The 63359-nt window shown below is 39.5% G+C and overlaps 2 protein-coding genes across 2 annotated transcripts; one reads left to right on the top strand and one right to left on the bottom strand.

The window, feature by feature from the left end:
- Nucleotides 1–7679: 7679 nt before the first annotated feature.
- LOC135710730 (calcium-binding protein P-like) lies at nucleotides 7680–55805 on the bottom strand. Its single transcript, XM_065233391.1, has 3 exons — nucleotides 55438–55805; nucleotides 9903–9983; nucleotides 7680–9812 (listed from the first exon to the last, which is right to left on the bottom strand). Exons 1-3 carry the CDS (start codon nucleotides 55553–55555, stop codon nucleotides 8044–8046), a joined length of 1968 nt encoding a protein of 655 aa, XP_065089463.1. The 5' UTR covers nucleotides 55556–55805; the 3' UTR covers nucleotides 7680–8043.
- LOC135710728 (peptide transporter family 1) lies at nucleotides 17839–29602 on the top strand. Its single transcript, XM_065233388.1, has 6 exons — nucleotides 17839–18032; nucleotides 27134–27186; nucleotides 27264–27342; nucleotides 27408–27994; nucleotides 28056–29033; nucleotides 29106–29602. The coding sequence occupies exons 1-6, from the start codon at nucleotides 18008–18010 to the stop codon at nucleotides 29529–29531; spliced, it is 2148 nt and encodes a 715-aa protein (XP_065089460.1). The 5' UTR covers nucleotides 17839–18007; the 3' UTR covers nucleotides 29532–29602.
- Nucleotides 55806–63359: the final 7554 nt, after the last annotated feature.

The raw sequence follows: 63359 nt of genomic DNA, 5'->3' as shown, positions 1-63359 counted from the left end.
GATTAACGTACCCCATTCTAGTCGAAATTCTAGTACTACGCAATGTTTGTTTTGATTCGCTATGAAAGTTTTACAGATAAAATGAGGGGTTATAGAGATTAGTGACGTTTAACGCACGCACACTAGCGGAAGCAACGCCGTGTAAAGTTGTTTATTATTGGCGTCTTGCAGTGAAACTTTTCCTAGCTTTCGCCACCTACATTTCGAAGTGAGAACTACTAGAAGGAGGATAGTTTTTAAATTTTCCAAGTAAAACAGACGACTTTTGGGGAAAATCGGTTCATAAAGAAAAACTAATAATTTCCCGTGGAAAATTTTGCTTGAATCGTGTAAGAAAACGTGTTTGAAAACTATTTGTTATTATTTCGGTATGGATTGGAGATGTTTTCATGGCAAATTATGCATAACAAGTTTGCACCCACGGGGAGAGGTTACCTCCTGCGTAGCTGCATTTTTCAGAAAATGGTTAAATATGTGTGATTTTCACTAAGATGAAAGTGGAAATTAAGTGAATTTACTTAGGAAAGGTTGTATCATGCTGGTGGTAATAGAGAATTGGTTGTATAGGACGCCAATAATCAATAAATGTTCATTTTGGCCTTTTTTAAGCAAACATATTGATACTCACAATTTTCGACGGAAAACGCACCGGAACTTGATTTACTCAACACGCACCATACTATAAAATGGTGCTAGATGGTCTTCAAAGTGATAACAAGATGACAAATCATCTTTATTTTGAGTAATTGAGCAATTAACTTCTGTTTACCATCATATTTACGATGCAGCATTGATGGAGCCGTGAAATGAAATGAATATATCTTATGAAAGTTCACCTGGAAAAGTCAAAGATGCACATCAGTCTGATCGTAAAAACGTTTTCTTCTTCAATTCGAATGTTATATTGGAAGGATTTCACGCAGGCTTGATGAAAATTATGATTAAATGCTGATTTTCACGAATTTTATATGCAGTCTGTCAACATTATCATCATCATGCAAAGACGACATCTGCGTTAAGCTTTTGCGGCAATCTTCCAATTTTCCTCTGGCTAACCTAAAAAATGTATGAAAGTAGACCTGTCAAAGTTAGTTTGACATCGATTTGTTATGTATTTTCCTCGGATATTCACTAACACGCTCTCACATATCGCACCAATACAACCGGACGTGAAAATCTCAATTGGTTTTTCCTATGTTTCGAGGGGTGAATCGATTAGCTTGGGACCGAAGAGAGTACCAGAGCTGAGCCAAAAAGTTGAGCACGTTATTTCGGGACCTTTTAGTCTTAGAGTTACCTCTATGGTATAACTGGCATAGTCGGATATCGATCTGTCAAAATAAAAATTTTCGTGATTCCGACACTGTGAACGCTCAACCAATGTCGAAAACATAAATAATAGCTTCTTTCCTAAATGTCTCGTAGGTCAAAGTTAATCCATATAAGCCACTAATTTTATTGGATAGGAGGACTCTTTCTCTACACAATCATGTTGTTGGTTTTCTTGAGTGAGTTTTCATTTTCGAGAAATTCACGCAAAAAGAAGTTGTTTACGTTTGCAGCATTGACGTTGACGGCGACTCTGCAACTCTTTACTTCTGGTAAAATCCCATAAGAATCTGACAATCTGTGCATGAAAATGAAATCTAGCGGACTTTGACACCATAGTACCAGCAAGCCGCCGTTTCTTCACTCACAGATTGGCATACTCATATGGGATTTTCATATCAGTGAAAGGGTAAGGAAATGTTCACCAAATTTCACGCACAGACTGATGTTTGCTTATGGGATTTTACCATAGGAGTAAAGAGTTACGGAGTGACTGAAGAGGCGAATTGTCAATAGTCACGGTAATGCGTATTGAGATGTAAACAAGTGAGGCCCAGATAATTTGTCGTCTCTTTTGTTCCTCCGCTGTTTAAATGCTTGACGGAGTTTGACTTGTGGGCATTCTTTTTTCGACAAGCTCGACAGGGGGCTTTTCAAAGGATTTTTTAACTAGTATTTTCAAGTCGGTCAGAAGCCAATCAAGAGCGTTGTTGTTCAGTAATATCACAGAGGTAACTCTTAGACCAGAAGGTCCCGAAGAAACGTGCTCAACCTTTTGGCTCAGCTCTGGTACTCTCGTCGGTCCCAAGCTAATCGATTCACTCCTCGAAACATAGGAAAATCCACGAAAAATCAGAAAATTATTGCAGAAAAATCTATTTTCTTGTAAAGAGAAACTCGTCAAAGCTACCTTTGGAGCTTCATAATAAAAAAACTATTAAGATTCCTCTTGATATCTATCGCCAACCAACTTTACCCCGGTGATAAATTTGCCTCGGATACACTTATTTAATTTTTTTTAGAGGTTTAGAATTAATTTTTCATATATACAGATGGTAAGAAGAAAAGTACATACGATCGCGTTTTTGAAATTAAAACTTTGGATAGCTGCCCCGGGCCCCCTGATCCTAAATCTGGCGCTGTATATCTGATTCTTGAACCCGAGAAAATGTTAACAGAGAAGTATGGAAAAAATGTCTATGCGGTGCGTTTAGTACTGTTTCTATGGAGAAAACTTCTCGAATTTGTATTTCAAACTTTCCTAGCAAGTCATGGTGTCGGTCTGAACGACTCATTATTTTTTTTTCAACAAAATTGTTTTTTTTTAAAGAAAAAACGGCATCAACGAGAATGCCATGAATCACAGCCATTAGAAATACCCCCACCAAAGCGTCCGAGACACACATCTTAGGGTGATAATTTAGATAGTGATGAAATAAGTGACAGTGAGATTATTCTGTAAAGATTTAAGAATATGTAGTGCATGGACTTTTATGTTGCGGGTAATTTTGAACATAGCTTAATATATTTTAGAACCCACGAAGCTTCTGTAAAGATTAGCATATTTGGTGCAGGGACTTACATATACTCAAAGGCGTGACCGCTTTCACAGATGTCAGTGGGTCAAAATACTATCGTACCATGGTCTCGTAGAACTTTTTGAATATTTTTGGAATCGTGAACTGGTTTCGGAGATTATGGCCGGAATATGTACTATTTTGTAAATGCCATGAAACTAAATGCAGCCAGAAATGATTAAACCCCATCATGTGCCACATCAAATGACATGAGAATTAAAAAGTAGAAGGGTCTGAGCCTAGGGGCACGAACGGAAGCTTGACGTAGGACCGCTAGTGGACGGAACAAATGTGAACATTTAGTTCTTTTAATTGATCAATCATCAATTATCTTTACTCTTTCCGTTTTTTATTTGTAAGCGTATCAAATTTGTAGTAATTATTTCAAAGAGAAAGTTGATGAAGAGCATCCAATGGACTGTCAATTTGAGTATTTTCGATTCATCTACCCGACTTTAAAAGGTGTATTTTGAATTTTTTGTTATATAAGAATGTTTAAGTTTTGTGCATTTTGGTATTAAAGAGTATTCAATTAACCCCTCAGGATTCCCTTCCGATTTAAGATAGCTAGCTGCTTGCGGGAACTGATGACCTTGACAAATGTCCAAATAATACTCTTAACAAATTTATAATGGTAAGGACTGTTTTGTAGTGATGGTTGAGGAATGCTGAGCTGAGCACGACGAGCTACTGATTCCGATCCTAGCCTAGCGGTGGGACTTCTTCCTCATTCTCTATGGTTGCTCATATGAGCTCTGCAGCTCGCTGCTTGCAGGCAGCCTTTCGTTGGTTGTTGAAAGCACTCCTGCTGCTACTAATGCTACTGCTGCTGCTGGACTGGACACCACCACTTACGGTGATTGAATAAGCACCGTTCAGTGGGACTACATCGAATTCGATGTTGGAACAGTTGGACATATGGTATTTTTCAATAGTGGCCTATTGAAAATTAACTAAGTGTTCATTTTAGCAGATTGGTAGATAAATTTCCAATCGTTTGGCTTGTTTAGAATTAAAATCTATCTGCCATTGGTCGAAACCTGACCTCTTTTCGTAATGCTGTGCATTTTGGTTTTTTGAAATTGCGTGGATTCTATAGATCCTGTGGAGATCTATCTAGCCCTGATGTATGTGTTGGTAGAGGGAAAAATGTAAACTTTGCGGGAGACGATGTCTTAACACTCGAAAGCAATTTTGTGGAATATGAAGTAAAACAAATCCTAGCTAGTTCTGCATGATGATTTTGTTTGATTTTATTTATTTGTAAGTCGCCGGGAAATACCAGCTGGCGATTTGTTTTTTATGATAACTTCTTACCTGAAAACAGGCAAAAAGTCACAAACTGGCTGCTTTTTCATGGTATACAGTGTGATAATTCAATAATCAATAAATTATCTCAACATTTAGTGGCAAACCATTAATAAATTTTGTTAACATACAAAAAACTCTATAATCCACATTAAATTTCATATGTAAGCGCCGATTGAAACAATCTTTTCGACGTCACTACAAGGGTGATTGAATCGTGCGGAATGAAAGCCGAGGAAAAACTAATTGCACCAATATATTCAGGGCTACAATTCCACACCTTCTATAGACAGGTTGAGCCTTGATAACTAGCTGCTTGCGGGAACTGATGACCTTGACCAATGTCCAAATAATACTCTTTAACAAATTTTTGGTGGCCCTGAAAAGGACCGTTTTGTAGTGATGGTTGAGTAATTCTGAGCTGGGTGTTCAACACGGATGAGGCTGTCGAGCTGAGCTGAGGGTGACACGCATGGATAGATGACCGACCCACAGCGACTCACGAAGAGCTACTGATTCCGATCCATACCACAGTGGTGCAGCTTCTTCCTCCTTTGATGGTTGCTTATGTGGGCTCTGCAGCTCGCTGCTTGCAGGCAGCCTTTCGTTGTTACTGGAGAACAATTTTCAACGCCACACACCGAAAGCACTGCTACTGCTGCTACTAATTTCGACGATCGAACACCACCACACAGTGGTGTGGTCGTTGAGAGCGTGTGGTTCTGAGTATGGCGATGAGTGTGCAAAATATTACGCAATTCCATCCTCCCTATTCGCACTCGCATTCGATCGATTGGTGTTACAATTATTGAAATTGAACCAGGGGCAACTGAGTTATTAACGTTCAAAATCTTTCTTAATTTGTTACATGTTCCCATGTTCCATTTTCGGTTTTCACAAAGTGTACCCCCATATAGAAATCAAAGACGTAGTCCTACGTCAAAAACCAGTTCAATGGTAGTAATAATCAGGCAATTTGCTAAGAGCCCCCGGCCCCAGTTTCTATTTAAGGGCCAAAATCCATCATGCGTTACATTAAATCACATGAGAATTCATCTATCTTTTCTCATTGTATGAGCAATTTAGTCGGAAGATCTATTAAGTACACATCAAACAATTAATTTTGATATCACATCAAAGTGGATGCACTTTAATCGTGGCAAAAATATGGTATAATATTACTTGCCAAAAAGGGTTAAATTATCATTAATACAGTGCATGAACTGACATTACGCTGCTTTGACTGCATTTGTTTATTTTTGTGACCATAAAAATTACATGAGATTTTCGATATGATTGACAGTACATCCTCTTGGATGCAATAATAAAATTTATTTTTTGCTGTGTAGTAAAAAAGGGTCATCTGTATCTGCATGTACCGGTTCATTTTTGAAAATATTTATGCCTATTTTATTTATTTTAGAAATCACCCAGCTTTGCCATTTTCGATTAAAATATTTGTAAGTCGTATGAACCTCAATTCGCATGAGTTGTTCCAAAAGAATTAGAGGTTATTCTATAAAGACTTTACAATAATTGGTGCATAGACTTTCATGTGTCTGAGACATTTTGTAAATAGTCAGACCTCGGACCTTAAGGTGAAAGGAAACGTCATTAATTTTCAAAAATTCAAAAGCAGTTTTTTCGTTGAAACCCAAAATTACGTTCATGAAAATGTGTTCATTGCATTCTACTTACCGGAACACAGTGAACACATTTTCATTGACAAAATATCGGGTTTAAACAAATAAAACTGATTCAGAATTTACAAAAAGGAATGACGTACTTTTTCCCCTTAAAGACCTTTAAGTCCCAGAATTCTGAACTTTCCTGTAGTCAAGGATTAGATGATGTCATTCTCACTGGCTTTTAAGTAACCACTATCTAGGCATTATTATCTGTGCCTATGCAATGCACCACAACTGCAGAGTAGATGTTCCGAGGTTTCGCATTTTCCAATCCTTGAGTACCGTTTACAGTGTATGATTAACGCTGGATTTTACCAAAAGAGTGAAATTCCAAGCAACGTTGAGGAAGTCTCAGCATCAGTGTATGGCCCATTATTTCGACTGCTAGACGTTGCCTAAAGATATGCAATCTGTTTAAATTTCTCCTCGTGCCATGCAATGAATGGATGAAGTGGTATAAAATAAGCTATGGAAACTGTTATACATTACGGTGCTTGTATGGAAGATTTTCCAGACCTCAAATTTCAACTAAAAGGAAATTTTTAAATCTGACAATGTTACTTTGAGCTGTCAAGAAGACGGGTCAGAAAAGAAAGAAGAATAAGAGGAAGAAGATGTTGTGACGAATGTTAATATTCCTTAATGGGCATGAGCTTGAAAAGTTAACAGCGAAATTCAATTCTTTCCTTAATTCTGCATTAGACTGACAGCCTTTGAAGGTTTCTCTAACTCTACGAATGGTATAAATATCGTGATATTGCAATTAGACAGCGCCGGTGGGGTAGTGGCGTGACTGCTTTCTCGCCCCAATGGGTCTGGCTTCAATCCCAGCCGAGGTCGGTGTGATTTTTCTGAGGCATAAAAATCTCTGATCACGTCTTCCTTCGGAAGAGAAGTACATGGTCCCGTCCCATGTGTGTGTTGAATGGGTGTGATATCCGACGCAGGTGTGGAGCTGCCTTCCTGGATTGAACACAATCGATTGCCGTCAATTGATGTTCGTCGGTTATTGGCACTAGATTGCGGAACAGAGACTGTTCGGATACCAAACCAAAATTTTTGTAGCTCAAACTGTAATATTAAGATTTTATTAGAAAATTAAATCCGATAAATTTGATTCCGAACTTACAAGAAGTGGTCTAATTCTACTTTTGTGCGCTACACAACCGTTTCCTCGTTCTAGCTCTTCCTTCTATTTACCACGAATTCTCCCGTTCAAATCGTCGCTAGCTTTCCTATACGCCTGTTCCACTAATTAATTATTTTGTGTTAATGTTTTTCTTTTCCAGGTACCTGCTAGAACTACTTACAATTATAATTTCCTTCTATGTTCGGGACGCCGAAGGGGAACCAGATGCACAATATAGACGAACTTTATGATCCGAAATATTCCTTGAATTCCTGTATAATTTCACTTTATCTGCTAACAATTTCTATCTGCTAACAATGTCCATTTATAAATTGTGTTTGGTTTGTTTTGGTTTTGTTTTTCTCTTCCCTTTCTTCACTTCTGACAACGGTACGAAACGGCAATAACATTAGGTACGCCAACCGCAGCTACGCACACCGTTGTGTTGGGTTTGCTGCCCTGCGGTGTTGACAGAGACCGACGTTAAATAAAGGAATGAAGAACTAAGAACTAAGCAATATAATGCAATAGATCAAATTACTGGTCGCAGTGGATTTATGTCCCGACAGGGAAAAAATGCATTTCTTTCATTTACCTACATTACTCCATCTCATACTTTATTTTATAAATAATTTATTTCATTCCATCAATTTTAAAATGCATCAACATAATATTGACGTATTCCATGGATCTTACTGTACTTTATCTAACATCTAATAGGGTAAGTGAAATAGTTTTTGACCCAAGAGGTTCCCTAATTGGCCCTATCTTATTTTTAATTTTCTTTTTCAATGTTTACCAAATTTATTTCCAAGCAGGGTTAGCATAGATCTACACAAATAAAGCTATGAAAATTTCTTTCAAATTTGAGTCAGACCCTTGGGCCAAAATCTACAGCACTACTGCCATAACTGGCTCACTTACCCTATCGAAGATATCTTTATTCTGTCCTTAAACCTAATACTTTCACGGTAACTACTTCCTTCGCTCAAACCCAACCCTCTTTTTATTTCTAACCCTTCACATTATCGAACGGACGCAGCACTCCCGGCGGTCCCCCGAAACTTCCGGTAAACGTACCACTGCTCGCCACCGCTACAGAAGTAGGCCTGTTGGAACTGCCCGTCGTGGAGCTGAATCCGACGCCCGGACCCGACGGGGCCAGAATGGTTCCATCTGGCTTCACGTGGCTACCCGGCAGTTTCTGGTTACCTAAAAGGCCCGGAGCTCCACCGAAACTTCCGGTGAACTTGTTTACCACGTACTGACCTGGTCGTTGCGTTACGGGAGGTTGTGCTTGCGGTTGCTGTTGGTGATGGTGGTTGTGCTGTTGGGTAAATGTACCGGTGTAGATTCCTCCAGGGGCTTGGGTAGGTTGTTGTGGCGGGTAGCTGGGTTGCTGTTGTGGTTGGAATGGACTAGGAGGTCTGATGATGTTCGGTGCCTGGGTTTGAGGGTATTGAGGATGAGGTTGTGGCTGAGGCTGAGGTTGAGGTTGTTGCTGAGGCTGAGGTTGAGGTTGAAATGAGACGGGTCTCTGAGGGGTTGAAGGGATTGTGGGAGATGTGGGTTTGTAGGCGGTTCCGAGATTTTGTTGGTTGCCAAGGAAGCCGGGAGCTCCACCGAAGCTACCGGTGAATTTGTTTGGCGCTTTGGTAGGAGTGGGTGCCTGAGGAATGGTCGGTACGAAGTGGGTTGTTGGAGGAGTCGGATATGTTTGTGGAACAGCTGGTTTGACGGGCTGAGGAGTTGAGGTGTATGCCGTGCCGAGGAATTGTTGGCTCCCAAGGAGACCCGGGGCACCACCGAAGGATCCGGTGAACTTCTGCACGGGGGCTTTGGTGGGTTTGAATTGAGGTTGCTGAGGAGGCTGTTGAGATTGAGTAGTTGGGTAGTACTGTGATTGGTGAGGATTTTGATGTTGCTGTGGAACTTGAGGTTTGGGCTGCTGGGGTGCCTGAGATTGTTGAGGAGTTAGTGGTGGTATGAATAAAGGAACCTGGAGAGGAACTTGTGAGTTTTGAGGAGCCCCTTGATTGAAGTTTACTGGAGGTTTGTCACGAGGCAGCGTAAGACCTTTGTCCAAGGAAGGTGAGCCGAACGGATCATTTACAAAAATATTCGATCGTTCGGTACCGACATCTACCTTGTAGCCGGGCAGCTGCTCTCCAGGGAATAGTGGAGGTATTAGTCCATTCAACGGTTTCTGGGCAAAATTGATCTGTCCATCACCGATGGTAGGGATCTTGGCATTTGGAACAAACTGAAATGCTGTTGTTGGAGCTCTGATTGTTGCGGTCGATTGTGGATATAATGGGGACTGACTTTGCTGAGGCAAGAAATTCACTGATGCAACCGGTGGAAGTACTACAGGTTCGATAATCCCCGAAGCATAACTGGGAAGCTTGAAGTTGAAGTGTCCGTGTTGATTGCTATTGGGTCCATGCAGGTTATCCCTGTTGGCTTCCGGTACAAATCCAACCGATTCCAATCCGGTCGTTCCGAGATCCGTGTAAGGTGTTACCGGATTTCCATAGCTATCCATGGCCACGGTGGTTGAAGGAGTGACTGGAAACTTCAAATCCCCATTGGTCAGTTCATTATTAAACCCTCCAGGAATGGCATTCAATGAGACATCAGCTGAGAATCCTAGATTTCTGGCACCTCTCGACCCGGATGTGACCTGAGGCTCAATCTGCTTGATCGATAGCTTGATGATTTTGCTATCACTCTCAGGGAGCTCGTTTGCTTCGAACTTGTCGATCGATCGGGCAGAGATCCCTGCAAGCGAAAGGGAATGATAATTGATGAGATTGCACAAACTCATAACTCGGCTCAATCGAAGCGTAGAATCATCAATCGATAAATTACCTGCATTTCCACCGCTACCGCCACGATCTGCCTTCACCGGTGAATTGGTGTCTCCCTCAGCACTATCCGACGATTCAACAGCTGTAATAAAATTAAATGACTCGAGTTAGTTCCAAACATTCGATGCTAATGGAAGTTAATCATCAACAAGTTATAAAAAGTACCAATCAAACAAGTGAAGCATGCATACGAAGATACGATACGCCCGTATTAACTAAGATGTCAACAATCGTTTGAACGGTAGTAAAATCTGTAATAGGTATCCATAAACGAATGCTTTTTATGACTTGCAAGATGGAACTTGATCATCCAACCGGTCTAGGATCGACTTTGAACTTGAACTTGTGGGTGGCGTTGCGTGGAAGCGAAACGAAAGACAATCACCATCGACAGCAATCGACTCAGAGATGAAGTCATCGAGCTCGAAGGCTTTGCTGGCTGCAAGAAGGTTGCACCGGTATTGCATGATTAAAATTCCATATTCTGTCTCAATCAAATTCGTGAAAGCTAGACGTGTTATTTAGAACAATCCCCTCCTTTAGGGGTATCGTAGCGGAAACACTTTGGATTCGCATATGACTAAACAATGGCTGACAAAACGTGTGCGTCATCAGCAAAGCCAGCCTCAGGCTAGCGGATCACCTTTTAAACTGATTTATTCGTTCGGCAATCAGTCCCGTATTTATATACAATGGAGCTTGATTATCATTGAAAACGACGCCGTCTGATGCCTTCAAAGCACCAGAGTGGAATTGTATTAAGCGTTCAAGAGGATTGTTTGGTGTTGATTAGATAAATCGGGATATATGCATATGGTACGTACGAGGACAGAGTTCAACATCGACTCAAGGAAAGTTCGTTATATTTTAAGGGTACAATTAAAACAGGATTAAATTGTTAACAAAATTAATTGAATACTGCTCTATGCACACTTATTCGGTATTTATATGTCCAATCTCCAAACGTTACCTCAAAATTGTACAGAAGGTAATTCACACAATATTGAAAGCTAAAAATTATTTTTTCTAGTAATTTAACCTTTTCAATTTTTTTCTAGTTCAATCGAAACAATTGATTTTTTTTTTCATTCTAGTCATTGTCATTGTCATTGTAATTGTCAAATGGTATGTATCAGAGTTTCGAAATTTATGTGAAAAACAGGAGATTTGACAGTTGCGGTAAATTTTGCTTTGCCGATTTCACGGCAATTGAATGTTTTGCTTGGATGTTTGCCATTGGTTTCAATTTAATAATAAAAATTCAATGAATTATGTAGAAAAAAAATTGGAAAAAGGTTGCCGACTGGGACTCGAACCACGAACGTTGTGATTAACAGACCTGTGCTTTCTCCACTGCTCTCTCCATGCTTCTGAATATGGATAGGCTAAAAGCAAACAAGAAGCGCTCATTTCCTCTCACACTTGACTTCGTATGCTTTTTCTGCTGGAGAGATTCGAGGCAAGTGTGTGCGTCGTTCTGCCATGTTATACATAAAAATCAAGGCAAATGCTTGCTTGTGTAGATGAAAGCACAGACAGAACACGAAATAAAAAAGGCAAAAAACCATTACATTCGCTGCGATGTTCATGAACAGAGGATGATAGGAAATGGAACTAACATTCATTGTAATAAATTTTTGGTTTGCGTGCACCCAACCGGGGAAGTAAGATTCGTTTACAATTATGTGTGATTCATCATCAGAGGATGTTAGAGGAGACCGCATGAACCGAGGATGCGATATGCCTAGCTGCGGTCCAATGCAAGAAAATTGGAGACCGAAAAAAGTGGAGTGTATTAGTGAGTGAAATTAATAATGTCGAAAAAAAAAATAGGAAAAAGCTTGCCGACTGGACTCGAAACCACGAACGTTGCGATTATTAGACCTGTGCTTTCTCCACTGCTCTCTCCATCCTTTGGAATATGGCTGGCTAAAAGCAAACAAGAAGCACTCATTTCCTCGCCTACTCGACTTCGTTTGCTTTTACTGCTGGAAAGAATCGAGGCAACTGTGTGCGTCTTTCTACCATGTAATACATAACAATCAAGGCAAATGCTTGCTTGTGTAGGTTAAAGCATATACAGAGCACGGAATAAAAAAAGATTAAAAATCATTGCATAGTCTGCAAAAGCAACTTCTAACATTCGCTGCAATGTTCATGAACAGAGGATGATAGTAAATGGCACTAACATTAAATGTAATAAATTTTTGGTTTGCGTGTGTGGAATTATTGGCTGTATTGTGTGGTATTTGACACTTTTACAGCCTTTCCACAGGAATTTCATGTGCTCACGTAGTGAGAAAGTTCTGTACTAATATCGCCACCATCCGAAAGGACATGGTCATCTGAACAACTTTGCTCGAGACAGTAACCTTCTATATAGCAAAGATTTCGGGATACAGCTTATATAGGAAGTTCAAGTACACACTAGCGCCGTGTAGTGAGCAAATTCTGAACTACTGTCCACCAACCATAAGGCCTTGATCCACTGAATAACTTTTCCCAGTACACAAACCTTCTATATTTCCAGAATCACGGGATATTCCATGTTGGAGCCAATGAAACCAAATCCCATATGCTACGTGGACTTGATACATGCGATTTGCTTTTATGCTTATAGCTGTACATGGGTACGCATACAAGTGCTGCATAGTGAGCTAGTTCAGATCTTAATTGTCTAGCATTCTGTGTGTCCATTATCACCTAAACAAGTTTCTCGAAAATAGGCTTGTATAATGATTTATTATATGAGTCCATGATGCTCCGTGGGACCCTATCACATCAAGTGAGATAAGAAGTTATACTAACAAAATATGTTTAATGTTCGAAATTGTCCTGGAGATTAGTTCTTAACGTTCTACACACAGTTCGAAAAAGTAGTGTAAATCTGTTCAATATGGTGCACATAAATGGAGTTTCGTGGAGCCCCATAATATCATGCTGGATATGTAGTGATAATGACAAAATATGTTAAGGTCTCCCAGTTATCCTAACGATTGGGTCCTTGGGATGTTCTACAGGCTCTACCAAGTCTTGTATGATGTCCATATTAATCATACGAATCCATAAAACTCCGTGGGCCCATCAAGTGAGATATGAAGATGTATTAACAAAATATGTTTCATTCACTAAAATGTCTTGGAGTTCAGATCGTGACATTCTACAGATTCCACGAGAAATTGTACGATATCCCGACTAATTTGGAGAAACCCAAATTCTTCCACAATATTATCCCACAAGGGTGAACACGAAAAAATCCGCACACATTAAAAACGCTGCCAATAAGGCATTTTATGCATCAAATCTTTAAAAATTTCACTGGATCAAGCTAAAAGTGTATAGAATCACAGTAGGCATTGGTTGTCAGGATAAGTTCATATTAGGTCAGCTAATATATCAAAAATCACCATTTAACTATATATCATATCGTTGCAGAAATAAATCATGGCATACTTTGATCAAATTTACACAGCAATCAATTTTACGGATGATCCGGATCTACCGACGGACCATCTGGTGTCCACTGGGAGAAAATGACCAGCAAATTTGTAAAAAATCACCTTTTTGTAGAAAAAAAATCAATGCCTACTTTGAACAAAATTATAAAGCAATCAATTTGGCGGATGACCACTCGGAGCAAATGGCCAGCTAATATATCAAAAATCACCATTTTACTTAATTTCATATAGATGCAGAGAATGATCATTATACCTTGACAAAAAAATATCACAGATTAAGGTTGATCCGGGTCACCGGATGGCCTTCGGGTGGATACTCGCTATTTTGAACCAGGTCACAGTGGTTTAAAAGTCCATTTTGACGCTCGTAATTAATATCACTGCGGAGAGTGGATTTAGAGTAACGACGCCTTCAGCAAAGTTGATGGCTATGTATTTTGCGCCAACTGTTTCTCAGTGTAACTAACGTGTGCCGCAGCTGTGCCGACAATGACGAAAGTGCCAGTCATCGGATTGACATTGTTTGCTTGTGAGTAATAGCATGTTTGGCAACCCGGTTAATTTGACAGCTAAAATGTTTTGTTTTGAAGCAACTTCACAGCTAGCAGTGGAATCTTAACTAGAAACAAGATAAACATCAAAGCAATCCTGGCATCACTTGCATTTGTAACTGCTTGCGAGTGACTTCGCCAATGCACCGACGAGCGGGTTCATGAGTGATTTTTAAACGATTTTAATACTCCTCCCTAATTGAAGCAAATTGAAAACCATTTGCAAACATTGCAGATTGGAACCGCTTATGACAGTTCGATTGGAATCATAACGCCGGTGCCGGTGGTGTAGTGGTAAGCGTGACTGCTTTCTAACACCTCGATGGGTCTGGGTTCAATCCCAGCCGAGGTCGGTGGGATTTTTCTGAGGCATAAAATTCTCTGGTCACGTCTTCCTTCGGAAGGGAAGTGAAGCCGTTAGTCCCGGCCCATGTGTGTTGAATGGGTGCGATATCCTACGCAGGTGTGGAAGCTGCCTTCCTGCACATTCGATTGCCGTCAATGGATGGCAATCGATGTCCGTCGGTGATTGGCACTAGATTGCGGAACAGAGACCGACATTAAATAAAGGAAAGAAGAAGAAGAAGGAATCATAACAGTGTCTCCGCTGGTCTCTTATTCCAGTGTTTCTAATCCAAACCAAGAGGCCATGATCCAGAGGCACTCCAGTAAGACATGCTGGTACCGGACAAACTGGCCCGACCGAAAGATCAAGTTCCTCCGACCGCTCAACAAAGACAACATCGAAACGCATCTATTGGCATTCAATATTTACAGCGCTGCAGCAAGCTTCTGCTAATGTTTCAATCGCTGTTACGGACTCACACTATCGATTTTAACCATCGGAAGTTGAATTTTGGAAAGCAAGATTGTTGGAAATGAAGTTGACGACAGCGTGACCACACCACAGATTAGTAGTGAATAAAATTAAATCTGTCGAAATGAGTTTGACAGCGATTTGTTATGTATTTTCCTCAGATTTTCACTAAAACGCTCTCACAAATCGCACCAATACAACTGGAGTGAAAATCTCAATTGATTTTTTTTTTTAAATATGTATCTTTAAACAAAAACCCCGTGGTGGTTTGCTTGATGAAATCTAGAGGATAAATGCCGATACCACAGTGATGAGAACTATGGAAAAACACTTAACGACTCAGTCTTTTTAATGAATTTGACAGATTTTTGATGCTTCAGTCTGGGAAACGTTTGAAAAAATAATGTACAGTTTTTGAAATTAATATGCTCTGAGAAATGGGAAGTTTGTTTATGGAGCCAGTTACTATGGAAATGGGTTTACTACGTGGTATAACATACAATGTAACCATGCTAACATAATTTCCATACAGCCTATCAACGGGTGTTTGCTTAGAGCACAACTCCGCAGCAGACGGTCAAATTTACCACCATTTGAAAGCTCTTTTAATTTAATTTTAGATGCATTTTACTTCATCTACATCTAACTGTATCAATTAAAGATATACGAGTCCAAAGTATGAGGAAAATTGAAGAACATTTCTTAATAACTCGTCATATTCAAATGATGATGCAGATGTAGCATGTTCTAGAAAGTTGTATTTTAGTTTGAAAAACAACTTTGTGGAACATAGTGAAAACCTAAAATAAAAGAAAATATATGTTTTAGTGAAACAAAGTGTTTTTGGGGTCCGTCCTCAAACAACCCTCTCTATCTCAATTTAAGTGAAATATACGACTTTTTTTGTCTTAAGTAAAGTTTTGTGTAACAATTTTTCCTTTAACTTTGCGTTAACCCCCTATCTCGACATAGTGAAAAAATAAATTTTCCATCTCACTTTTAGGGGGTTAATCACAAAATTCATATCTTCCAAAGATGAAACATGTCATACCCTTCAACTTTGCTCAAGGCGTCATTACTCTAAATCCACTCTCCACGGTTAATAGCACCGTGAAATTAAGACCGTCAAAATGAACTTTTAAACCACTGTGCAGGTTGTGGGTTGGTTTTGTTAAAATATTAATCACCACTACCCATTAGACTGATGCTAAATTTGAAATTTTCACTCCACAGTGCTCGAACGGTTCTAAATTGGGCCCTGGTTAGCCTCCGAAAGCTTAATTTCATTTGATAAGAAGCTGACTTGGCACAAACCATTTGAAGTTTATATGGAAATTACTATAGGAAAAGCAAACTTTTTGTTTATTGTCTTCTAGCCTTTTTACATATTGTACTGTTAACAAATTCAATTGCTATTCTTATGGGAATTTTTATCAGCTACAACTTTGCAGAAAATCGTTTTTCAGCCAGGCGTCAAACTAAATAGTTATTAATTATTTAAGAGATTGATAATCTTATGGCAAGATTAAGCAACTGTATTGAAGGCAACACTGTATTCTGCACTGTGACATAGTAGCCATGAATTTTGTCCTCTATTCTACGCGCCATAAACACCAATGTTGCCTGCTGCATAATTGATTGAGCATAATCATAAGACATCAGTGACTTGAATCCTTAATAATTTTTGATTCTTACATTTGACCGAAAAGTGGTCTTCAACAAAGTTGTAGCTGAGGAAATTTTCAACAAGCGCAGCTATTTTTTTTTTTAAATAGAGTGAACTGGTGAATTTTAAGATAAATATGAACCGAAATTATGGTTTCTCCATAGTAATTCCCGTATAAACTTCAAATGGTTTGTGCCAAGTCAGTTTCTCACTAAATTAGTTCAAATTTTGGGAGGCTAATCAGGGCACAATTTGGAACCGTTTGAGCACTGTGGAGTAACAATTTCAAATTTTGCATCAGTCTACTACCCATAGATGCTTGTTGCTGTTGATTTCCAGCATTAGACTTTTACTTTAAAAATTGGTTCAAAATTGAACGTGTAACAGGTATTTTAAGTGAGCCTTAAATAATTGATTTTTCAACATACAAATCTTCAGAATAAGCTGACATAGCAATCAATAATCACGAAATTTCGAGAAACCGTTATTCAATGTGCGGGAAACCCAGAAAAAATATAAAGTAACACAATTCAAAATACATTTTTTAGAACTTTTGTCCAGGCTCCGGCCGCTGTGCGACGTGATAACAAATAATAGCCTATTAAGTGATAAAAGTGTGACATTCCAGACGGATCGAACGAGGATTTGCCAAAGCAGGAAGGTGATGACGGACGCCGGCTCGTTGACTCAATCAGAATCCCATTATAGTGGCCGAATGTGTCGAATCGAAGATACTCCGGCTGATCGATCGGTTCGGTCTTGTCATTGTCTCTCGCATTATTCATCACATTTTATACAAATTTTGCCTAAGCACAGGTTTTCATAATTGATTCACTTTTTTTTTGTCTCCAGGACTGAATGCTTGATGATGGTGGGGATTCACATGCAGGGAAATTGCCCACTAAATCCAGCTGATGCTATTCTTGATCCAATCATCCTGTGGTTTATCCGCACTTGATGCTGTCTACTAACTTGGTTCCCATGGTAAATTCCAGTGCGAATAACCCATGGAGACTTGAGAGAATCGTTCACTATCCGTCGAAGGTACTATCGATGATATGTGCCCGCTGACAAGGTGTTATCAGGTGCGAGGAGTAGAAGTAATCGGTGTATCCACGTTTTGTTAGATCGAACTTAACTTACCATTTCAAATTAATGAGTAAATAGCAATATCCCAGGATTGGATTAAATAAAATTTATCGCGCACAAGGACATTGGTTCTGATTATAAAATTTAATTTGTCGAAAGACGAATTATCACAGAGATACGCAGACCTTTCTCAAGAGTGCAAAGTATCGAAAAATCTTATCATACCCACAAGTGCTCAACGGTTCATAAACTGAGCTTATCATTTGATGAATTGCTCCAGCCCTCCGGAGTGTGTTATTCTCGTTAGAGAATAAGCAATTATTTTAACCAGGTAAAATCGCTTCATTGGTTTCAGTCATCCGGTGGCAATTCTCGCGAGTGGAACCGGTCTGTTCAAGATAGAAAAAAAAATTGAGTGCGAATTGGTCCAAGATTTTTTCAAAACACAAAGTGAACCGAAGTGACCGGATTGGGATATGGTGATTGGTGGTTTGAGCTGAGTTAACAATTACGAGCACACAAACCATGCCGGAAGATTCGAAGCACGGAGGTTAGTAGTAGCGGTGAACGCCGTCGTCATCGTCGACTATAGAAGTGTGAACGTGTGAAATAGTGGGTATAACTGTTATTACCTATAGAGTGGCATTTAGAAAACGAGAGTAACTGAAGCTGACGTTTCAGTGAGGAAGAGAATTACTTAGTTGAGATGCTGCAAGCAGTCGGTGCATCTTTTGTGAGAGAACTGCGGAGAAGCATGTCATTTGACGTCAGCTAGTTTGAGAATGATTCATGGTTTGGATGTTTGAGTGATTGATTGCGATTGTCATAACTAGAGTGGATTATAGTCAACTGCACTATGGGAACTCTTGATGCTGCCAACCAGAAGGTATGCGAAGTGAAAACTATGTTACAGGTCGTAGAAATAGCTGATAGCTCATGGAAACTGCAAGAACTCTATAGGAACTCATGAAAGTTCTACTTTTGTAGCTCTCCGACCTTTGCAACTTTCAGAGCTTCAAAAAATAAACTTTGCAAATCTTGGTGTTCCATCAGTTCTGGAAGTTTAAATGTTTTATGTACGAGAATTCCAGGAGTTTCGGAGAGAATCAAGAGTGCCACTACATACTGAAAGACCGGTGCCGTGAGTTTCGAAAATTGCAGGAGTTCCATTAGTATTTGATCCGTAAGTTCCTGTAGTTTTTAAAGTGCCGGAAGTTCCATAAGTTCCAGAAATTCATAGATTACTTAGAATTTCTCGAGTCCCAGGAATGGCAGGAGCTCAAGGAGCTGCTACCCAACTAACACTAACTAATAATTTTAGCTACAGATAAGTTTATACAGGCAAAAAATGGCTTATACAGCCAATTTTTACCTGCATAAGCTAGTCTGCAACTGAAATTGTTTATTGGGTACTACGCTCAGCATAGGTGGATTCAAGAGGGTTGTACATTGCACCTCTTCAATATTCAACAGACATTTTAAAAATTACTTAAAGAAATTTTCCAATAGTTTTCCGTAAATAGTTAATAATTATCAATTTAAATTAATTTTTTAAATTATAACATTACTTTTTGCTCAACTATTTAACGAGTGAAACTGTCTTTAAATTCAGAAAACTTCCCTTTAGTTCTTTGTGTCGTATAACGGAAAATTGGCAATTGCATTTGCTCAGCAATTTATCCGTAGATTTTAAATCTATCGATACTGAATATTTTTTTTAGTATGTAGTTTCAAATGGCACCAATAGATTTGAATTGCGCCAATAAATCGTTGAGCTATGATTTTTCATACATATCAAGCTTGCCGTTACACATTTTACCGGAGGCATCGTGTTTGGAGTGTTAAACCATCTCAACATTCTGGACTTTCCTTAAGTTCTTGAAATTTCCTTGTAGTTTTCTGAACTGCCCTAAAGTTCTGTAAGCTTCCTGAAGCTCTTGGAATTTTTTTCCCATAATTTTCCTCAAGTTCTCTGGAGTATGGGAATGTTGTCTGTACTTCTTTTAAATTTTCTAGATATCCCTGAAAATCTCAGAACTTCTTGAATGTTTCTTCATCTTCTCTGCATTTATTTAAACTGCCTTGAATTTTGAGAAGTTCAGAAGTTCCTGAAGTATTACTTCTCAGAAATGCTCAGGATTCACTTTCAATTCTCGTAACTTCTATTAGGTTCCTACAATTTTCCTAAAGTTAATGAGACTGCTTTGAAGCTCTACAAGCTTCCCTGAAGATTTTAGAAGCTCACATAATTTTTCACAATTCTCCTGATAAAGTTCTTAAAACTGCCATGAAATTAATGGAATTGCGATAAAGAGCGCTGAAAATCTCTGGACCTCCGCGAACTTCTTGGATCTTAATATCCCTGGACTTCTTTAGGCTTCGCTGAAATTTTTGAAACTATTTGAAGGTTTCTACTATTTTCAAAAAAAAAAAAAAAAATGTAGCTGTCCTAAACTTTTAGAAATTTTTCATATATTTATATAACTTTTTGCTCTGAAGTTCGCTGAAATTATTCAAATTTTAAGTAACTTACCTTAAGATCAATGAATTGAATAGTCCATTCTATGCGCACGAGTATTGATGGTCCAAAAGTGAGGATAACAATAACAAACCAACATTTTTGGCTGGAGTGAAAGGGAGGATAACAAACCTCGCACTTGAAAATGTGATTACGCAAGTGTGCGAGTTATAAACGTCAGAAAGGTCAATTGAAGAATCAAAATGACGATTGACAGATGGAGAGTGTGGGAAAATGTTAATGACGTTTTAATATCTGTCAAATTGCATGAATTTTTTTTCCAGTGCATCATCAATTCTGTAATTGCGAATCTTGAAACTAGGTGTCGCATGACCAGTTTTGCCTTTGCTTTGATTCGACTTTGATGGCTTTCACACTCAGCATAAGCAGTCAATAATTTTACGCTCTGCACACAACCCACTCTGCTGAGTTTGATAGCTTCAGAATCAGTTGATTTTCTCTATCGCGTTCACCTATTTGATTGCAGGTACCTGATACAACTGATTGATTTCTAATTGTGACCTTATCTTTGACCGTTTTTAATTCGTAGTTCAGCTGATTGTGTACCTGCACCAAATGCAGGCACACTTTGTGAAGCATCCGCGCAACTGCCGGATCCGACAAAAGCCAAACAGCATCTGACAGTAGCTTGAAGCTAGGAGCTGAATGAAAGATGACACACAAGGAACAAGTATAAGTTTGTTTACTAAAATGAACTATGCCCAATTTGTTATGGCAAGTTTTGCTATAAGAAATGCTCCTCTTGTTAATTAGCAAAATTCACATCAAAGGTTGATTAATTGCGTAGGAAATCAGTTTGGCACGGCATTTGTGACCAGCATACACCTTCCGGTCGTATAAAACAGGTCAAAAACTGTTTTGATCCGCCCAAAAAAAATTTTGTTTTGATTTTCTGTATGGCAAAATAGTGAACTCTCCGTGAACATTGATGGCAATGAACTCACCAATACTGGGAGACCGTTAGTTCCTGCCCACCTGTCATTTTCCATCTTGAGCTTCAAGCAAGCATAAACCTGTTGGTAATTATCATAACAACCACATATCATTTGATTTGACAGTATGTGGACAACTAGAATCAACGTTTTTTTTTTAACTAGTTCGTTTATTTACTAGGCTCAGTCGTGTGTGACACTTTGCGGAGCCAAAATCAGTAATGTTTGATTTACATTTTAAATAGCAGTATTTCTAGGTTAGTATTGGGTACCAATTACTCGTGGCGGGCTCGAGGTTAATGGGTAACAATTTCAATTGGAAGGATCTAGGTAGGAAACTGGTTTCTGAAGCCTCCTTCAGATACTACTCTCGGACGGTTGACCAAATCCTGACTGGGCAGGGACAAGTAGCACAGGAACAGGAGGATAATAAGACTGGGACACAATGGCGGGAAATTTTTTGGAAAGGAGGGGATAGTCACATCAAACTCTTACATCAGACAAACAAAGGAATTCGTAGATCGCTTGCATGTAGGGAAGATCACGTGTTCCCAATACATCTCTTACTTCACGGAAGGGTTGTCTACCTCGGGCCACTAGGGTATCCAATAGTCGTGCTCTGGAGGCGTCATTACCCGGGCAATACCAAACTACGTGATCGATGTCATCATAACCGGTTCTGCACCTACATATATTGCTGTCAACGAGGTTTATTCTATAGAGATGTGCGTCTAGCGAGTAGTGGTTGGACATAAGTCTTGACATCACTCGAATGAATCCCCGACTTACATCCAGACCTCAACGTTGGAGCGATATTAGATAAATTCAAAGCTCTCATGCGAGTGCACCGATGAATTTGAGTTCACTCACTCGAGAAAAAGTGACACAAGCTGCGGGCAATGTTAACTAATCATGAACACTAAATGTTCATTATTCATTGTTCATGAACATTTAGTGTTCATGATTAGTAGACATTGCCCGCAGCTTGTGTCACTTTTTCTCGAGTGAGTGAACTCAAATCCATCGGTGCACTCGTCCGTGGTGCAGTTCCTGCCCAAATTGCGAAAAAAACAAACAAATGTTTGAGCTTCTAACAATTTGACGCAGACGTCATTTCTGTTAGATGAGCCGTTTTCGTGCTTTGATTTATTGAAAAATATCGAAGAGTCGAAATGGCCTAATTCCTGTCCAGCAGTTGGTGGGATTTTTCTGAGGCATATATCTCTTGTCACGTCTTCCTTCGGAAGGGAAGTAAAGCCACCACCGCTTTTCGTGTGGATGGATAAATTTGCTGGGAAGTTCATGATTTGGCAAGGTATTTGCACCTGTGGAGCGAAAACCAAGGTTTTTGTCACAAACAAGACGATGGACTCGAAGTTGTACAAGGAAGAATGGCTCAGGAAACCGAGGGGGACGACTCTATCTACGCTGCAGTAAAGATTGTGTTGTGCTGTGGCTAGCTGCTCGTACGCTGAGTAGATAGAAAGAAGATTGATGACGATTCTGAAGATTTCCTGCAAAAAGATGATGCGCGATGCATGTAGATGCGAGAAATGCAAGAAGATTTTTCGAAGATTGATTCGCTAGTGTGAGATTTTTTGATCATCTAAAATTGAGATTTAGATGTGTCGCCCCCCTCGCAGGAAACGCTTGCTGCCCTTTATTAACAGCACACAAAGAACCCGTGAAATTTTGGCCTGATTTGGTGAGTTGCCACTACAGCCGGGAGGTTGTTCAGTAGTACCAACCAGTGGAAACTAACGATTTTAAATTGGCTCACTAATTGACTAGCCTATGGGTCCCAAGCAAATCGATTAACGTACCCTATCCTAGTAGAAATTCTAGTACTACACTATGTGTGTTGTGATTCGCTATGAAAGTTTGACAGATAAAATGAGGAGTTCGTGGATTTTCATATGTTTCGAGGGGTGCATCGATTAGCATGGGACCGAAGAGATTACCAGAGCTGAACCAAAAAGTTGAGCACGTTTCTTCGGGGCCTTCTAGTCTTAGAGTTACCTCTATGGTAGTACCAACAATCAATACAAAACTAACGATTTTAAATTGGCTCGCTACTTGACTAGCCTATTGGTCCCAAGCAAACGATTAACGTTACCCATTCTAGTCGAAATTATAGTACTACGCAATGTTTGTTTTGATTCGCTATGAAAGTTTGACAGATAAAATTAGGGATAATTGGTTTTTCCTATGTTTCGAGGGGTGAATCGATTAGCTTGGGACCGAAGAGAGTACCAGAGCTGAGCCAAAAAATTGAGCACGTTATTTCGGGACCTTCTAGTCTTAGAGTCACCTCTATGGTAGTACCATAGAGGTGACTCTAAGACCAGAAGGTCCCGAAGATACGTGCTCAACTTTTTGGCTCAGGTCTGGTACTATCTTCGTTCCCAAGGTAATCGATGCACCCCTCGAAATTTCCAAAAATCCAAGAACCCCTCATTTCATCTGTCAAACTTTCATAGCAAATCAAAACAAACATAGTGTAGTACTAGAATTTCGACTAGAATGGGATACGTTAATCGTTTGCTTGGGACCAATAGGCTAGTCAAGTAGTGTGCCAATTTAAAATCGTTAGTTTCGTATTGATTGATGGTAGTACCATAGAGGTAACTCTAAGACCACTGGGTCCCGAAGAAAATCATTATTATTTTTGGCTCACTCAGTACCAGAACAACGGTCCCAAGCAGTCCCAAGCTATTTCACTCACCCCTGCATGTTCTGCATGAATCCACACACCCCTGATGTTATCTGTCAAACTTTCATAGCGAATCAAAACAAACATAGTGTAGTAATAGAATTTCAACTAGAATAGGGTACGTTAATCGTTTGCTTGGGACCAATAGGCTACTAAAGTGGTGAGCCAATTTAAAATCGTTAGTTTCGTATTGATTGTTGGTAGTACCATAGAGGTAACTCTAAGACCAGAAGGTCCCGAAGATACGTGCTCAACTTTTTGGCTCAGCTCTGGTACTATCTTCGGTCCCAAGCTAATCGATGCACCCCTCGAAACATAGGAAAATCCAAGAACCCCTCATTTTATCTGTCAAACTTTCATAGCAAATCAAAACAAACATAGTGTAGTACTAGAATTTCGACTAGAATGGGATACGTTAATCGTTTGCTTGGGACCAATAGGCTAGTCAAGTAGTGAGCCAATGTAAAATCGTTAGTTTCGTATTGATTGTTGGCAGTACCGTGTCAATGGGGTGGATTTCATCGACTAGGACCAAAATCAACCCAATTGCCGCCAATTCTGCCCAATAGAAAATATTGGGAAATTATGAAGCGGAAGCTTAAGACGGCTGGTAAAACGGCTCGGGACAATGCAGAAATGACCATATTTTAGGACAAATTTGCCAAAGAGGTTGATACTACAGGTGTGCAACGTTTGATAGCGGGTATCAGAAGGAAAGTGCGCAGTTACATCACAAATGAAGAGACATAATTTGAATCAGTGCTAATAGAAATCATTTCTTCTACACTCAAAAAGTACCTATTTAAAATATTGCAAACATATGATATTACATCACACCCAAACCTGACCTGCTATGAATAGGTAGTCCAAAGATCAACTCGCCATCTCAATGCCATCAGCTGTCTAAGATTGACATCCCATCGCTCATGGCTGCGACTGCAGCGAGTTAAATTTTCATTTTTTTTCACGATCCCCTGCTATCGACAGCGCGATAACGATAATATTGCAAATGTGATTCTTCGCTTTATCAAAAACCCATTCAACTGTGAATGACTTTATAGATACCCACGCGTCTCTCGAACGTCATCATGTGTGGGTACGACACGAACATTGACGCTTCTCTCTTGATTGTGATTTGTGAGTCCAGGCTTGCTTTGCACTTCGCTATAAAAACTGTTTTTCGGAATTATGAAACTATTATCTGTTATAATAATGTTTTGAAATTGTATACCATGGACCCCCGGTAATCTGACCGTTTTTAATCTGAATGAATTTTAGTTTGAAACCCGCTAATCTACACGCCGTGCAATCTAAAAATTGCTCAAACGTCATTTAGCACATGGAATGGAGTAAAGTGAAATGGAACGATCCGAAACGGAAGGCTTACTCAAAATAAAACAGCAAATAAGGTTAGCAGAAACTCACTTCTCTGATGGTCATAGGGTTACTAGATGTTCAATATAAAAATGAACAATCAGCGATTTTATGATTCGTGAGCGCTCATTAAGAGTAAGCACTCACGAATCATAAAATCGCTGATTGTTCAATCATAAAATCGGTGATTGCTCAATCATAAAATCGCTGATTGTGACGATCTGATAACTAAATTGACAGGTTTAAAGTGTCAAACACATTCTTTTCAGCTTCTTCTTGTAATATACCTGAACGCACATGAGCAGAACTTCTTCCTACGTTGTGTATATCAGATGGATAGAAATGATAAAACACGATCGAATTACTGACCATCCTCTCATGGTGGAAGTAGAAGCATAGAGGTAACTCTAAGACTAGTAGGTCCCGAAGAAACATGCTCAACTTTTTGGCTCAGCTCTGGTACTATATTCGGTCCCAAGCTAATCGATTCACCCCTCGAAACATGGGAAAATCCACGAACCCCTCATTTTGACAGATAAAAACTTTCATAGAGAATCAAAACAAACATAGTGTAGTAGTAGAATTCCGACTAGAATGGAATACGTTAATTGTTTGCTTGGGACCAATAAGCTAGTCAAGCAGTGAGCCAATTTCAAATCGATAGTTTCGTATTGATTGTTTTTAGAAGTACTATTATTTATTAATATTGTATATGATACAATACAACACACAGGTGGTAGGGTAGGACTACATATAGTGGACGTTTGTATAAACAATACCAGAACAAAATACTAATACCAACCGGTGGAAACTAACGATTTTAAATTGGCTCACTACTTGACTAGCCTATTGGTCCCAAGCAAATCGATGAACGTACCCCATTCTAGTCGAAATTCTAGTACTACACTATGTTTATTTTGATTCGCTATATATCAAAGTTCGACAGATAAAATGAGAGGTTCGTGAATTTTCCTATGTTTCGAGGGGTGCATCGATTAGCTTGGGACCGAAGAGAGTGCCAGAGCTAAGCCAAAAAGTTGAGTACGTTTCTTCGAAACCTTCTAGTCTTAGAGTTACCTCTATGCTAATACTAATACTAAACAGTTTTTATAGCGAAGTGGGAGGATAATCTGTGCTTGTAGGAATTGGACTGAGCACTAAATAATAAGAGCATAATTAAGAACGCAACGACAAACGGCGATTTACGACTTGTTTCGTTGTTGAACAGTAGTATGAAGTCACACTTCTCTCACACCTCTTACATTTTTTTATTGCTTGACAGAATTAGATTAGATAACAGACTCTCTTCGTAAATCTGGAATGTCAGTACTAGACGGTACTAGCAGTAGATATACTGGAAATGTTATCTAAAAATGTCACGGTAATTGATCGATGGGAAATTACCAATTGAGACTGGTATTAGTCAACAATAACAATATAAAAATGATAACGCAGCGGATCACTAATCACAATCGATTGCCAGCCATAGGAAACAATTAAACCGTTATCGCGATTTGACCAATACCGAGCTAAGTCGTAAATTTCCTTTCCCCGACTGATGATAAGCAAAAGGGCAAGATCGGTGGCGGAGGTTCGCTTGCTTTAGATACTTTGTTTCAACCGACCGATCTAGTACTACAATACCTGCGATGAGTAGCAACGACAAAGCCTATGCTTATCAAGTTCAAACAGTAGTGCTTGACAAAGTTCATTCCGAACAACAAAAGAAGAAAGTGAACGCGAACAAACGACATTACAGCAACCGTGCCGCATGAGTAGAGGGGGCTCGGTGCGCAAGTTGTATGCGACGACAACGCCCCGGACTCACTCACATGTAATCAGTCAATCAATCAATCAAAACCGGGTCCCCAAATATGAAATCTCATGTCAACCCGCCGAGGGTAGATGGGCGGTCACTGCCAATAGGAACGAGTATAGCCACTTCAGCTAATTATGCAACGTTTACCGAGAGAAGTAATGCAACAACCAAGAGATATCACATATTTATCAGTGTTGTTTTGTACCTTCATAATATCAATATCTGCGGGATCCAATCACTAATCCGGTGTTTTGTTATCGCTTTTATTTTTCAGAGGTCGCGTCCACCAACGGCGACGACAAGGACGTGGAAGGCGTAGAGGCCAAGGTACGTAATTAATCCACACGGAGCTGAGAAATTTGTGTTTACACATGGAGCTGTAACTTTCCCCATTTCATTTGCAGAAACTGAAGTACCCCCGATCGATTCCGTTCATTATCAGCAATGAGTTCTGCGAGCGATTCAACTACTATGGCATGCGAAGTAAGTGGTTTAACCCTCTATGCTTGTTGTGGATTAGGTGTCAAGAAGATTCGTTTCTCCCGTAGCAATTCTGGTACTGTACCTGACACGTAAGCTGGACTACGACGATGACACGGCAACGGTTTTATACCACTCGTTCACAACCCTGGTGTACTTTATGTGCGTTATCGGAGCCATCATCTCGGACAGTTGGCTGGGAAAATTCAAGACCATCTTGTACCTCTCGATCGTGTACGTCTTTGGAAGTACACTTATCGCAGTTGGTGCTATTCCAACTTTGGACATCAATGCCCGAGCAATGACCATAGTGGGATTGCTGTTGATCGCCTTCGGCTCCGGCGGTATCAAACCGTGTGTCGCGGCCTTTGGAGGTGAACAGTTCAAGGTACCCGAACAGGCCAAGTATCTGGCCTTGTTCTTCTCGATGTTCTACTTTGCCGTAAACTCCGGATCGTTCGTTTCTACGATGATAACACCAATTCTGCGAGAGGACGTCAAGTGTTTCGATTCGGACGACTGTTTCTCGCTTGCATTCGGAGTCCCTGGAATTCTGATGATAATCTCGATCATCATTTTCCTGTTCGGAAAGCCACTGTACAAGATCACCGCTCCAGCCGGCAATATGTTCATGAAGGTTTCCAAGTGTATATGGGTATGTTTGAAATTAAATTTATCACCAGAAATTATCATCCTGAATTGCATACTTCTTACAGACCGCAATCCGTACCCGTTCCAAGGAGAAGACCGTCAATCCTCGGGAGCACTGGTTGGACTACTCGGAGAAACGCTGGGGGCAACAATTGGTCGACGAAACCAAGATCCTACTGAACGTACTCCGCCTCTACATACCTCTGCCGGTTTTCTGGGCTCTATTCGATCAGCAAGGTTCCCGTTGGACTTTCCAAGCCACCCGTATGGACGGCGACCTTGGTTTCTGGACCATCAAACCCGATCAGATGCAGGTCATTAACCCTCTTCTGATTCTGATCTTCATCCCGCTATACGAAGTGATATTCTACCCTCTGCTGTCGATGATTGGAATTCGTCGCCCACTGCAGAAACTGACACTCGGTGGTATCCTTGCCGGCGTTGCGTTCGTAATTTCCACGTTCGTGGAGATTGAACTCGAAGGCACCTACGCTGTACTGCCCAAGGCGGGCGAGTCTCAACTGCGAATCTTCAACGGAATGCACTGTGATTACAACATTCAAACCGACATTCCAAATCATGCCAACTTTGTGCTTAAGTCGATGGAGTTGTTCGAAGAGAAATACATAGCCGTCAACGGGGAAAAGTCGTTCGCATATACCTTCTCTTCGGATGATCCCGGCTGCACTGGGTTCTCCGAACGATTCCACCTGGAAGAATACAAGCAGATTTCCTACTTCGTCAATAACCGCGCCGGTCCACCGAGTTTGCTTCGCTACGAAGACAACACCGATAAGTCCTCCAAGGGATTCCCAATGTTCCGAGTTCTTGGAAACACCGCTCAGAATCGTCCGTTCGTCTTCAAAGATCTGGACGCCTCGCCACCGTTCGACCGACACAGCAACGATACCTACTTCAATGATATTATCGAATCCTTCCCATCTCTGTATGAAATCAGCGTCGATGGGAAGCCTTTGATGAAGTACCCTATGCGGCTTGGAGGTGTCTACACTTTCATTTTCTCAGACAACGGAAACGAAATTGTAAATTCTTGAAAATCCTTTAACATTAAAAAAAACCCAATCAAATCAATCATATTTCCCTCAACATTCCAGAAAGCTGAGGCGATCACTGTAACTGCACCCAACTCGGTGAGCATGCTCTGGTTGATTCCACAGTATGTCGTTATGACGCTGGGTGAAGTCATGTACTCCATCACCGGTCTGGAGTTTTCCTTCACCCAAGCCCCGGAGAGTATGAAGTCCGTACTGCAAGGCTGCTGGCAGCTGACCGTGGCCGTCGGTAACCTGATCGTGGTCATCGTTGCCGAGGCCAAGATCTTCGAGGCACAAAAGTGGGAGTTCGTCCTGTTTGCCTGTTTAATGTTTGTCGATATGGGCCTTTTCTCCGTTCTGGCGTACTACTACAAACCGATCCCGCTCAAGACGTACGACGAAGACGACGCGAACACCACGCTGCCCGTCGAGGACCGGAAGGAAGAACGAGGCCTGGAGAATCCCACATTCACCAAGGGTGAATGATCGTGAATTCTTTCATTTTTTCGTAAGTGTGTGTGTTTTAGACTGTTGTACAGTCGAATATGTTGGTTTAAGAATTTTAGCGAAATACATTCAAATTGATGTAGAATAATTAAATCCACGGTGATCAGATGACTCATTGCCAAGCAGAGCTGATGTAGGAAGAACGTTCCTTATTTATTTCTCTTATGAAACGGTTCCATGTTATGAAACATATGTATGTTATGAGCGTGGTGCGTCACCTCAGACAGCTTAATAGTTTGTGTCTTGTCTTGTGAGCGTGGTTTCCTGTATATCGGAGCATTTGTTTTGATCAAATCAGACGCTGGATTGGGCCTGTCTTTGCTCCCCGCATGGTGGTTGGATCAGGAGGAGGTAGCAGAATAGTCGGAAAATGAATTCATCACCTTCTTTACGAGTTGGATATTTATATTCTAGGAGTTGTTTTGAGATGGTGCTTCTTGTGAATGGGTGTTTTATTCAAATTGGTTGAAAGATAACAAAGCGCTTTTTTGCGTCATGTCAACGATAATTGGTGGAACGATCAAAAAGTAATCAACTCAAAATTAGTGCATTTCTGTTTAGCATGCATTAAATTTTTTTTTAAAAAACTTTGATTTTCAAAGGTGTGTGTCTATGAAATCTGTTGCCATTTTCGGTTTTGGAATTTAGCATTCAATTTTTAAGTTGGCTACCAAACAAGAGAACCAGCATTTTAAAATTCTGCACGCGCATTCGTTAATTTCAAATCTTTCTTTGTGAAGGCTGATTTTATACTGCAACTGGAAGAGAATAGTTCAGTACGACTTAAGTAAAAATAAGTTGTCGACATGTTTAAGAAAACTATTCGGTCGAGCAGGTTATTTGCACTGGTGAGCTGAAGAGCAATCATATTTGTGACAGCTGGCATCAACATCCAGAATATTTACGTGAGCGAGTGTTTGAACAAATGTGTATTACCAAGTGGCGATGCCCAAACCTCAATCTACCCGTTCAACAACTCTCAAAACGAAAAAAAAAAATACAAAAATATTCTTTCCAATGGATGCAAATCAGTGGAACTAGAATAACTTGCACCTTTTATAACTGATTTCAATGTAAACATGACCCTAAATAACGTTGTTAAAGCTCATGAACAGGCAAAAAGTGAGGATACGCGTCACCACTAGTATTAGAAACCACTGATTTCCTAAGCTGTTCTGGCCTGATCTCGCGCCTTGTTATTGCGGTAAAGTTACGTGACAATTGTATGAACGTTGCAGTTGTAGCTAACAACTAGAGCCCACTAAATTCATTATACTTAGGCCATTTTAAAAACATTGAACAATAATCAAGAGAAATTCTCAAGAAGGGTCTAGAATAAGTTGATAATACGAAATAGAAACAAATTAAAATTGGGCGTACATTGCAAATTACTTAATTTAACAATACAATAAGGTTGTGCACAACTTAATGGAAGAGGTCAAACGCAAATTTCGTGAATTTGTATTTGGCAAAGCATTGAGTGAACACAACAACATAAGAGTTTCAGGTGCGAGTTAAGTGCCAGAATGACATTAAACTGATGATTAATTTATTAACATTATTTTTCTACACTTAATTTTGTGTGACTACTTTTTGCTCGATCCACCCTTTAACATACAAGGTGTCAGGAAACTATCCTAATGTAAATGTATTGTTATGTGATTCATCAACAAAGAACTCGAATACGAATATACATTTATGCTTTTATGGAATTATTAATTGTTGAAAATTATACCCCTTTCTCAAGGTGTGGAAAGGGGATAAGTTATTTTCTGATTCTCAATATTTCTTCACGCATTTGATTTTAAATTGTAGCCAAGCTCAAGGTATCATTGTTTTCTACGTTTGATTTAAAAAAACGAAAATGTGAATTGCCCAAGACAGTGGTTCTAAAATTGTTGCTAATTGAGATCCACTTTGAGAAATTCACCTAGATTCGACAACGAATACGCTCTAAATAGCTTTAAGAGCGACAAACTGTTTAATAAAACATTTAAAAAAAAGGCTTCAGATTCGCCCAAATGACCTAGTATCAACAAATAGGGCCTAACTATCCCAAGTAACACACAAGTCAAGAGCCACATGTGAAAAGGGCATACAAGCTTTTTGTAAACAAACCTTTGTAGGCCCTTTTCTCGCCAACCGAGGGTCGCCCACGCAAACCAGCAATATCATCGGGAAGGGGAAAGTGTCCCCTACCCGGTGATGTTAAAGGTTTACGTTGGTGTCATATGGGTGGCGAGAAAAGGGCATAAGAAGGTTTGTTTACAAAAAGCTTGTATGCCCTTTTCACATGTTGTTCTGGAAGTGACCAGTTCCAGGCCAAATAGGATATGAAAACAAATATGTTGATGCGACTTTCTTAGATTTGCATGTCACTTTTCATTCATAACACACAGGGTTGCTTCCACTCACTTGCTATAAAAAAATGATTTTCTGAATATTGAAATCATTCGATGTTATAATGATATTTTGTACTTGTTAGATACAAAAAGCAGATGAAAGACAAGTTTTTGACTCTTAAAACCTGTCAATTTTGCTACCAGAGTGTTACAATAAGCGATTTTATGATTCGTGAGCGTTCACTCAGAGTGAGCGCTCGCGAGTCGTAAAATCGCTGATTGAGACTATCTGAAAGCGAATTTGACAGTTTTAATGTGTTAAACACTTGCCTTTCAGCCTCTTCATGTATCTAACAAGTACAAAATATGACTATAACATCTAATAATTCCAAAATTCAGAAATTCATGTTTTTATAGCAAGTGAGTGGAAGCAAGCCTAACACATTCATATTTTTGCAAAAAAAATCGGCTGAATTATGCAAATTATAGCACGAAAACATCACTTCTGATCGACAAAGTTGTTACGAAAGTAAAATATATGCCGCATGTGAAATTATGATTTTGAACACAAGCACCTCAGAGCGTTAGCAAAGCAACTTTGTGTATGCATCTCACAACGCTCGACAAAGAGTGTGTAGTTCTCCCATTTACTTCGCACACTCTTTTCCAACCTATCTGCGAGAAAGCGATCCACACAATGAGCGGTACACTCCGTGCGGCGCAGGGAGCGAATATAATAAAACAAGCGCTAATGTCTTCTTTGAATTCTTTGCAGACTTTTCTTACCACGACTGCATGCATAGAAGATGAAGAAGAATTTTGTCTTTTGGCTGGGTTTCCCATTTGCAACCCTACACTGAGTGGCGCTTTTTGCGTTGGAGCCGTAGGAGCGATGGCTACACATTGAGCTTTCGTTATTTCTGGGTGTGTGTCTGTCTTCTCTTTTCCGCTGCTTTACACTTGCGCAGGGGGAAAGACAAGCAAACTTTGTGTTTGCTTGATTCTCGCTTGGTTTATTTCAGAAAATCAGTACATTGTGCACATTGAGTGTTTAGATGACAGCCCTGTTAACAAGTCAATTATGCGTTTGGTACGATACTTTAGTTAATAAGCTAACGAACGAAGTCAATGAGAACGCGTGATTTGAAGGTTTGCATGCATTATTCCCAAGTAAGAAAAGAAGCGCTTCGACCGAATCAATTTTTATCTTCATCCGATAGGCCGAAGTGAATTCATTGGCGTTTCAATGCGTTAGGCCGAGTTTAGAATCCGTAGGCCGAGTTTGGCGTCAAGAACCAGTGTTAGACTGTTGACAATATCTCAACGATTGGGTTCTCTTTATCAAATCTTATGGTATGTACGGAAAGGTAAATAAATTTGGAAGCCATCAGTAATAATAACATTCCGTTTGGTGCTAAACTGCGCTAGATTAAGAAATAGTAAGTGCGGGTTGTGCTTAATAGGCCAGAAATGGGGTAGTTAACCTAATCCCGACCAACCATTTCGTTAAATTTCTTTAATTTTGTAAAGATACTAAAAGTCTGATCGTGAATCATTTATAAACATCTTTATCAAAATGTTGCTTCTAATCGTTACCTATGTAAAAATATCGATTCGTGTTGCCAGATCAAAATATCGATTTCACTTGTCAGATCAAAATAACAATACACGGTACTGATATTTGTTAGATTTTTTTTTATCTGCATAATTGCTAGGTTTCGATCCCGTGCCATCTAGGGTGTACTGATTTCCTTGTTGGTAGCTAATCCTTGGGTCTACAGCTGCTGTTGATGAGCTTCTTAACGACTGGCAATCAATCTCTAGTATATGGTGTTTTGAAATTTATGTACATCGTTTCAAGCATGAATTCAAAATTTGGTTTAAAATGGCAACTGGTGTTTCTGGCGCGTAGAATAGAGCCCAACAATCATGGCTACTAGGGGAAATGGATGTAATGACGGCCTAAATGCCCCTAATTTGGGCCCATACATAAATTCAGCAATCGACTACATTTTCAATAATTGGAGGCGAACCAGCCTCAGGCTGAAAGCCTCCTAAATAAAGATAAATCAATCAATCAATAACCACCAAAAATATCTATAAGTACCGTCCGAATAACGCGTTCATCTAGATACAATTGACAAATAACAGATTTTTTGCGGTGGGCCCAATCTAAGATCCATGGATTTCCCCTATGTCACTAATCTTATGCAAGGAATCAAAAATATCTCCAAATGACAAAATGACAAGCGATCAACGAACCGAATGATAACGCTATGTCAGAAGTGGAAAGCAATAATGAAATAATCTACTTCCTTCTTTTTCATGACAAGCAGCCCTTGTGACACAACTCACTCGGGGCGGTAGAAGGAAACGAGCAAATTGTCGGCAAGCTGCTTCACGAAGTAAAGCCGAAGATGATACACGTGTGTAAATGGGATTTTTTTTGTTATGTCTTTTCTCGATTCAGATCAAGCCATGTCCTCATCCGAGTATATTGCAACAAAGCAGGCAAGCAATATATTATTATCTTTCTACCACTCGGATTGAGCTATGTTAAAGAGCGAGTTTGTCATGGAAGTCGTAGTAACCATTTTGTCTGTATCGTTGGTTGCATTATGTGTTTGGATTCGCTGATCTTATGGCATGATCAAGCAGCTCTTTTGTAGGCAACACTGCACAATGGGCCAGGAATTAAATCTAGCAGGAAAAAATAATAACGCTCTGGGATTGCATCCAATTGAGTTGACGTCTTTAGTGAAGTTTGTTGGATTTATAAAGACTACAATTTGGTGGATAAGATGGCGCAGCAATACAAACACTTTTATTGCGCAAGATAGAGGTTTGCTGTTTTCCGCAAAGTTGAAGAACGTAAAATATTATGAATAATTTCCCAAGACAAAAAATCTTCTAAAAACTACAAACAATTTCAGACAAATTTTATTAGACTTCGTTTAACTTATTTGCTTAAAGATTTAGAGCTTTTATGTCTGAGCAGCTTTTCATTAAATTCTTCGTTCAAAACTTGAATTATTTTTTCCCACCTAATTGTAATCTTTATGAATCCAAGAAACTTCATTGAACACGGCGTTTCAATTAGATGCAATACCAGAGCGTTATTTTTTTTCCTGCTAGATTTAATTCCTAATCCACTGTGCAGTGTTGCCCACAAAAGAGCTGCTTGATCATGCCATAAGATTAGTGACATAGGGTAAATGGCTCTAATGTTGGCCTATGGAACTTAGATTAAGCCTATCGCTAAAAATCTGCTATTTATCCATTTTATCTACATGAACGCGTCATTGGGACGGTACTCATGGATATTTGTGGTCGCAATTGAAAATATAGTCGATTGATATGCCATAAGATTACCAATTTCTTAAACAATTAATAACTATTTAATTTGACGATTGGCTGATCAACGATCTTGAGCAAAGTTGTAGCTGAAAAAAATAGTAACAAGTGTAAGTGTTGCGTCCAAGATTGGTGAGATTAATCGCATGTAGTTTTCGTATATTTAGTTATTAAATTCAAAGAAAAAGTTTAAATGTTCGTAAAAGGTAATACCAACAATCAATACGAAACTAACGATTTTAAATTGGCTCACCACTTTAGTAGCCTATTGGTCCCAAGCAAACGATTAACGTACCCTATTCTAGTTGAAATTCTATTCCTACACTATGTTTGTTTTGATTCGTTTGATTATGAAAGTTTGACAGATAACATCAGGGGTGTGTGGATTCATGCAGAACATGCAGGGGTGAGTGAAATAGCTTGGGACTGCTTGGGACCGTTGTTCTGGTACTGAGTGAGCCAAAAATAATAATGATTTTCTTCGGGACCCAGTGGTCTTAGAGTTACCTCTATGGTAATACCCCGGACAGACTATGGCTTATATCATGTAATATAGGCTGTCTTGCAATGAGCACTCATACATAGGATTTCCAGTGAAAAGTAGATATATGAGTGCTCATTGCAAGACAGCCTATATTACATGATATAAGCCATAGTCTGTCCGGGGTATAAAACGTCCCAGAATCCCCACGAACGCAGCCAGTAGGAGACACTTTCATATAAATTGTAGAACAATGCCACTAGCCACCACCAGAGCACGCTGTGTGCAGTCATGAATGGACGTCCATAGGGGTGGCGTAATGGGGGCCATTGTGTGGAGAATTCGTGGCACGTACAGTGGTTCAACGGTCACGGTTCGGGGTCATCGTTCACCAAGAGGACAGTCATAAGCCTGGTGATCATTAAAGACTACGGACACAGCGAAAGTCAGAGCTAAAAATCTATAGTTTGATTATGAAAACTAAAGTGAGCCAAAATTAAAGTTTAAAGGAGCTGTATAGGAAGTAGAGTTCAATAGGACAGTCACGTATTCAACGTATTTTTCCGGAGTCGACCATGCCAATCGCCGGTAGTGTGTCCGAATCGTAGATCGTTAACCTGATCCCACAGCTCCAGTATGCTCCACCAATCCAGGCAAGCCAACGTACGCTTGTAGTTCGTTGAAGCCTCGAGTCCGTCACCATACTCGAGGGGCGTACGGGACAGGTAGAGGCGTCCACCCCTGGCTCAAGAAGGTGAAGCGGTACTAGAGGAAGGAGAGGAACAACGACGACGACGGAAGTGGCAGGTGAAGGGGCCCCGAAGAAAAAACAAAGAGTAGTGCTAGCACAAGGTAGGAGTAGTCAATTTAGGAAGTGGGAGACGTTAGAATCTAGACCGTCCGTGAAGTGAGAAGGAAGTGAGTGTTAACAAAAGAAAACAAAGAGGGAGTTTGTCTTGAGTGAACTTTAAGTGTTTTCTTGGTTCGCGGAATTGTCACGAGCGTGTGCCGACCCTGAGGCTTGGAGACGGGGGTCTCATCACTACTGGGAGTAACACCGCACTGGCACGTTTCAAATTTCCAATAAGAATAGCTATAGAACATTAGCCCAGTACTGTAATAGGCTAGAAGACAATGACCAACAAATGGTTTTCCCATTGTAATTTCCACATAAATGTCTTATGGCAAGTCAATTTCTTACCAAATGAGTTCAAATTTTATAAGGTTAATGAGAAACCGATTTGGAACCGTTGAAGCACTATGAAGTAAACATTTTAAACTTTATATCAGCCTACTGAAGAGCTTGATGCATCATTTTATCTTAATTACTCACAGCTTGAATTGTCAACTTTTTGAAAAATTTGGTTACAATTGTATTAGATAGGGGAAATGGATGTAATGCCGGCCTGAATGCCCCTAATTTGGGCCCATACATAATTTCAGCAATTGAATAAATTTTCAATAGTGACCACAAATATCCATTAGTACCGGCCCAAAGACGCGTTCATCTAGATAAAATTGATAAATAGCAATTTTTTAGCGATGGGCCTAATCTTAGATCCATAGGCCAACATTAGAGCCATTTCCCCTACAAGCCATAACTTAGAATGGAATTGAACAAAATTTGAAACAAAAATGGTATCAAGTTCGATCGAAATCAACTACATACAACGTTTAACACAATAATGAATCACTTTTATCAATGGCGTCGTGTACATTGCTTCTAAACACTTCTTTGATTTGGACACTCCGAGCACGATGCCTCCGGAAAATGTGCAACGTGTTTGAAAAATCATTGCTCAGCAATTTATCAATAGAAATTTGTGAAAGTCTTTAGTTTCAAATGACATCAATCGATTTGAAATTCGTCAATAAATGGCTGAGCTATGTTTTTTCAAACATTTCCAGTTTACCGTTACACATTTTACTGGTTAAATAGATACAAATTTGTAACCAGTTTGTTATAATCCGTGGATTTTCGTCTGTATGAGTTGTTGTTGTTTGGAAAATTCATCTATTTTAACAACAAACCCAGAAGGCACACACAGCAGCGAGAGGGTTAGTACCGCTGCAAAAACACTCGAACTATACTAAAGGGAGGAAAATCGTAGCCTTAAGCTAAAAATGGAGAATGATCGGCAAATGGCATGCGAGTGGCCATCTTCTAAAACAAAAACCTTCTAATGAGCAGACGTAATCAGGCGGCCGTGTAGACCGGTATCGTAAAGTGCAGTGCCATTTAGTGTACTACCCCCCCCCCCCTCTCTTACCTCTCCAAAATGGCAATGCTAACTGGTAGAGGAAACATTCATCTACCTGCTGGTGTCATTATTTTTCATGAGTGAGCTTTTATTCACGAGAAATCGACGGCTAAAGCCATTGTTTACAAATGCAATTACGCCCCTTTGAAATATTGGCACTGAATTTATAAAAATGGTTGAAATAAATAATGGAAAATGAATGGTTTTGGCATGAGCCCAAAAACTGAACGTGTACTAACTTAACGTCCTAGCCTAACTTTATGTTTCATAATAGTCGGAGTTGGAGCCGGTACTTTTTTTTCGACTCCGACTTCTTTTGGCCAAAAATATGTTCGACTCCACAGCCCAGAAAATATCATTCAAGGCAGAAATGACGAGAGCCTATTCAATGCTACCCTTTTGCTAGTACAACATTATTGATAACAATGCACGAGTCAATAATAATCTTTGCCCAAGCAATAAAAATACTTTGTTTCACTTTATCTTTGTAAATACATTCAACTGTTTTTCTGGTTGATCGTGTGAATGACCGGCATACAGAAAATTAATAAACAAACTGTACGCTTTTACTTTTTCCTACGATTGACCCAGTAAGAAACCATTACTCTTCCTCTATCGAAGCACGTTCTAAGCTAACCTGATTTGTATTCGGTAATTCTAAGCTGGGCACGTTTTTATCAATGGGCTCAACTAAATTTCATTGACCGATAGGGTTTAGCTGTGCAGAATGGTAGAGTTAGTATAAAAGACTCCACCTTAGTTTGGGAGTTCATCATTCAACCTTCACCCCTTTTAACAGTCTAGCAGTGCAGCAGTTCCAATAACAAACCCCCAGACAACATGAAGTTCTTCGTAGATTTCCATCTGCTGCTGGCTGTGTTGATCCTGGTCATCGGGTACGTTCACGCCGTTGGATACGAGTACACTGCACCGATCAAGAAATTACCAATTGTCAAACAAGAAGAAGAGTGCCACTGTGGTTACGTGCTGGAGGAACGGGTTGAACTGCACTGCAAGCCCCAGAAACGAATCGTTAAGGTGCTGAAGAAGAAGGGCAATTGTGTGATAAACGAGAAGCCCATCCTGGTGGACGCCGTTGAACAGCCGCATTCGTCCCACCGATATGGAATTCCAGCCGATTCGGATAACAATTCGGAGTACCAATGAGTGCAACGCAATGCTGAAGACCGTTAGATGTTAATTTGTTGTTAGTTTTTTAAGACCAATCGCTTGTATTTAAATATGATTGAATATAAATCTCGAATCAAAAATTGCGCTACGATCAAAAGTGGCACCGCCCGCAATCAAGTTGCAAATATCTGTAGTAGGTATCGGTCAAGATCATCAACTTTCGCGCTCCGTACAGATACAATCAGCCCGAGAGTCAATCGATCGATTGATCTTTCGAGCAAGCATGTTTCTTGTTCCCATTTGGGTGGTCAACGGTGCTTAAATGGCTCTCGGAACAACATAATCTCACGCACTCGACTCACTTGGGTTGGTTGGCGGATTGGTGACAGTTGTCCTTAACTGGGTTCCATCGCTCACCGCTCCGCAGGCTTTAGTATGACGTAGGTTGATTTACGGTGGGTGTACCAGTTATGGCTATACGTTCCTATTATGGTGCGTTTCAATTATGGCCTATGGGATTCGCATAACTGGTACATCTACCCTAGTTAATGACTTTCTTGTTTCATGCTTTCTGAAAGCATGAATGGACGGTGGGTTGTAACGCATATCACTAGCAGGGTTGTAGCCATTTTCTGAACATTTCAAAGCCCAACTTTGTATAGCCGATAGTGCACAGCTAAAAACAGACGAATGCAAATTTATGGATAAAGCTTTCTAAATTGACCTTCAACTCGTCACCGACGACGACGACGACGGCGACGACGACTGAGTTGAGAAGGTTGGTGATCTTACCACCATATAGGTATGAGCACTCACGCATAATAACTACAACAGCAAAAAAAAAGCACCGTTGTGCGAGTCAGAGGTCAAAGCTGGTGTTGAAGGCGGCTTGTGGTTAAAACGATTGCAATTGATGTCCATCGGGGATGAGAAATGGGACGTGACATTCTCTGTGCAGTGTTTACCAACGCATGAAGATAATGGGCAAAGGAGTGCAAGTAGTGTTGATTCGATGAGCACGTGCTCGCTGAAATATTGCTGATAAACTTGTTTTTTTTTTGGTAAACAAGTTGCATAATTGCAGGTGAAGTTTTAGTTTATGTTAACTATCAGTTTGTAACTTATAGATTATTATCATTATAGATTAAAATCAATACCTGATGAATAATTGGACATTTTCGATGGATGTTTCTTGAAAACGATGTTCTGATCTTCTCTTGGTACTTGAAATGCAGTAACAGGTCTTACGACAGCAGCCGAAAAACTATATTTTTTTTTCAAATACAATATAAAGTTTGCTTTGGTCATTTTTCCTCCTTAAAAACAAATTACAGTCGAATCTCCCAAGCTCGATATCAAAGGGTCCATTGTGTAAGAGAGGATGTCAAAATCTTTTTGTATTAAAAACATCACTTTTAAATTCGGTGTTATGTTTTGATTAATCTTACATGTTATTAAACTTTTATGTTAGTTTAAAATAAGTAAAAACAAACTAGAAATTAAACAAAAAATCAAGACCATTTTTAGTTAGCAAAATATCGTTTTTACTTGAATAACCCCATACAAAAATCTTAAATCTTTGTTTACTAAAATCCACCACAGTTTCCAGGATACTAACGGATACTAATGATCTCCACAACATTTCAAGTACAAATTCTGAGCTTTCAAATGAAACTTGTTGTAATTGCGGCAATTTGCGGCCAGCTTAGTTATAGTTTTTTGAAAAAGGGTGATTTTTTGCTTAAAAATCACTGTATCTCTCGCCAATCAAATCATAGCACTTTGGTGTCTTCAGAAAAGTTGTGTGTTTAGATATTATCTAAAACTTTGCAGAACACACCAAAGAGATACAACGTGAATAAGACATAGAAAAACTCAAACAACTGATTTTAAGGTGCAACTGGCAAATAATCTCTTATATCTTCATACAATGAAGTCATGGCAACTTGATGTCTTCAGCAAAGTTTCTTAAAATTGGAAGTTCTACAACTTTGTAGAAGACATCATCTCGATATCTGTTAATATAAAAAAGTTAGTTTTTTGAAGTGCAGTTGCACCTTAAGAAAAATTAAGGCGAACATTCCAAAAGGTGCGGAATCCAGAACTATGAAAATCTTCTGAAGACACCTTAATGCTAAAACGTACGTACATCTCAGAAAACAATTAAGTTCACGAATTTGCACTTTTAAACCACTGTGCATTGGTTATGCTTTAGAAAACCGTACCGGTGCTGTACCAGTGTTTTGCCCATCACTGCTTTGTAGAGGTGTAGCGAACTTCATAGTAGTTTATAGAAGCCTAGTGAAGTCTCGAGGAACTTCGTATGATTTCAGAGAAGCACAGGGAAACAAAATCTGGTCCACTTTGAATCCTTATTTCTTCTATAGCAGCGCCTCCAGTGGTCAGATTTGGAATGTTTTGACAACGATTTGTTTAAAAATAATCCCCTGAAAATATTTCTCCTCAGAATTCTCTTTAAATTTCCATGAACTCCTTGGCATGCACAGAAAAAAAAAATTGGGAATTTTATTGGTGATGTAAACATCAATGCACGCAGCCGCATGTAAACTTCTTGCTCACGTAAACTAGCAACTTGTTTGAAATATTGCCTTCAGCTATGTATGAAATGTCTCATAACTTTACACGATCCAAAATGAAAAATGGATGTAAAATCATTTACATTCATTTCATGCAATCATTTACATTAATTTGCCTTTAACTTTTTTCATCAACAGCATTCCGCAAAATGTTGTTTTTAACTTGAAACTTTTGTAAATTTTGTTATTAGCTACAACTTTTGTCCATAACTCAAATCTGTATATCTTATGCATCAGAACTTGTTACTGTTTTTCCAAAAAACAGTAAGTGGCTTCTGTTCGCTATGATTCGTCATGCTCAAGAGATACGGATTTAGGTTGTTTACAAAAATAGTAGGTAATAGCAAAACCTACAAAAGTTTCATACATCATTTTGAGAAATTCTGTTGATGAAAAAAGTTCGGGGCAAATGAATGTAAATCAATGCACAAAATGAATGCAAATGATTTTCCATTGATCATAATAACAGAAATTTACACATCTTTTTTTAACTGTGTGTTCCTCACATTTCCCTAGGAACTCTTCTTTAAATTTTTAAAGGTGATTACAGGAACAACCTTGAAACTCTCTATAGTATTCCATTGAAATTTATCTCAAAACTTCGTTGGAAATTCCCTTAAAACATTCCTCAAAACTTCTCAGAATTTTCCTTGAATTATTTTCATAATTCACTTTGGAGTCTCCTTTTTCACTTGGCATTATTTCAACAAGTACCTCGGTGTTCTCCTTAGAATTCACTTTCAGATCTCATTAGAAAATTCTTCTCAAAATTGCATTACAGGTTTAGTCAGAATTCTCTTTGAAGTCTCTTTGGAATTACCTTGTAATGCTCCACAGAGCTCTCTTGTAAATTTACTTTGAATCCTACTCAGGATTCCGGCGTTCTACTCAGAACTATCTTGGAATTATCCTGTTGGAATTTATTCTATGTCCGAAGCAGGCATACCAAAAGTACCGCCTCATGACAGTATTCCAACGGCTGTCGCTTTCTTTTTCCTACGACAGCCTTGAGATTGAGCTATAAGCGACAGCCCACAGTGAGGCTGTTATACGACATGCAACGTTGCCGTCTTGTGCAGTACACGACAGCTCGTTCTTAGTCATATATTTTGTTCGTTCGGCTATGACAGCCTCGGATGGTCATTCGTAACGTTCCTCGTACATACAACAAGCAGTCCGTCAAACTGCCGATTCGTTGCTGCTGGCTTTGAAATTTTGTTTGTATGTCGTAAGACTGCTACTACACTACCAGCACAGGAGTGGAACTTCAAATCAGAAAGTGGCTCCACTGGTCATTTGTGAACACTAGCGCACCTAGCGGTAGAAGGCATCTTCGGCCTGCAGTTAAGATAGGCAGCATGCTATGATAGTGTGAGTGCACATAGAAAGCCTATGTGGAACGCTACCACATCACATCGCTCGTTGAGCAGAAAAACGAGCACTTTTTGATTCACCGATTTGTTTGCACTTCCCCTTCTGTTCTGTGCTACCAGTGTGGCGCCGGAGCTCGTTCGGTTGCTATCACGTTCGTGCTGCCCATTGCAAAATTTTCATCCGATATTTTTTTAAAAACGCACGGTCTCCGGCGAACAATATAAGCCTACCTGACACCAACCTGACTTCTACCAAACCCCAACCCGATGTTGGCCCGACATTGACCCGACATAAACACATAATTGACCCGACATCGACCCGACATTTGGCCGACGTCGACCGTAAATTGACTTTACATTGATCCGACATCGGCCGACATATCTGTTCGGGATCATTCTTCTGGGTTTCTTCCATACTCTACTGCCGTATATCAATTGTATATAATGTCTCGTGACAGCCACTTGGGTAAGCTGAGGGATGTCGTCGGTTTGTGAAGGCTGTTATGACGACAGAAAAATTGAGAACCTGGTCATAAAGAAATGTATAAATACAGCCCATTCGGTTCACTACGTTCCAAGCACGATGATTTTAGCAAAGCGGGTATAGATGCGACTGTTCTAATACAGCTTTCATTCGTTGGTGCGTGCGCTGTTGCCAATACACTTCGAATTCAGATCTGAACGTACGGTAGCAAGCGGTAGTAAAGCACACAAAGCAACAGTCAATTCAGGTATAAACCAAAATGAAACACAAATATCGAGATTACAGCGTTTGCAGAATAAAGTAATGCGTTTGATTTTAAGATGTAATAGATTCACTTCCTCAACTTTTATGCTGGACGCTTTGCAATGGCTGTCAGTGAAGCAAAGAATTGTGTTTTTGACTATGGTGTTCATTTTTAAAGTAGTTAACGGTTTGCTGCCTCGATATTTGTGTGATCGGATTGAAAGAGGAAGTGATTTTCATAGATATAACACTAGAAACGCGGATGAAGTAAGAACACCACATCTTTTGAATAATGCTTCACAAAATTCATTATTTTTCAAAGGTATAAATGTTTTCAATTCGATGCCTAGACACATCAAGCGTGCAACTACACTTACAGAATTCAAGAGACGCTGCATTTCACATGTAAAAGCTGTTTATTGAGCAGTTAAATTTTTATGAATGGATAAATCATGTATCTTGACAAAGTTATCTCTAACGGATTATTTTGTATGGAGACTGTCATATAGACATTTTAGTAATTGGTGTAGCATATACAAAAAACTACATTGTTTGCCTCGATGGTGATGATGGATTTTTAGTTTTTTGATTTTGTAGTAGTAATAGTAAAAATAGCTTTGAGTAGTCTACGATGGTTTGAGCCTCGCGCGCGGAATACAGGTATAAATGACTAATACGTGGAAATTGTGGCAAAAGCCTTGAATTAGTAAAGGGTTGGCTGGAAGTCGTTTCCTTGGATATAGTCCTGGCACTGCGGAAGCTTAAACGTGTAAATCCCAGGTCACGTGTAAATGGAAGTATTGTCGAGGACTATACTTGGACTTTTAATAACTAGTTACATCTTTGAATGTTTTTGGTTGATGCCTATAGCATATTTAACAGGACATTTATATCTGTAATTGTAACCAGCTCGATTTTGTTTGCAAACCTGGTTAAAATGTTTATATTTAATTATCTTAAAGATAACTCGTCCAGCTCAAACCTTTGTAGGGGTAAGAGGTGGGACCATCATCACCAACTGTCGCAAGGAGGCTGTACTTTTTGGAAGCCTGGTCCGAAGTCTTGAAAATTTATTTTGGATTCAGATTCTTGAACATTTCTGAATGAACATTTACAAATAGTGTCTAAGTTTAAAATCTGTAGAAATTATCCATGCTCCAGAACCATAACAAAATTCAATTCTATCTTAAGGATGTATGTCGTTACTGAGCATGAACATGATTGACCGCCCACGGTTGCTACTCTGTTATTGAAAGACCAGCTGTAATTACACAGAGAACCAATAGACGATGCTTGGGACTAGCAATCATCCTCAGTGTGCAAAAACTGGTGATCTCAAACTAGACAATACCAGCGCCAGCCGCGCCCGAACACTGGTCAAGAAAGGGAGAGGTTGGAATGTATTGACGTGACACTCGCTTCGATGGAAACCGAGAACACCTTTGCACTTCCACGAGGAATCACTGGGATATTGGGCAATAGGTTTGGGTTCGCAGTAGGGTTCGTTTTGGAAAACGATAAGCTGAATTGGTGTCCTAACGATCATATAACGCGAAGGAGCTTGGAGTTGAACCCACGGTCTTCTGCTTAGTCAGCAAAAACGTTTGCCACTAGGCAGACGAGCTCCTTTTTAGTCATCGAGTTGCTGTTACTACCATGTAGTCATGTTAACAAATAAAACGATTGACGAATCTTGAATGTGGATGGGCTTGAGATTAGACTCATGATGTTCTGCTCAGTAAGCAAAAACGGTTGCTCTAAGGCCACCGAACCCCTCATATCACATTTTACAAAATTGCTCTAGAAAATTTTCATTGACCTCCCAAGTAACATTTCAACAGCTTTTTGGCTTTCACTCTGATTTATCATGGTTTTATAACAGCAATAAACATTTTTTTTTGTTTAAATACCAAATTTAAGATTGCAAAACATTCTTGGTCAGTAGTTCAGCATTTTTCTGTTTTAAACACCTTTTAAAGTCTGACGATTAAGTCAAAACTTGTCTGGTTTTTAAAATTAATTTAATGCAGCACTCTATCCCCTCATGAAACAATTCTGTAAATCAATCATAAACCTTCTTAGTGTTTGTTGATTGATGTCTCGACAAAATACTCCATAAAAGTGTTTTATAGTTATTAAAGCAATTATAAGGTCTGGAACGCGCAAAAAAATGGTCATCTTCAAATTGGTGTATTTCTGTTAAAAATGCATAAAAAACCTGAAATGCTGCATTTGGAAGTTGAGTGTAAATACAATGTTTGCTATGATGAGTTTTCACCGTTTGCTCTCCAGTTTTCAAAATGTCGTCCAAGCAAGAGGAGCAGCGTGTCAAAATTTTGCTCGCGCAGCAAGAGAATCCGACGTTCTCACTCGTCAAGTAGGCAAAATTGCTGAATGTGGCCAAATCGACCGTGTCAAACGTTTTAAAAGTGTTCGGGGGAGCGTCTGTCGACCGCCAGGAAGCCTGAAAGCGGTGAAAATCGTAATCCGGACGTGGCAGCGACGACGAAGAAGGTGGCGGTGAAATATAAGCGGAATCCTAACCTCTCCATCTGGGACGTCGCTTGCAAGCTCAATGTCTCCCATACTACTGTGCAGTGGGCCAAGAAACGAGCCGGGTTGTCGACGTTTAAGGCTGTGTTCCATTTGGCGAATTTTCACTTAAAATTGACAGCTGGAAAATTTTCAAATAAACCTGCTATTCTAGCAGACTTATTGCTGACAGACAAGGAATCAACTTTGACAGATGTTTTCTTGAAAATCGGCCTTTCAACAACAGAGAGATTTTCGAACATCTAAATTTATTTTTGAAGTGTCAAATTAAAGTGAAAAATTTCCTAATGGAACACAGCCTAAGAAAGTGAAGGTGGCGAATCGAGATTACAAACAAAACACGTCGGCAAAGCAGCCGTCCCGAAAGCTGTATACGAATATGCTCACAAAGTTCGACTGTGTCGTCATGGACGACGAAACTTATGTGAAGGTGGATTTCAAGTAGTTTCCGGGACAGGAGTTTTATACCGCATCAGGAAAAGGGAAGGTGGCTGAAATTTTCAAAACCATCAAACTATCGAAGTTCCCGAAAAATATCTCGTCTGGCAGGCCATATGCACGTGTGGTCTAAAAAGCGGCATTTTCAATACTACGGGAACCATCAATCAAGATATCTTCGTCCAGGAGTGCCTGGAAAAGCGGTTGCTACCATTCTTAAAGCAACATAATAGACCTGTGCTGTTCTGGCCGTACTTGGCGAGGTTGTGGTACCCAAAGACCACAACCCTCCCAACAGCCCAGAATTCCGCCCTATCGAACGGTATTGGGCCTTGGTCAAACGGAATCTCAAAAAAACTTATAAATCCATGGAAAAACAGCAGCAGTTTAAATCTAAGTGGCGTTCGGCGGCGAATAAGGTCGATGAGACCACTGTGCAAAATTTAAGCGTAAGGCACGGCAGTTCGGATTTACGCTCCTATATTTGCGGTTCGTTAGAAGCGTTAGGTTCCTATATGTGTGCATGGAGACTCAATACACAACTATAGGAACCTAACGCTTCTAACGTACCGCAACTATAGTAGCGTTTACCCTACTGTTGTCTATTGGTGTAAATGTGAATAAAGAGTATCAACAAATTCTCTACTGTTTACAAATTAAACTAAAAAGATGGATCCGCATCGAGACGAACAGTGAAAAATTAATCGGGTTGGGCTTTCAAGGAACCACAAGGAAATGCCTAAGGATAGTTGAACCACAGACAAACAGACGTAACGCTTTATTCTGGATCATCGTTAGCGCATTTAACGATTGGTTCGAATGTTATTGTTTCCGCGAACTACTCGACGCAGCGCTGGCATCGGATCACTATGACGTTTCTATATCCGGAAAACTTTGAGATTTGGGCGTAATTGCTTTTGTAAACAAACACATCAATCGCCGATTGCTCGCGAATGAAAACTCAATCTCGCAAACAAACTAAATAAAATGATAGATGTATCATTTCTTTACCTGTTTGTGTTGTTAGTTTTCGAGATTGAGCTTTAATTATTTAAAAATCGATGATGGACATATTTGTTTACAAAATCAATTAAGCCCTAATCTCGAAGTTCTCCGGATGTATTCAGTTTTTCGTTTTTTGCGCATCAGCAAGCAAGCTTGTTTTCCGCGAGAAGCCCGCGAGAGATCCCAACAAACAATTCAAAGTCATAAATAAGCATACATATTGAATAAATGCTGTATAACAGTGTACAATGCTGAATAAAAGAGGATGTCGAATTATGTGTCGAAGAAAGCTCTATAGATGCGCCTTTATTCCGCTGTTTGCTCTCATATGATTAATTTACTTATTAAAAGCTTTATAAACGTTGACTGTCTTTCTGTTTCAAATCCAGAAGTTTGATCTTATAACGAACTGAATAAGTGTAATTAGTACATGCATTGATGCTTTTATTCGACTGTATTAATTGATTTAATTAAATGCTTTTTATCTCGCTCCATTATTAGATTTCATTGCATTGCTTTACAATATTGCTGTATAAAGGTGAATACAGTCAGCAAAATAGCTCTTATGCAACAATGCTTTATAAACGACGTATTAGATTCATTATTCCACAACACTGGTTCATTCTAACAACAATACGAAATCAGTAGAGTAGTGGTTACCATTTGCGCTTTCCAAGTAGAAGGTCGCACATTCACTCCCAAGCTCAACCCTTTTTTTATTTGTGTTCTAAATCGTAATCATCCATCACATCACTCACGACAACAAATTCATTGATTTAGTTTAATAAATAACCCAGCATCCTTTCCTTGGACATTGGAAAGGTGAAGAGGTAGAATTGGTCTCATATAAAACAACGATGAATGAATTAATGATTCCCATTGGACCTTGGGACGATCGGGAGTGCTGATAGCTAATCAGTTTCCAGGATAGCCCAGATGGCAAGGCAAACAGCCGGTGATCGGATGGTACATGGTTCGAAACCCATGCAAAACAGACATGTATGTATATGCATGAAATAAAATTTCTAATATCTGTGTGGTACGTGCTTCGTCAGAAATAATGAAAACAATCACTAAAGAAAAGGCAACCTCTGTCGGTCTCTACCGTTCTTTATTTTCGAGTTATTTTTCCTGCAGTTGAATAATCGTTTAATAAATATATTCAAGCATAGCTATTCAAATCGACGTATCTGTTTTTGTAAACAATCACTTCAATCGACGATTTGTGGCAACTGCTAGCTATAATAGTGTCTAATTTAAACGTTACTTCACATGATAATCAAACGTATACATCATCGCTGTTTAAGGAAACAAGATGTCCAATAAACGCTGAATAGTAAAAAAAAAAATATGATTGAATAAGCTCTGTTACAACTCATGGAAGTCGAATAAAAGATTCTTGACAAACCTTAACCAACACCATATTGTGTTCAATTCAAAGTGTTTTTATGTTACTTCATACGCGAAGTTAACGATTTTCAGAGTTGGTTGGAAATGCTAACATGAAGCTTTAGTGTGATGATTTATTAGCTAGATAATGATCTTTAGAAGAGGGTAGGTGGATAGTTCCGTTAGAGTACGGCAGTATGAAAATTGAATAGAAGTTGAAAATGAGCGAAGGGCCATTAATGCGACAGTTTTTAAAGATAGACGCACATTTTTGCCTAACCCGTACGATGTACGCGGAGACTTGAAGTATGTCTCCAAGTCTACAGGCAAAAATGTGCGTCCCTCTTTTGCTCATAAACTGACTGCGGCTGTGGAATAGTTCTAGCGACGTTTTTCATCATATTGTGGTTGAATAAATTCTCCAGATTTGCGTGAAGAAAGCCTAAACAGAAGTTGTTATTAACAATTGTACAAGTATGCTTTCGTGCATTAGGAAATTGATGGAGAAAATGATCCTTCGGAGACTCGATCAGTGGGTCGAAGCAAATGACTTACTATCTACTATACAGTTTGGGTTCCGCAAGAGCAAAGGAACAAACGATTGTCTAGCGCTGCTTTCCACAGATATTCAACTGGCCTTTGCGCACAAGGAGCAATTGGCTTCAGTATTCTTGGACATTAAGGGGGCTTTTGATTCAGTTTCCATTGAAATTCTGTCAGACAATCTGCACAGGTGTGGACTTTCTGGAATTTTAAATAATTTCTTCTACAATTTGTTGTCGGAAAAGCAAATGAACTACATTGGCCTGCCCACATGCCATGGACTTGTAAGGATCATTGCAAAGTTCCTTAGATAACTTGTCTTCTTGGGCTAGAAATCTAGGGATAGAATTTTCACCACAGAAAACTGAACTGGCAGTGTTTACTCGAAAGCGGTACCCAGCCCAAATGCAACTTGATCTTTTGGGCAGAAACATTACCCAATCATTGTCTTTAAGTACCTTGGGGTCTGGTTTGATTCAAAGTGCACTTGGAATACCCATATTACGTATTTGAAGCAAAAATGTCAACAGCGGATCAGCTTTCACCGTTCAATTTGCTGAACATGGTGGGGTGCTCATCCGCGAGACCTCATAACGCTTTATAAAACAGCAATTCTCTCTGTTCTAGAGTACGGCTCTTTCTGCTTTCTCTCGGCAAGAAAATGTCACCTAATAAAATTGGAACGAATACAATATCGTTGTAGGCGTATTGCTCTCGGCTGTATGCACTCAACGCATAACATGAGTCTCGAGGTTTTGGCAGGAGTAACACCCCTCCAGAACCGTTTCTGGGAGCTCTCTCTCAGAATACTAATCAAATGCAAAGTGACAAACACACTTATAATTGCAAATTTTGAAGAAATTTTTGAGCTGAACAAACAATTTCGATTTATGAGAATCTACCACCACTACATATCCTCGGATATGTGTCTTGCTTGTTATACTCCAGACCGTGCTCACTTCACCATTAGCAGTTCCTCAATTGAATATGATCTATCCATGAAACAAGTGATTCATGGGATTCCAGATCAACTTCGAACTATTATTATCCCGCGTATTTTTACTGAAAAGTACCAACACGTCAATTGCGTGAAAAGATATTTTACAGACGGGTCACGTCTCAATGGATCCACTAACTTCGGTGTCTTCAATGAAAACTCTAGCACCTTCCGCAAACTTCAGGAACCTTGTTCCGTTTATGTTGCTGAGCTGGCAGCAATCAACTTCGCATTGGGGATGATTTCCAACATGCCCGCAAACTATTATTTAATCTTCTCGGATAGTCTCAGTTCGATTGAGACTATTCGGTCGATGAAACCAAGTAGGCACTCATCTTATTTCCTTTCAAAGGTAAGGCAGCAGATGAGTGTGCTTGTCGAAATATGATTACCTTTGTATGGGTCCCCTCACATTGCTCAATCCCAGGCAATGAGAAGGCGGACTCTCACGCAAAGGTGGGTGCTCAGGAAGGCGAATTTTATGACAGGTAAATTTCACACGATGAATTTTACCATTTAGTGCGTCAGAGTACCCTTTCGAGTTGGCAAACCGATTGGGACACTGGAAATCTTGGACGGTGGTTACATTCAATTATTCCTAATGTTTCTTCGAGAGCGTGGTTTAAAGGCTTGGACTTAAGTGGTGACTTCATTCGCGTGATGAGTAGACTTATATCCAACCACTACTCGCTAGATGCTCATCTCAATAGAATAAACCTCGTGGACAGCAACATCTGTCGGTGTGGAAACGGTTACGATGACATCGATCACGCAGTTTGGCAATGTACGGATAATGACGCCAGAGAACGACTTTTGAATACCCTCGAGGCCCAAGGAAGACAACCCTATATCCCTATCAGAGACGTGTTGGGTACCCGCGATCTCTGCTATATGCAGTCGATTTATGTGTTTCTGCAAATGTCTAGTAAAATAATTTAATTCGTTTGTCTTTTGTATCTCTTTATTAGTTTTTGTTTATCTTGTCCCCCGTCTCGATGAGTCTCATCGTCGCCCACTGGACAACATAGCCGCTCGAACTCCAGACGAATCTAGAACCACACTACCGTTCATACTGGCGACATCGCTCTGATAAGACAACGAAACTCTACTCCCAAGCTCCTCCCCTACAAACAACAATGAATTATCGGCTCCGTAAAGCTAACGCGATTGAGCGTTGCAAATAAATGAACTAGATCAATCATTGTACAAGTATTATTAAGCATACAGTTGAATAAAACCGCCAAGAAGTCGTTCATTCAATAGGCGATTGTTTGTTGGTATGTTTGCCGGTACTATGTTTTGAAGATAATTTTATTCAAAGTGATACGTCTGTTTGTCTGTGGTCGAACTAGGAGGAGTTATTCTAGTGATGCTGACGACGGAAGGGAAAAGGAATGTAATTCCAGACTTCCAGGGAGGTTCAACAGGTCCAACTGAACCTGAGAATAATGAAGTGAATGCGGTCCATGAAGTCCTGAAAGCTGTCAAATTAGACTCTTGAAATGTTGCGTCATGTTCTGAATAAAAACAGACCCGCCTTCTCCAGAGATTGTGTTTCCATGATGATCTGAATAACATGTACCTATCAGTGCCAAACTTGGACTGCGGAAATCGGTCGACAGGAAATTACAGAAGTTTTCAGTCAGCTGAAAATTGCCTGCCTTGGCACCATTAATGCCGTCGTAAAATTAAACGGTTCAGTATCAAACAAAATGGCTTCAGATAAAAGCAATACAGTCTGCAAATTATCTTCGTAAAAGCCGCATTAAAATACGTTGCATTTGTTGGCGATTCCATGAATGCAAAACAACTCTTTCACAATCGAATGTTATGCCACAACCTTCCTTTTTTTTTAATTATAGACCCTTTTTGGTTTATTCGGGTCTTTATTCACTAATTACAACAAATTGGTTTCACTATTTCTTGTTTGTCTTCTTCAATGGCGTTTGGCTCGTTCCCTACGATGCATCATTTCGTCTTGATTCGACGTTAATCCTCCACCACCTTACTTGGGCTAGATCAAAATTATTTATATCATTTTTTTAATATCAGTGGCGCCGATAGTGTGGTCGTAAGCGTGATTACCTCTCACCCCAGCAGGCCTGGGTTCAATCCCAGTTGGCGCCACCGGAATGTTCTGAGGCATAACATCTCTGATCACGCCTTCCTTCGGGGAAGTAAAGCCGTTGGTCCCCGGTTCATGAGTTGATGGGTCGATAGGTATGGTCCAAGTGTGGGAGCTGCCTCCCTGGCGTCGTTAGCATTGGTGCTCAGCACGGAAAACAAGATCGACGGAAAACAAATCAAGAAAAAAAAAATCATATTGGCTTGAGAGCCATCAAAATAAAGTATGCATAATTATCTTCAGGACCAAAACCATAATTTGAACATGAGAGGGTTGACCGACTTATTGATAATTTGTTCAATTTTTATCAAAAGTATAGTTTGTCTCAGAACCTACTCTTTTTTGTTGGCTAGATGTTTTCCCTAACTCGAAGGTAGCTTTTATTGATATTTATATTGTAACACACTAAAAAACTAGCAAGTACATTAAATGTAAGGGTGAATTTCTTACATCCTCTATACATGCTACTTGCGAGAAATGTAATGGCAGTTCTTGCAATTGACTGCAACGTGCAAGCAAATTGTTTTCAAAATTAATGTTTTCGAATAAAACTTCACGAAATAATTTTCTATCCCAGAGGAAACATACTTTGTTCAAAACGCTAGCGAACATAAATTTAACAAAATCATCATCACCACCTCAGATATAACGTCACTATTACACGTACTGCAACAAATTTTAGAACCCATCCTCCCCTCAAGAGTGTAAGTCGTATTTGAATCGTCCCTTACAGAATCTGTGATAGAATTTTATTTTCCCGGTTGGGTTTGGTTTTTATGCATGGTCTACCGTTCCGATTCAAATTTCGGACGATTCAAATTTCGGACACTTTCATTTTTAATTAAATATTACATCCAGTTAGAAACAAAGTAATAATGTTAGATGATCGTGGAGGGCACTAGTCAAAAAAATTTAAAATTTACAAGACATGTGGATCATATTCGACCGAGATAATCAACTTTTAAAAGTGTCCGAAATTCGAGTTTAAGTGTCCGAAATTTGAATCGGCACGGTATTCCGATATTAAAAAAAAATCACTGACCTGAAAAAAAAAAATCGTTAATAATAAACCAAACCATTAACTCAGTTTATCTACAAATTCTAAACAATGAAAAAGCATATTACACATAACAGTCCATAACATCACTTAATCACCGGTCATCAAACCCGAGGAAAACGGCAAATATTACTAAACCCAACATAGCATGAACAAAACCGGTAAAACATTAATCGACAAATAATCGTCCCATCAGAGCAGAACATCCTTGACGTTAGATACCGAACATCCTTCACCGAACGAAAAAAAAAATATCCCACTCGATGATTATCTGCTAACACACAACAATGTCAAATGCTATCCGAAGATCAACTGCCTACGCAGTTTTACAAATCACACCCGAAAATAAAAATTTCAAGCCTAGGGTAAATTTGCCTTTTTTGGACCCTCTAATCTTAAGTGGCCACATGCGGATTAATTACATCGGAAGACACCTTTTCCAACTCATCTGTATTGGATTTATTAAACATAATTGTTGAATACTATTTCATGCTTCGCTTTTAATTGGTGGAGCATTTGTTTTAGATGACATATTGACGAAATATGTAGATGTGTTTTTGCCTGTTTCGTGTTTAATGAAAGCGGAACTCGCATGTTTAATATGATTTTCTTCTAGACGATCCACCGTATATAGGATGTAAACAATCTTATAATAAACCCTGAATGGTCTGTTAAAGGTGTACGATCAACTTTTAGTGCCTGGATTAACCTGGATAAAATCAATTTATTCACTTAATTCACTTATCAGTCGTAAATGCACAACTCATTGAAAAACATTCCTGAAACAACTATTAAAAGGTCCTCAAATTAATGGCCACAGCAACTTCTAGGGGGTCCATAATGGGTCAATTAACCCTAGTAAGATTCATTTGAATTTATCGCATCAAATTCCAACGAACGGTTTCGTTGCAACCGTGAGTGAGGCAATTTCAAAGCATCGACCGAAGGTGGGTAACTTCGATGGGATGCATCTGTGCTAGGCGAGAAACCCGCTGAAGAACAGCAACAACGGCATGTGCTTCTCACTGCGAGCATCTTTCCTCGCCCCATCCTGTGTTGCATACATAAGCCCGCTTCTGAGAGGTGACCATGTCGTCCTTGGCGGTGATGCCGTTTTTGGACCTTCTCTATAAGAGCAACTCTCGATTGGTGCGCAAAAGCGACGACTTTGAGTAACTTTTTCGATGGTTCTTTTTTCTTGTGAAATCATGTGAAACTAATAAATTCAGCTGTAATTTTCGGGAGTTGAGACCCGTTCGCAAATTCATAAAAAAAAAAAAAGACAATGGGCAGCAGCGTTCTGCAAGATAGGAGACGGATTGGATTAATTATTTCCGGGCAGGTGATTAGTTCCCATGACGATTCAAAATGGGAACATTTCGCAAACCCAGCAAAATCAACCGTCAAACATTCACACTTTCTGGGAAATTCCCGTATCGTTGCGCTTCGCATGCTTCCCTCAGCGAGATGAATTAAAAATACAAATCACATAGCGAATATAAAACTAATTACATTTAACGCCGGTGTACTGCTGACCAGGAACTAGCGGCGGCATCGTCACCGCCAGTAGAAGAACAAAGAACACAATCTTCGGATCGAGCCGCTTCATCGTTGACTTGTTGTCAGTCATTTTTAATATATTTTGCAGATTCTTCACCGATAAACAAAAACTTTCACGACACTATTTTTCCGTACTTGTCCTCCACCGATCACGATCCGTTACCTAATGAGGCTTCCAGATGTGAATCACTAAGTAGAATGATCACACTCTCTACAATGTCGCACGCGCGTACACAACCGGAGATCACTAAAATCCCTTCTATCTTCCACGAACAACTACGAGGTGATTTCTCTTCCGACAGCGACGACGTGCAAATACTAACTGAGCAGGTTACAATGTCGAAATCATGTTTTAAAATAAATAAACAAGACAGCGGAGGTTTGCCAAATACCTGGCGACCCGTCAAGAAGAGATCGCGAGAGTTACTCTCCGCGCTGCCGTTGTTGATCACTCTCGTTGATTTGGCTCACTCACCGCCGCCGCCGCCGCCGTGCTCTTTAAGTCGCTGATATCATGCAAAAGGTTCCGACCGGGAAAACTCTCTTCATTATTCTCCGTCGCGGCAGAGAACCGGCTCTCGACGCGGTGATTGTATCACGAATTGCGAGATTTAATTAACAGTAATCGATCATCTGCGATTCCAGCAATGTAATCGGTACTTGTTTGCTTGGAAAACGCACGACTCTAGGTTATAATTATCACTATGGGGCTGAAAGGATGGTGTCACCACAGTTGTATAAACAGGGGTGACAAAGTTCAACATTTCCGTTGGAAATATATGTATAACTTGTCATTCTGGTTAGGAGATTTAAATACCGAATCAGTTCACCTACTGCTACTGGATCCGTCCTTATCCCGAAGGCAAGTAGGAATGTTTTGATTGCATTTGAAATTGATTAAAATTTATCTCAGCCGATCAACGTACACGCATAACAAATGGAATGTGCCAAACAAATAAGCATGATTTTTTACATCCTCTGTAGATACTTCTTACGAGAAATGTAATGGAAGTTCTTACACCAACTTACGGTGAACAATCAACTTTATCCAGTATTTTTTGTACAGAATCTTCATAAGACAACTTTCTAAGTTTAATGAGTTGGCGGGCAAAGGCTACATAAAATTAACTTAGATTACCTTACCAGATTATTTGAAGTCTTCCAACGACCACATTACATCATTTGTTCATAGGGTGTTTCCTTACAGATTCGGATCAGTTATACAAAACTGTAAGAGAATCTTTCATGCATCGGTATGATGTTCACACCACTGTCCCTAGTAGCACGCTTGTCACAAATTAATTGTAGAAACTTATATACGACTTATTTCAGTCATAAACAAGTTGCTGTAACTTATTTTGATGAAAGTGTGCTACTCGGGGTACCAAGTGATTTGTATACCTATAATGTGGAGACTATGTTTTTTTCATGTAAATTGCTTTATTTGTACAGGCTCAATCGAATATTCTTTACAGAGCCAGGTTATAATTTTCTTTATATTTACTGTAACTCCCCCTTGATCTGAACGACAATTCGTGCATATTAACGGGAATTATTTTTAATTTGAACTTCTAGTAACCCTCAGAAAAGCGAGTTATGATAGCCTTCCCAAGTAACCAAAAGTTCCGCATTCAACGATAAAACCCACTTCCAAGTTCCAGAAAGTTCCAATAAAGTTCCGACAGAACCTTCAAGTTCAATAAAGTTCGAATAAAGTTCTGACAGAACTTTCAAGTTCCATTAATTCCGACAGAGTTCCGACAGAACTTTCAAGTTCCATCAAGTTCAAATAAAGTTCCGACAGAACTTTCTTCCCAAGCAACCAAAAGTACCACATTCAACGATAAAACACACTTTCAAGTTCCATAAAGTGCTGGCTACTTTAGAAGCTATAGAAAGCACACGAGGAACTTCAGGCTCCAAAAAGTTCCGATGCGTACCATACGTACTTCAAGTAAAAAAAAAACGTTCCAAAAAGCATCCCTGAGCACTTCTTAGGAACTTCAGGCAAGGCTGAAAACAAAGTTCCTAACAAGTTCCCGACGGAACTTCTTAGCAACTTTAAAGTATCTTAAAAGTTGCCTGCGGAACTTCTTAGTAACTTGAAAGTTCTCTCTAAAAAGGTCCATCATAGCCCACATAAAGCAATCCGCAGAATTCTTTTTAGGAACAAAAATTTATGTACGTAATTATGAAATGATCAGTGGCTAAAATAAATTATAATTCTTATATTTATATAGTGCATACATATTCCATCCAAACATAATAAAAAATAAAGATCAATTTCTTGAATTCGAACCCGCCCAAGTTACCAAAAGTTCTGATAAAAGGCTATTTGTGGCTTAAGCAGCTTGGTTGAAGGTGGTCTATAGAATTCTAAGCAGCCTCATTTTTAAGTCGTTATAAGAACTTGAAAGTTCCGGTACCATAATTGAAGAGCATTCTAAGCAGCTTCTGGTGAAAATTGAACGGAACTTATAGAAAATTAATTAAAAAAGGTTTTGTACTCTACACCAATTTAGTTCACACTTTTATTAATGTTATTTCTAAAGGCAAGTATTAATGTTTATTGATTTACCAGCATTAGTAGTAGAATTTGAGCTGTTTGAAGAATTAAACCCAATCCTTCTTCGTGAGAGCCCCAGAACGAACCGCTACGTCATCTGAGGTATATTAAAGTGAGCTGTTGTCCCGCCTATTGTTGGAGTTTTCAGTGACAGCTGAGTGACTTGAATACGAAACACAACACCTTGATGAATTTTAAATTGGTGTTTGCCCGCTTGGTATTCCAACACACTTGTGGCGCACTGATTAGCAATCGTAGATCGCATGCCGGGCATAGCGGTTCGTGCTGGGGTTCTCACGCAGAAGGACTGGGTTTAATTCTTCAACCAGCTTCATACTCCTACTAATGCTGATAAATCAATACACGTTCATACCTGCCTTTAGAAATAACTTTCAAAAAGACCTGACTTTAGAATTAACTTTCATAAAATTTGCGAACTAAATATAGAATTGGTGTAGAGGACCAAAAACCTTTTCTTTATTATTTTCTAAAAGTTCCGTTCAAGTTCTGCCAGAAGCTGCTTACAATGCTCGTCAATTATGGTAGCGGAACTTTCATAACGACTTAAAAATGAGGCTGATTAGAATTGTATAGACCACCTTCAGCCAAGCTGCTTAAGCCACAAATAGCCTTTTATCAGAACTTTTGGATACTTGGGTTATTTGCTGTTTTGTTTTGATTCGATTTCGCTTTCCTCTATTCCATGCACTAGATGACGTTTGAGCAATTTTGACGTGCAGATTAGCATGACGTGCAGATTAGCGGGCTTCAAACTGAAAAGTGTTCAGATTAAGAAAAATCAGATTACCGGGAGGCCACGGTATATACATAAAATCTTAAAACTGACTTTAAAAACTGTCGCATTAATGGCCCTTCGCTCATTTTCAACTTTTATTCAATTTTCATACTGCCGTACTCTAACGGAACTATCCACCTACCCTCTTCTAAAGATCATTCTCTAGCTAATAAATTATCACACTAATGCTTCATGTTAGCATTTCCAACCAACTCTTAAAACTGGTGTTAAGAGAATTGAGCCTAATACTCGTGGTCGTCGCGAGGCTAGTGGAGATTTACAATCTCATCCATGGGGAGAAGGAAAGGATGATTTGAAATACTATTTACGATACAAATATTCTTCTATTCCTAAAACGATAACTTATTCCTATCCAGCTGTTGACGCTCGATATTGCCGGCCTGTACAGTTATTGAAATGCATCGTACACTGCAGCTTTTGACACTAACTGCAGTTTTCACAATTCACTCCTCCCTTTTCTTCTCCTAGGTTCAGACGGAAATGAAACAAATTGAGAAAGTCAAAAGTGCCAAAAAGTACAGTTAACAATGCGTTATAAAACCCGTTCATGCTGCCATTACCGAGCTTGGAAAGCTGGATGCAACTTTTTCTTGAGAGTAAATAAACGATAAAAATTGTTATATTGGGCTGACCTTGGAGTGTTACAATTGGAATGTATTTTTTATCGACTTGTTACTTGAAATCTATAGCGTTGCTAAGGACTTGCTAACAACTAAAAAAGTCTTCGGTAGCTTTAATTTCGATTACATCAATACCCCCTCTTAATCGGTTAATCCTAGGAGCTTCCGAAAATCATGAAATCTTGTAGTATCCAGCCCTTTGGTGAACATATCTGCTTATTGCTTGTTGCTTGTTTCTTGGGATTGGCTCAATCTTCAGTGTTCTCTGTTGACGTGATCCCTCAGGAAGTGATGCTTGACATCGATGTGTTTCGCCATAGAAATACACCCGTGGTTGTCCTCGAAGATCGCGAAGGACTGATCCGATGCCTTAACCTTTATTTTTTGTTTATTAATTTATTTGATAAGGCTCAACCGAATTAACTTTACAGAGCCGAGGATTCTTGGTCACTATACAAAACATCTTAAAAATATAGTCAAAAGGTGCAACACAATAAACACTTTATCTTCCGCTATCCAAAAAGCCTCCTCCGTCAGAACTGGAGCCGCTTCCAGTAGTTTCATTGTATGGCAAATTGTTGTATGCCAACGAGGGTCAGAGCGCGTCCATTGCAGCAATGGACACAAAACGTGGTCAGCACTCACACACTCATCACGAAACGGTTGCTTTCCAAAGTCGACGACGCATCGACCGAAAGAACTGCTGATGAAGAACAATGAGAAGGACCACACAATGGTTGCTGCCGAAAAAACAGACGATCGCGTGGCACACATCGAGAGTGGCCTGCTTTTGTCGACAGCCGAGTGAACACTGCCTTAACCTTTATGTCCATGATAATTCCTTTCAGTCATATACATTCAGACACAGCCATGCTTAGCGCACCGTATTCAGCTTCACTAGATGGACCGTCTGATGTTTCCTGCTGGCCCACGAAACTGTACTGCCAAAAACTTGAAATACGAATCCAAATACAGATTTCCTGTCTACAGCATCTGAAGCTCAATCCGCGTCGGAATATCCCACCAGAGCAGTTGAATTATCCTTCTTGGTGTATAGGATCTTCACGTCTTTTGTGCCTTTTAAGTAGCGTGCGATTCTCTTCAAAGTTTACCAATGGGAATCTCCTGGATTCTGCTGATATCTACCTAGGTATCCTATCGAGTAGCTGATATCCGGACGAACAAATAGCATTCCCAAGTAACATTTTAAGTTTTATGAAATAATACAAAGTAACTATAAAACAACATTCATAAAACCCTGGTCAAGGCTATTTTGTCATTAATGCATCCACCAAAGCCTCATTAAGACTAGAATATGTCTAGTTGGCCCACCCTGGAGAAGGTTCTGAAGGGTGTATTCTCCAAGCTCTTCAAGATTGATTTGATGCAAAAGGTTGAATGACGAACGCATTGAGAACCATTTGAAAGCTACAACAAAAGCAATTTAGCAACAATAAAAACCCTTTCCGAGCCATTTCCCCTAGCTGCTTGCTAGTATCAATCAAGATAGAAAAGGATTTATGAATCCGAGGTTATCTGAATAATTAAAATAGAAACTGATGGTATCAAAATCTTGTTGAATATCCAAATATATCACAATTGTTCTCATTAAGTGGCCTAGTTTTAAGTGCCTTATTAAATGTTATGTGAAATGTACGTGAAAACATCGAAAAAAAAATAAGTCCGCCCTCGTAAAACGTTGATTTAACTAATTATTTAACATTGAAAAAAAAAAATCTTCAGATGGTGCTTGGCCGAGATTTTTTTTTATGATTTTAGCATTTTAATGTTTGCTCATTGCTTAATTTACCAAAATATAGTTATATTCAAGGAAATATAGATTGAAAATCGAAGATTGTAAAAAACAAGCAAACTAATTGTAACATGGCGGTGGCATAAAAATTGATTTTCATTGGTCATTTGTGCAAAAGTTGTTTTGCTTTCAAGAAATCCTTAACAAATTCATTAGGTTTTAAAATGGATTTTACGAAGAAAACTTGCAGGCTGAATTGTATTTATCTAAAGCCAGTTTGCTTGATCCTAACCCGTTATGATTTATGGCAGCATTTAAGGAGGCAAAGTTGCCTGCAAAAAGTTAAACGTCAAAGTTTGTTTATCTTGCGATAGTTGCACTGTAGGATACAGGGTTCTTCCAGGCGGTTTACTCCCGATGGATTGTGAGCAGTTACTCAGCTAGTTTGCGATACTGTTTTTCAATATTTAGCATTTCAAACAGCTGGAAGCGCAATCGTTCCCAAAAAAGATCCCCATTCTACCGGATGGTTACAGAAGTGCATCATCCAACGATGCAGGGATGTACGCTTCAATGAATTTTTTGAAGAGTTGATTCTTTCGTCGAATAAAATCGCTGCTATGCATCGGAAACCAGCTAATCTGCGCTAACTAACAGTTTCAGTGATTTGCTGTCGCAAGATCTGGAGAAGGCTGGTATGTTTTTAAACTTTCGACAATGTCTTATGTTTTATGTCTTATGTTTTTCAACAGAAGTAAATTTTGTTGAAATCGGCTTGAATTTTTCATCCTACTTCGTCTATCTTTCGAGATTTTCTTGTCATAATTTTGGCTTTTATTGACTATGAGGAACCATCTTTTAAGCTTAATTTGTTAACACAGTAATTGGTGAGTTTAAAGGGTGTCCACGATGAAATTGCCACACACAAAATTGATTCGCAAAATTCGAGTTTTCATCCCATTGCCATCAAATTTTCAGGGATTGAGAAATAACTATTAAACTTCATTTTACCATTTTACTCGTATTTTATTTACAGTCCATACGCAAATGCCCGCACCTTGGCCTTAACCCCGGCCATAAGATTCTGCACAATCTGTGAATCAACCGTTTTTTGCATGTAAACCCATACTTTCTTCAGTTCCTCGACTGTCTTCACTACCTTAGGTCGTTTAAGAAGGTGCTGCTTTATAATCGCCCAGTACTTCTCGATGGGGCGGAGCTCCGGAGTGTTGGGAGGGTTGAACATTTTCGGCACGAAATTGACCTTATTGTCCGCATACCACTTCAGCACGTCCTTGGAGTAGTGGCATGAGGCCAAATCCGGCCAGAAGATTGTTGGGACGTTGTGGGCCTTCAAGAGAGGAAGCAGCCGCTTCTGGGGGCACTCTTTTATGTACACCTGTCCGTTCATTGTGTCCTGGGTCACGAAAGGTGCACTCCGCTTCCCGCACGCGCAGATGGCTTGCCAAACCAGGAATTTCTTCGCAAATTTGGACATCTTCTGAGTGCGGACATGCTCCGGAACGCTGAACTTATCCTTGGCCGTGAAAAACAGGTTGCCGGGGATCTGTTTGAAGTCGGCCTTCACATATGTTTCGTCGTCCATGATGCAGCATTCAACTTTCGTCAGCATGTTGAGGTACAACTTCCTGGCACGGGTTTTGGCGGACTTGTTCTGCTTCTCGTCGCGATTAGGGGCCTTTTGTACCTTGAACGTTCGAAGCCCAGCCTTAGTTTTGGCCTTCTGGAGTGTTCTCGTGATGAATGCGCAAGATTTTATCACGCACGAGCTGTTCTTTCGACTCCATTTCCGCGAGTTTTGATCACAGGACTTTAAAACTTGCAGGATGTAAATAATGCACTATGAACTAAATCCACCCAAATTTTCATTAAATTCTACCCAACGGTTAAAAAGTTAGAGCAATTTCATAGTGTGGCAATTTCATCGTGGACGCCCTTTATGATGCACTTTAGCCTTAAAAGCAACAATAAATGCTTTTTGCCCTAATGCAAAACCTACTGGTTTTATGGTTGCTTTAATAATGATAGAATACATTTAGAAAGTATTTTATCAAGACATTAATAAACAATTACTAATGATGCTATGCTTGAATTACA

Source organism: Ochlerotatus camptorhynchus, unplaced genomic scaffold, assembly GCF_037179485.1.
Source record: "Ochlerotatus camptorhynchus isolate MF236.1 unplaced genomic scaffold, CSIRO-AGI_Acam_v1.1 ptg000401l, whole genome shotgun sequence".
Taxonomy (NCBI): domain Eukaryota; kingdom Metazoa; phylum Arthropoda; class Insecta; order Diptera; family Culicidae; genus Ochlerotatus; species Ochlerotatus camptorhynchus.
This window is presented reverse-complemented; position numbering and strand designations above follow the sequence as displayed.

Excerpts from the sequence above, each read along its gene's own strand:
- LOC135710728 (XM_065233388.1), top strand. The coding sequence starts at position 18,008 with ATGCCGGAAGATTCGAAGCACGGAG. Across the intron at positions 27,187-27,263 it reads TGGAAGGCGTAGAGGCCAAG|AAACTGAAGTACCCCCGATC; the intron begins GTACGTAATTAA and ends TTTCATTTGCAG. Across the intron at positions 27,995-28,055 it reads AGGTTTCCAAGTGTATATGG|ACCGCAATCCGTACCCGTTC; the intron begins GTATGTTTGAAA and ends TACTTCTTACAG.
- LOC135710730 (XM_065233391.1), bottom strand. The coding sequence starts at position 55,555 with ATGACTGACAACAAGTCAACGATGAAGCGGCTCGATCCGAAGATTGTG. Across the intron at positions 9,984-55,437 it reads GCAGTACACCGGCGTTAAAT|CTGTTGAATCGTCGGATAGT; the intron begins GTAATTAGTTTT and ends ATTTTATTACAG. Across the intron at positions 9,813-9,902 it reads CGGTAGCGGTGGAAATGCAG|GGATCTCTGCCCGATCGATC; the intron begins GTAATTTATCGA and ends TTTCGCTTGCAG.